Below are 72,089 nucleotides of genomic sequence, written 5' to 3'. Positions count from 1 at the left end.
TATTTTTAATAAAAGAATTTAGTAAAAACATATAATCTAATAAAATTAAAGAGGAACGAGCAGACATTTGGAATTTGTTGCTTTCATTATTATTAATATGTTTGTGTGGCCATATTCACTTACATTTCTTAATGCAAACACATGAGGCTGATGTAAATTATATTACGGTCCAGTCAAATGCACTTAAGTCCACAGACATGCGGTTATATCACAGCTAATGTATTTAAGCAGAAACTACAAGATTTTGCGATTAATTTTTTGACTTAAAGTTGGAAATTTTCTTTTTTAAATTACATACAGTGAAGTGTTAAACATGGACAAGGTTTATATGGACAGCCAGTCAGACGGACGGACGTCGTTTAATCGACTCAGCAAGTGATTCTGAGTCGATCGGAATAATTTAATGTGAGTGTTATACTAGATTTTTGGGCGTTACAAACATAAGCACAAACGCCTTAAGACTCCCTACTATTATGGTGTAGGGTACCCTTGAAACTTTCTTCAAGATAAAAACTCCTATCGCGAGTTTCTAATGTACTCATTTTTTTAAAATAGAGTTGCCTATGAATATAACATAAAGACCAAATTATTTTTCATTTACTCTTATTTTTGCAAAATCAATTGCACTCTACATGCAGAGAAAATAGTGTTACAAGATTTTTAACAATATTATAGTCACAGTAACTATTTACATTATTAACCATAATATGGTTAATTTATGATTCATATGATTGTATCAACCATATGTTTGTGGCAAACATATTTATGATGAATAATTTTATCATAATATGTTGTTCTCAGATTATGATAAGCCTTAAGCCGAGAGCAACATAATATGAGAAGTCCTTCATCATATGAATGGTTGTCACAAACATATATTTGTTTACTGTAACTATATATATGGTTGATACAATCATGTGAATCGTAAATTAACCATATTATGGTTACCGCAATCATGTAAATGGTTACTGTGACTATAATATAGTTAAAAAACTTGTAACAATATTGAAATGGTTACAGTAACCATGCCCAACTATATTTTTTCTATGCGTGTATATGCATACAAATGCCTCGTACGATGACATGGAAATGCCCTCATTAGCGACAGAGTTTTCGCTTTAAAAACTGAAAAAATTAGCGAGAAATAAAAAAATACAAGCCACAGCACTAGTACATTAGACTGGTTTATTCCGTGGATTGATACTTTGATTTTAATTGTTAAAACTTACCTAAAATTTTGTTCTTTTTTGTGTAGTATATCGGGGTCTCTATTGAAGCTTTAAGGAAATGTCTATCATACAATAACACAGTGGGGCGGAATCAAAATTTTTTAAAATCGCTTTCCAAAAAAATAAAAATCTTTGAAATCGGATGAGAAAAAAATTGCACGTGTTTAAAAATGCTACATGTCGAAGGTACTTTTATCCCGATCAGACCAGCCGTTTAAAAATACACAGCCCCACTGTGGATACTTACAATTAAAAATGTCTACTACTGGTTTTTTTAATAAATCATACTAGTAATAAATATTCTGTAAATATTCTCGTCCTCAAAATCAATACGAAACTAACCAATATTTTTAAAATACCATTAATTTTAATGCAATCGTTGAAAACATTCAGTGTACTCATCGTACTATTATTAAAGTATCTAGATAGTCGTTTCTAATGAATGTTATTATTATTATCATTATTTCCACAATTGGCTTATCTTTTCGAGGAAAAAAAGAAGCCATTAAAGGATTTTATTTTTCTTATTTCAATTAAACAAAAAAATAATCAAGACACGCGTTATCGCAAAAAGAAACTAATAAAATGAAAAAAAAAAATTAGAAATTTTGTTAGTTTTTACACGTTTAATAAACACAGTTCACATTTTGGTTTCTAACCAACCGTTAAATTTTTTAACACAAAGTTATTAAACTGAAACAACATAAGTATGTTAATTATACCGTACACCACCATAGTGGGGAGGGTATAATGTCCAAAAATATTAGTCTAACACCCACCAAAGTATACCGATCGACTCACTTTCTGAGTCGATTAATATGTTATATACATATGATGAATTTAAAGTTTTTTTTTTTAAATTTATTTATAACATTAATTATACAATATAAGAGTTTTATATTAAAATTACATTTTCTTAAATCAGCTTTTCGCTAAAGTTTTTCAACTTTTTGCAAAGAAAAGTGTACAAAATTATCTCACAAAAGTATTAGAATTTTCAAGATTGTTCGTATTTGCACTAAATTTATAAGACAAAAGAACAAGAATTTATTAATTCTTATGATATCAATTGCTTTAAGGGACTACTGCTAAGTAAATAATAACTTAATTAGCTAATTTTTTACTTACAGTGGTGGCCAGGAATTTAAGACAAAAATTGTTTGCTAAATTCCATGTAATTGTCAATTATTTTTTCAAATATTTCCACAAATATGTATGCATGAGAACTGTTTTAACACACAAGTGTATTTTATTCGACTGTATCAATTCATACATATTCACCACGAACTCATAAGATTTTTCTACAACTTGACCAAAAATTTTTTTTTTTAAATAAACATATTTTCTCACATTTATATCATTATAATTTTATTATTATAAAATATTCAGACCAAATTTCGTATTTTTAGTTCCATTAGTTTCGTTCATATCATGTTATTAACAGCGGATGTTCGCTGAGGTGGGTCAACGTATTTCCACATATCTTTGTCCATATATGATTTACCGATTTTTCCAAACATTTTTCAGAAACTAGAAACATTAATAATAAATTTCATACCCCTAGAGATCCTTTTATTTTGGCGCTATCGCACTTAAAATTCAGTTGATGAAAAAAATTCAAGTATTTGTCTTAAATTGGTGGCCACCACTGTATATGTACATTAGAGTGCTCCAAAAAAATAAAATTGCGAATTTTGACCGTCCTCCCTCTAGAATGGTTCTATGTATTGTAAGAACTCGTTGTGAAAAATATTAGGATGATATGATAACGCTAACTGGTGCCGCAACGACGCTGAAGTTTTGAGGTGCATTTACAAGGAGAACAAATGCAATTTTTTCAGTTTTTGTAAAAATTTTGACATTACATAATTACTTTTGCAATTTAATTTAAAAGAATCGAAATGTACACGTAATTGTCGTTCTAATAAGATATAAAAGACAAAAATTGGTTAAAAAATGTTAAAGTTATTAAAAAATCGCCAGGCCATTAACATGTCTCAGGCCACTTTAACAAGAAATGTAGAAACAAAATTAACATATTTTGATAAATATTATAATAAAAGTATATTTTTACTTAAAATATATCCATATTTACTTGTATATGAGTTTTTGTCTTCGTAGGATACCGTTAACCTATTCGCAGGTATGACCAAACAAATTTAATTTTTTTCATTAAAATCGGCCCAAAAATATATAACATTTCGCTATCTTTTCATTAGAAATACCAAATATTGAAAATTTGACCTTCACGATTTAAAGGTTAACGTTTTTCGATTTTAGTAAAACTTTCAGACCATATTTAAAGTTACCAGTACTATAATATTATGAATAGGTTTTACTTAAAATTTGTAACAGTAAGGAAATTGGGAATAGGTTAACGGTATCCTACGAAGATAAAATCTCAATACAGATAAATACAGATATATTTTAAATAAAAATTAGCTTTTATTTTAATTTTTCTCGAAATATATTAATTTTTTTCCCTAAATTTTTAGTTCAAGTGGCCCGAAACACGTTAAAGGTCTGTCGAATTTGTTATAACTTTAACATTTTTATACCCTTCACCATGAGTGGCAAGGGTATATATAAGTTTGTCATTCCGTTTGTAATTTCCACATTTTTCATTTGCGACCCCATAAAGTATATATATTCTGGATCGTTATAGATAGCGGAATCGATATAGTCATGTCCGTCTGTGTGTTGAAATCAACTTTCCGAAGCCCCCAAATAACTTACATACACGATTCATACATCAATATCTCCGAAATTCTTCCGGCTCGGTCGCTATTTAAAATCGAGAAAATCGGTCCATAAATGGCTGAGATATAAGGAAAAAACTACGACAACCTCGATTTTTTACATATTTTTGACCTATATCTGGATTACTAAGTCATTAATATAGACAATATGGATATCTAATGATAGATATTTCAAAGACCTTTGCAACGACGTATATAAGACCAAAGTAAGTTGGACCTACAATGGGTCAAAATCGGAAAAAAATATTTTTTAACCCGATTTTTTTTTTCATCAAAAATTTTTTTTGTCATAAATTCTTTTTCCAAAAAAATTAATTAAAGAAATTTAAAAAAAAACAATGAAAAAAAAAAATTTTAAAACATTAAAACAAAAATTTTGATTTACTTAAAAAAATATTTTTAAGTATAATTTGGTGAAGGGTATATAAGATTCGGCACAGCCGAATATAGCTCTCTTACTTGTTTAACCTAATTTTGTCATTTATATCTCATTACAACGATAATTACGTACACATTTCGATTATTTTGCATTAAATTGCAAAAGTATTTATTTAGTAGCAAAATTTTTTCAAAAACTGAAAAATTTGCATTTTTTACCGAATTTTGGCGATAATACAGTTTTTGGGTCATTTTGACCCAAAGGAGATACAGGGTTAATTTCCAAAAAAAAATTTTAATGTAATATTCATTAATATAAATAAATCTACATATTTCTAGAAAACAATGCAGAAAGTTAACGAGTTTCACCTATTTATTCCATATAAATAGTAAAATTTTGCATATATCTGAACTTTGACCTTGATGCGCGTCCAGAAATCGTTGTCCGAATTCTAATGTATATATTCCTGTCCATATTACAATTAATAAATTTCAAATTTCCAACACCAAAACATACAACAACAGATTTTATGTTTCTTAAAAAAAAACGATTTCAGGTTGTCATTCGAATAAAATTTATTCGAATAATCGAGGAAAAAATATATTTTTTATTCGAATAAATAATAATTTTCAGTTTAGAATAGCAAATTATTCGATCAATAATTGTCGATTAATCGTATAAATTTATTTCCAATTTAAAATTAAAAAAAATGTTTCTATAAAGAAAAATTTGGAAAAAAAACTATCATGATAGAACAATAATAATAGTTTATAATTTTATATAAGTTTTTGAATTAACACATTGATATCAGAACATTAGTAAACCTAACTTAAAAACGAAAATTTGGATAATTGAAAATTCATTTAAGATATACAGGTGGAAGTCCAGGTTTGTCTAATTTATACAGTAGAACGTCATGATTTACGTTATCAAATGCCTTGCTAAAATCCGTATAAATAGTATCAGTTTGTAAGCCGAAATGTTGTAAATACCAATAGATTAGTGGTAGCTGAACATTGTTTTCTAAATCTGTGCTGGAATGGAGATAGATATGATTTTAGTCACCATTTTCCCAAAATGTCTGGAAATAATGCTCCATTTAGCTATACCTCTACAATTATAAATATTGGATCTGCTTGCGGATTTGAACAAAGAAATAATAATAAAGGATTTTTTCGAAAGGCAACTAAATGATATACACATTTCAGAAGTACACAATTCGGTACACCATCGGGACCACATTTTTTTACGAACATTTTAATTTAAAGCTCTCATAACTGTGGATGTATGTAATACTGGACAATTTATTTGAGTCGCCTCAAATAAATTTATTTTTTCTAAAACTATATACTAGGGTTTTCAATTAATCGGGGTTCTGGTTTAATCGGTTAATCGAGCAAATAATTAATCGGGGTTTAGATTTGATCGGTTAATTTTAAATTATTCGATTAACCGAAAAATTTTAAACTGAAAATAAAACCACGAATTTTCTATACTTATTTAAGTATTTTATTAATAAAAATAACAAAAACATTAAAAGTTAACAAAACGTAACAATTCAACCAAAAAGTAAATAATTTTCTTTAGTTTTAATAAAACTCGGCTAAAAAAAGACTCTCTCGCTGATTGTAAGTCATGGTAAAAAATATCCAATATCTCAGTTATTTTTTTTTTCGTTTTTTCTAAGCATATAAAATCCTTCATTATACCATTTAGGAGGTTCTTTTTGGATTTTTTTAGATTATAAATAGTTTTAATAATTTCGATAAGTTCTGATAAAAACTTATTTCAGTAGTGTCTCCAGTTTCGTCTATTATCATGTTCTCATTCGACAAATACATATAAATAAAATATGTCAGTTGTTATACTCACTAAACATGTTTCTTGGATGTTCGAAAAAATATGTAATTTTACTTTGACATTTGTGTTTGAATTAAAATGGAAAAATAAATGCAAAAAACATATGTTAAAGTGCAAAAAAAAGAAATTTCGGTTAATCGACACCAATTAATCGGTTTATTTATTATTCGAAAATTGCCAATTTTGAATTATTCGAACAGTTAACCGACCAAAATAAATCGTTTAACTGTTACTCGGAATACCCTACCATATACAAAATACTTTTTTCCCAAATTCCTTGACTGTGCTTTTTAATACGTTAAAAATAAAAGTTATAAATTTAGTACACAAAAAAAAATAATTTTCCTTCCCTGATTATTAAGCCATAAAATTTACTTTTAAATTTAATATTTAAATGTTGACTATTACTTCCCAAATCAATCTCTTGTTCTAGATTATTCTATTAATGTTGATCAGTTTTAACTTTGCAAGAAATTTCACCGAACCTAAAGTGTGAAAATACTCGTATAAAATATTTGGGAACTCTGAGATTTACAATAATTTTGTTAATTCAAAATTTTTTCCGTCTCACTGTTTCATAAATTTTGATTTCCGCTTTAAAATTTATATGATTTTTAATACTAATAAATTCTTAAAAATTATTCTTTATAAATACAATTTAATTGAGATTAAATACTTTGTATAGAGTCGTTATTTGCCACTTTAGTGCATTACATTCACCTATTTGTTGCAAAAATGAAAACAAAAAAACAAACGTTACGGTTGTAAATTTTTATGATTATTTTTGAACATAATTACTTTTGGTTGTAGTATTTCTAACAGTTTTTACCACTTACATGAAAAAGTGAATTTAATATTAGTTCGCATTGTATTTCTTAAACGCATATTAATGAAAACCATAAAGTATTTATGGTATTTAAACATGACATACATTGTTGAACTTTTAATACAATTTTCTTTCTTTTTTTCTCATTTGTTGCAGCTGAATTATAAACATGTTGATACTGCATTGCTGACAAGGTAAGTGGATAAGTGTAATTCAATTAAGAAACGTATGTATTAGAAATGCTTAATGTACTTTAATTATCAATTATATATTTAATAGATGAGAAATTTTAATATAAATATTTATACAAATAAATTATAATTATTTATTTCTGGTATTAATTAAAATGTTGATTGGCTTGATTTGTCCATGCGAAAGTAAGAAATTGAATTGATTGTCATTAGAAGCGGCAAAGAAATCTACTGAGTTTTTATGTTATAAACGTCAATAGATCTTAACAAAAATAGCAAAAGAATCTCCAAAATTATTTAATATTTTTCATAGTTTCTCTCCTACAATGACTTCTCTATATCAGGAGTTCTCACAAGCGTTTGCTTCACGGCTCCCTGACCCATTCCATCTTATATACAAAGCTTAAAAAATATTCCTTTTGGCTACACCATTTCAAGTTTAAATTCAGAAAAATCAAATTGAAAATGATGAATCCAAATTCAAGTTTAAAAATCCAATTTAATATTGAAAAAATATAAATTCTAATTCAGAAATTGAAATTCAGAAATCCAAATTAATGTTGATAAAATTCAGAATAGCAAATAATTTAAATTGAGAAATTTTAATTAATATTAAGAAAATACAAATTGAAATTGAGAAAATAAAAATTTGTCGATATGTCGAGAAATTTAAAAGTTAAAAGCGGTATTCTCAATGTAGAGTATTTGGCGTAGTAAAAATGCAGAAAAGCTATTTATTGACAAACATTTAAATTTCTAATGTATTTTGTTTTTAGTTTTTTGATATTGTGCTCTTTTACTACATTACCAGGCCAAGTACTCTACATTGTGAATACCGCTAATATGTTAAAATACATAATACGAACATAGACAAATACACATAGAGAAAAAACTAGAAAAAAAAACTATAAGAAAATATGTTTGTTTGGGAATTGAATCAGTTAAGATCCGAATTGTACAGAATTTAATAGAGTGATTAATTTCTTAAAACATTAAATATTATAAAAATATTATATAAATTATTTATTGACGATAAACACCCCATATCCTCACAAAAGTTGATAAATGGATTTATGATTAATTTTTGTAAAAATGTATTAGGCTTGTTGCATAATAAACATATTTGTGGCTGCTCAAACAGTATTCCGGGTGGACATTTGTATGGGAGCTAGGTGAAATCATGAACCGATGTTGCCCATTTTCAATATCAAACAAACCTTATCCACAGAAAGTATTTGTGGAACTATATCGTCTTAGAATCTTATGATGACTCAGAATATTGGGGGATTCAAACGGTGTGCTATTAAGTCATATTGTCATAATGTCCAAATATATTATAGTTTAAACAAATTGTTGTTATGCTGCAAACAAACAAAAGTGTTATTTTATGACTAAACAATAGGGTACTCATTCGAGTAATGATCGTTCGATTAATCGAATAAATTCTTACGAATAATTTTTCAAACAATTTAAAAATTACCATTTTCGAATATCGAATAATACGTATATAAATGTACATATATATTTAAATTTATTCCAAATTTAAATAAGTAATAATGACAACAAAGATTGTAATGTTTCTGAAATTCGACAAATAACTAAAGATATAGGGAGTATTTCGATCACTGTAGATGAGTGTTCCGATAGCTCCTTCTATAAATGTATAAATATTACTGCAAGAAGTTACAATTCTAAAAACAAGTCTTTCAAAATGTTTAATTTAGGACTTGAACCAATGTAAATTAAAGGTACGGAATAAAATATTTGTTATTTAGTAAAAAAAACAAGGTTGAATGATTTTAGGATCATGACCAACTAGCTCAATATTTTAAAGCAAAGCTCCAAAACGGAAATTAAAGAGTTTGCTAGTCAATTGTTTTGTAAATTATACTTTGCTTTCAAATGTTTTTTAACTTTAACATTACTTGAATTGTTAACTTTAACGTTATTTTTTGCTTTTATTTAACAATAAAATATTAAAAAACCTACATCAAAACTTCATTCTTTACTTTTTCAAAAAAATTAAATTATTCGATTAATTTTAAACGTGTGATCGAATTTTTCGAACAATTCGAATTGTTTGTTTGAATAATTTGAATACCCTACTAAACAATAAACATAGTTGAAAATGTTTTATTTGTTTAGAACTTTTTGTTTGAAGCACAACAAACATTTGTTTTAACTATCGTTATATATTAGGACATTATGACCTAATAGCAGACCGTTTGAATCCCCCAAATATATATTTTTTTGTGTTATGACCAATATTTTGTTTGATATATTACAAACGGAATGCCAAAATCAATATGCCCCCATCTTTTGTGATTCTCATCATTGGGTTTGACAGGAGAGTATGAATGTAAGTTTGTTTAACATAATATAAATATATAATTCCTCAATATTAATTAAGGTTTTGTTAACATCAAGTTATATTTTCCCAACTTCAATTTTAATTTTCTGAATATTAATTGCGATTTCTCAATATCAATTGATTTTTTTTTTTCAATATTATTGTATTAATAGCTCCAGAGTAGGATTTGGAAAATAATTTAATTTTGTTTACTAGAAATCCCGGGATTTCCCGGCCTGGAATTCCCGTACCCCAAACCCTACATCAGAGCCCACAAGCACGAAAACTTTGTAATATATCAAGCAAAGTTTTCGATTTCAACTATTTTGCCAGAAATAAATCAAAGTTGAGCAATAAGAAAATTATTTCTTGTCAAATTAAAATTGGAAAATAAATTATAATGCATGGTCTCCTGAGTTCTTCAAGGCCCACCATTTGAGAACTGTTGCTCTAGATGTTGCAACGTTATTTTGCAAATATTATTTTTTTGTGTTCAAAAACCATTTTTATGGTTTATTGACTTTTAATGTAAAATGATTTGTTTTTTAATAAAAATTTACGTGTGTTTTTTTAATTTATTAAAGTTAACATATACATATTCCTTCAATGAGTATGCGCAGGTTCATCAGACCAAAGATTTGATTAGATTTTTACATCGTCTTAAAAACTTTAAACGCCTTTAAATTGCTGCTGTGGTTTTATTTTTATTTTTATGCAACATGCAATATTAACATCACCCTCAGTAGCGGCGGCAGCAGAAACAACATGTTGCATTTGCTGATGCTGTTGAAAGTACACGCAGCTTTTTAAAATGAAAAACAAACTCTAACAAAGAGAAAGAAAGATGCAAAAAATAAAAACTTGCACTTGTATTCACTCATTGAAATGAAAACGATATGTTTTTTTTACTTTTATGTTTGTTTTGTTTTCTAACTTTTTATTGTGCGGTGTAATTAATACCTCAGAAGTATTCCCCTTTGGAAAGAAAATTAAATCTAATATCATTCACTATGGCATGAGAATAGTAAAATGTAATCGAAATTACGTTGAAGGATATATCTCGTTGGGCTGTTCAAAAATTTATCTAGCTGGACTGTGAGCTTAAGAGAGGACCATGTATTAATGTGCCTTTATCGTAAGATCTTCATAAACATGATTCGATCGACCCAAATAGTTTTGCGTGACACTCAAGGACATTCAAAATGTTTAATTTAGGACATAAACCAATGAAAATATAAGGCACGGAATAAAATATTTGTTCTTTAGTCAAAAGAATCGCAATTAAAAATCAAAATATTAACATAGATTGAAATTGATGGCGAATATGATTTTGAAATGGTCGTTGAAAGTGATATTGAGGACTACGTTGAAATAGACGAAGACCATGATCTTAAAATATATATAAGTGATGTTATTAATGATAAACACTAAATATTGCAAGCTTACGTTTTCTTGCAAGAAAAACATGGAGTTCGTCTTACACATGATGTTAAACATCTAACATGGCAATAAACTTTTTGCGAATTTATAAATGCGTCAATCATGCACTGTCTGACTTCAAATTAGCCATATTCACTGAAAATGATATCAAACTTTGGACAGATTTGTGTAATTCCCTAAGATCACTTGATTATGCAAAGATACGGCAACTTTGATACAGCTTGAGGGCATAATAGAAATTGTTATAAATAATTTTGAAAAAGTGAATAATTCATTTACTAAAGAATTAGTTACTTATTTAAAACCCCGAATTAATGAACGACATAAAAAAGTTCTAAATACGTTTTTCTTGTAATTGAATTCAGGATCATGTCCAATTAGCTCCAAAGCGGAAACTAAAGTGTTTGCTAGTTTTGTAGATTGTTCGGGAGGGAATCTGATTAGAATATTTCTGATGAAAATTTAATAATGGACTTTGTTTTAGAATGTTTTTTAACATTATCAATACGTGAATTGTTAACTTTAACATTATTTTTTTGTTTTTCTTTAACAATAAAATATTAAAAAACCTACATCAAAACTTACTTTTTTAAAAAAATTTAAATTATACCAATAATTCGATTAATTTTCAACGTGTGATCGAATTATTCGAACAAGTTAAAATCTCTTATTCGTTTTATTGGAACAAGAAAAAAATCGAATAACTGGAATATCTATTACTTACTTTACCACTTTTCACTACAGTTACGTTGGTGAACCCCAATTAGAACTGGGTGCATCTAACGTTAACAGTGTTGATTTCAAAAAGCAATTAAATTGTAAATTATGTCTTCTATGTGAAATTTACATACTTATGATGTCTGCAGATCATTTAATGCAATGTATCTCTAGTATGCTGCACAGGACCTCATGTAATGCTAAGAACCACTATACGATTTATCCGTTTCATCATTATCGCCTATCATACATGTGATTCATTATACATATCTTTTAAAATTGGCCTAATTATGACCGTATATATCTCATAAAGTAGTATGATTGCAGAGTCTCTTAGTTATCTCTCAGTGGTATGATTAAAGTAATATTCTAAATCTAAACACAACAGATACTTATGTTGAGCTGACTATTCTCTTTTAATATGAATTGGGTCCTTTGATATAAAAATGCAATGGATCGACAATGCTATCTATTTGTCAAGATTGGTCTAATTAGGACCGTATATATCAAAGAAATTATTCATGATTTAAGTCCAAAACTTTTACTTATTTCTTACTATTTCTTTCAGCTCAGAATCAGGAATCAATTTAGGTCTACAATCAATTATAACGCCAATTTTAGGTGCATTGAACTTAGGTGTTCTGAAGGTTAACCCCGAAAAGAAAATGATTTGCATCATTTTATTCTTTATGCTAAAGAAATATTCTCTATAATAGATGTAGTTAAATAAAATGGACTCATCGTAAGCAACTATAGAAACATTGCGCTCAAAATATCCTTTTATATCGTCATATAGGAAAATTTTTATCTAGCTTGCCTCTAGGATATACCCTCTCGCTCTAGCTGAAAATCTCATGTACAGAAATATTGTGCTCAGAATATCCCGTGAAGAAAAATTTTGCACAAAATTCCCTTTAAAAAAGTAAAAATATTACTTTTCACACATTTTTTCGCTGTCCATCCCATAGTGTCTAGCCTTGAAACTTCAAAATGAAATAGAAAGATATTTTCAAAACTGAATTATATTTAGTCATAATCAGGGCAACCAAAAATATGCTCTATCAAAAGTGTTTTATGCGCATGAAAAATCCACTTAAAAACGAAAAATATTGTCTTAAAATAAAAAAAATATACAAAATCAACTTAAAAACGAAAAAACTTTAATTTATTTTTGTTTGAAATTTAATGTTTCATTAAAAAACTATTAAAAAGTAAATAAAATACTGAACTCATTAATTAAATGAAAAAAGTTTGATTCAATGTTGATTCATGTTATTATTGCATTAATGCCTCGCAAACTGTGCAATCTGAGCATTCTCAAACTCTCGCAAATGAACTGTCAAAAAATGTTTGGAAATTCAAATCAAATCTGATAAGTTTGCGCTACAATTTAGACTCGCAAACTTGAATCTATTGTTTTATAAGTAATAAACATCAAAGCGTATCCTTACAGTTTTAAAAATTAGGGAAGTATTAAAGTTTAATTAACTTTAGAACCATTTAACTGACAACCAATAATTTGTATTATTTTAGACTCTAAAATTTAGAGCCATTATTTTTTCAATAATTCGTATCCTACTGAAACTTAATATGTTTTTTAGTAAAATTGTTTTATGCTAAATTCCCAATTTTTAATTTGATAAATTCACTGAAATTTATTGTTGGTGGATAAGCTAGTTCCTATGCGCATTTCACTGGTTGCTTAGGCCAGATCATCAGGAAACGTTTTCCCAAAAGGCTTTAGAAAAACTAAAGATATTATACAAATAAAACTATAGAGTGTTTGAGAATTACAGACACTCAAGCTTTATTTGTAAAAATATCAAAGCTTAAACAAAACACCAACAATAAACCGTGATTTATCTTTTCTTACATTTCCTTACTGTTTTAGATTTTTGTAGAATTTCTTTGACAATCTTATTCAAACATTTCTGAAAACTTCTGTAGTTTTTAAAACCATAAGCAGTTTTCAAGATTTACAATTAAATTCCACGATTCGAATTTTTTTTATATTTCCAAAACGACTACGCAGATTAATGGAAATTTTATTGCGGAATTTCGGTTATTTTAGTTTATTCAATAAGCTAAACCGTTTTTGAGTTACACGAATATATGTTGTGTATTTGCTAAATAACGGTATATCTCGAAAACAAGAGCTAACCTTAAAAAACGGTTAGCACCACTGGATTTAGGTTAACCCGGCTGGTGCCCCACTTGACAAAAAAAAAGTGTCAAATTCGAGCACAGTTTCAATCCATGCGCCCCAATGTTTATAGAATCAGGAGGGAGAACTATTAAAAAGCTTTGCAATAGTCTAATGATTTATTCTATTTAAAACTGCGGCGTTTAAATTACTTTTTTGTTTCTCTAATTTTCAACAATAAAATTATATTAAGAAAATGCAATAAAATATGCAATAATCTATATATTATGTAATAAAATGAATAATATGCTCTATAGAACCAAATATGCAAAAATATGCACTAACAATGCGATTCCAAAACGGATAAATAATTAACTGATATGTTTCTACGAAGCACAGCAACAAATATGATATTAAATATTTTTGGTTTCTCTGGTCATAATAATGCAGCAACAAAAGTATCTATATTTATATAAAACATAATGAATTGTAGCATTCTTCTATATACCTACAATTTGCGTTTATCTTACGCTTTTGGTTTTTTCTTTATTAGTTGGTGCCACAGAGACAATAAAACTGAGTTGCAAGATTGAAAAAATAATTAGTCGACATTGAACAGCCACAACAATAAACACAATAGAAGCAAACAAAAAAAGAAACACTATAAACAGTTGATACGGTTTCGCGTGATACTTTCGCCCCCAAATAAAAACTGGACATTTTAGGTCCAGGATATTAAATGTGTGAATTATAACCAAAAATCCTAAAGGATCTTTACTAATTAAAATTAATCCTTAAGTGTAAAATTATAAAATATAGAAAAGTATAGAAATCTAAGAAAAATTGTACTAAATTATAAAAATGGCTAATAAAAAATTCTATACAAAACAATTGAAAACGATAACAGTGCTGCTTACTTTATATTTGTGTTGTTTATTAATGCCGTCAACGGTTAAAGCTGAAATACGTTCTCGCGGTGCAAATAGTGTTAATACAAATAATAACAAAAACAAACATGAAGGCCATTTATTAAAAAAAATAACAGATGAAGGTGATGCCACAATATCACCAGCTTCATCATCGTCTGCAACAACTTCCTCTCATACTAATACGGATTTTATGGATAAACTTTCTTGGAAATGTGCCAACAATGCCAGTTGTTTATATTCCTTGGCCAGTGGCATTTTAAGCTCCTATCGTCGTGGTGAAACGGTTAAATTTGGCTTTTTGGATTTAGTGAAATTGCCAACGTCGACCCACAAAGCACAACCTAAATTGAATTCCAAGTCAGCTGAAACCGGTCGCAGTATGTCGACTTTTGTTGACTTCATCAGTGGCAATGCCATTCGTATACCGGTTGGCCCCATGGTCTTTAGTGTGCAACGTGCTGAAGATGATGACAACTATATTGAAGTTGCTCTATTGAAAAAAGCCAGAAGCAGTACAGGTACAGTGTTGAGAGTGTTTAAAGAAAATGTGTAGAACGATTTTAAACCGGTAACACAAGGAATTAAAAAATTGTTATAAATATTCAGTTGGTTTTTGTATAGTTTCCTAATTGTGATTGGTGGTTGCAACAAAAAAAAAAAGATAAAAAACAACTTTTCAAATGTGATTTTATTTAAGACACAGAATCGAAAGTGGATTCAACTTTCACACTTGGATACCACTGAAATAACTGGGTAAATGTAACGACTATAATTAGTACCTAAAGAAGTCGTTATCAGTTAAGATAGTTATAGACTATAAAATAGCAAATAAAAATTCATTAGTTTGCCAAAAAAAATGTGATAAAAGTCGTGTGACAGTTGCTTTTAGCTTTTACACGATCCGTTTGAATTAAGACGATAACAACTTTTTTGGCTTTGTTTACATACAATTGCAACACTGATCTAATACAACTTGCATTTTTTTTGTTGAAAAATTTCAACAAATAAAGACATCCAATTTAAGGGATATTGCTCGGTTACTTTTAAGTACTTGTGACGAGAATTTTTGTCCAGTAAAAAATGTCAATATTATTTGGTCAATTCACAAGGTCTCTTATCAGTCATATTGCTAATGTCCTAATATATCATGACTCGGCGGCTCAGCTTAACCGACTCTTAGGCATTCGGCGAAGGTCTCTTCAGGTTGGTTACGATACAGAGTAGTATTATTTTAAGAAATTTTTTGCTTGAAAAGCAATAAAAACCATTTTGAAATATTAGGACATTATGACAATAAGACATGATAAGATACCTTGTGAATTGACTAATTGTAACAAAAACAACACACATGTAAAATTTACACTCAAAGTACACGCTTGTAAGCACATACATTTCTGAAAATGAGCGAACTCACTTAATTGTGAATACATTCGAAAGGAATCCATTGGTTTTTATGATCGATATCTCATTTTGTTTCTATTACATGTGGCTTTGCGATAAAGCAATAAACCTGAACCATTTCTGCCGTTTTCGATTTTATTTTTCACACAATAAACAGAATTTGTATCCTTTTTTGGCACAATCTTTTCTATAATTTGTTGGTTGTGGTAATGCAATTGAAATATACTGAGTCATTTGACTCAAGTATGTATATGCAATTGGCATAATGTGATTATGATGCATTATGGCAGGTTTTGAAGATTGGAAATTAAGTTTAAGCGTTCAATATTGGCGGGTTAATCTCTGATGAAAAAATATTTGTGTAGGAAAACATAAAAAATGGGTCATTCCAGTGCTAAGAAAGATTTAAGAGACTTGAAAATATATTATTAAAAAGATTTTTTGTTTTAAATAGCTTTATGAATTTTGTACAATTTCTTTTCTCAACAGACAGCCAGCTAGCTCAGTACTTCTTTACATAAACAGAACTATTTATGCCTAAAATAGTTTTAACTAAATGATAATTAACTTGAAATAGTGCTTATATAGTGCTTATGTAAATGAATAATAAGAAGTACTTATATTATCTCAAAAACAAAACGTTATTTTATACTTACTACTTCTAAGTAATGAAGATGATATTGAAAAGTAAGTTATTCATTAATTGCAAGTTATTGCTTGGTAACTTTTGATACGCCAATACTCAAAAGTATATTTAGATGTTAACATGTCAGAGGCAGTTAGATATTTATGTTGTTCAATTAAATGACAAATTCGGAGAAAAAAAAACTATTTTTGTATTTAAATTCATAAAGCAATTTTATTGTGAACAAAAGTAAATTATTTTGAATAAATTTGTTTCAGAATTTTCTTTGAGTTATAGATTCTCACTTATTTGCAGATAAAATTCATAGAGACATACTTTTTAAACAAGAAAAACTACAACACGTATTAAGGTTTGCAATTTAACAACTGATACAAATAACATGAAAATATTTTTCATTTTTACTTTCACATAGAATTGTTCCTAGTTACGCATTCTTTCAAAATACTTAAAGTCATATATGACTACTGCACAGTGGGACAGAATCAAAATTTTTTGGAAATAAATCTGGCACTTCTAAACGGCTGGTTCGATCATACTAAAAAATTTTTATAAATTTTCTCAATGTCAGAAAAATGACTTGTTGTTGAATAAAATATTAAGAAAATTTATAAAAATTATGAAAAGTGCAATATTTTTGAAGGACGGAGTTTTAAAGTGGCATATTTTTGAATCTAATTGAGATATTGACTTGAAATTCGTTTTGTAAGACCAAAAATTAACTTACCTAAACAAAAAAAAAATACTTCGAAATGAATGTGGATAAAATTGTTCCTAGCATTTGCAATCATATTCAACTTTTGATACAAATTTTAGTTTTCGAATCTCAGTAAATATGTTTTATGTAATAAAATCTATATTTATTAACAAAACTAAATAAAATTTTCAAAGTTGTCTCACTAACAAAAAATTCGAGTCCATTCGGTCCAAAATACGACGACAATAGTACGATATTTTTAAAAAAGCGAAAATATAAAAATCTTTGAAATCGGATGGGAAACAAAAAAAAACGTGTTTACAAATTTTACATGTCGAAGGTACCCTACTTTGAGCCCCCATATCGCCGTCCTGGAGCATTTGTGGGGCCCATACCCCTTGGCTACGCCCATTTTATTCCGATCTGCCGTTTAGAAATGCAAGATTTATTTCCAAAAAGTTTTTATTCTGCCCCACTGGTACTGGTACAAAAATTCTTACGGTTGCATACTCATAAAAGCATTTGTATCTCCCATGGCAATAAAATGTGTAACTTTATATATTGTTAGTATTGTTTTACTGTTGCTGTTTATATTCATGAATATGTCTATCGCGACTAAAAAAATTAAATCCATTAAATTTTTTTCAAGTTGACACTGTGGTTTATAAATGTTTTTGTTTGGAAATAATTCGGTACTATTGCAGATATCGTAACTAATTTTCACAAGGTTGCAGCTGAGTGGTCTCTCAAAGTTGGTTATCTTTATTTGCAATAAAATTCTGAATTTGAATAAAATAAAAAAAAACTAGCTAACAGTTGTCTCGTCCCTATAACAGGTTACACACATCCAAAGTTGGAACTTGTAAAAAGGGTCGCATTTTTGATTTTTTTCCTCAAAAGAGTCCATATATTTTTTCTTTTATAGAAAAAAATGTACTTCGTGCTATATATGATCCGGAATGTAATACATAAGTGTGTACAATTAAAGTTGGTTCATTTTAGCGGACAAAGGCTCACTTCGCCAATTTTTTTAATTAAAATTTAAGTTTGAGTAAAAAATTCTAAAAACGCAAAACACCGATCTTCGAAAAAGCTCCGTATTTCTATACATTTCAAAATTGTTGCATGTGTTGTGACCCTTCATAATGGTCACATTTATGATATAGGGTTCCTACTCGGGAAAAATTTCCCGGGAATATTTTTTTGTTAATTTTCGGGAAATGTTTGTCGGGAATTTTCGGGAATTTCTTCATAAGTTTTCTTCTTTTCATAAGACTTGCCCAACTAAATTGCCTAGTGTGAAAGGGGTCTTACAATTTTCAGATTCGTTTCGATGGCCAAATTTGTTGCTAATTGAATAATTCTATTATAACCATAGATTTTTTCGGTTCTAGCAACAGATATTGAGTTGGCAAAGAAGTATTACGGCTGAAATAACCGAATTTTCACTCAACTCAAGCCACAACAGAAACATTTGGTTATTAATAATGAGTCTAATTTATAGTTTATGCTCTTATAGGAATTATTAAGATGTCTAAAATTACAACATTTAGGGATATTTAATGAATATTATTCATATTTAGAGAAAATAATCAGATATGAAAAATGTCTCTACTACGCATATTTTATAGATTTAACATAGTCGAAATTCTTAAGTTCTTAAGAATCGATTTTATACTGATTAAAACTACGACTGTGACAATTCCGATAAATTGTCACTATAACCCTTATAAAGGCTGGACCAACATTGTATAACCAAATATGGTTATTTTATACTTCTTTTAAAACCCTGGTACAATTATAAGTCAATTTATTCGAAACAAAATTTCTGGGTTTTGGTTTAATTTAGTTATAAAAAATTACCGGGAAATCCCGGGAATGAACCTATTTTTAAAATTCCTCCCGGGAAAGAAAAAAGTCCGGGAAATTAGGAACCATACCGCCATATCTAAAAATAAATCGAGCAACCTTAAAAAAATAAACCTAAATATTTCTTGAACTAATAAAAGGCTTCACTAACCACTATATAGATTTGATGCATGAAGTACAAAAATGGTAAAATTTATGAATTCTATTGATAGATTTTTTTTTAAATTTTTTTTTCTAAAATTGTGAATTTTTTTTTTGTTTCTCCACATAATTTTTGGTAACTCAAAAGGGGTTAGTCCGATATTATTGAAGTAAGCTCAGAAAAGTTCAAATTAACCTTCAATCTGTTTATATATTGCGTTTTAATCGGTTCAGTAGTTTCGGAGTTATAATAACAAATTGAAGCAAAAAATATATTTTATACGTGAAAATATCAAATTCTTTTGTTTTAAAAAAAATCATGAAAAATCGAAAACGGCAGAAATTTTTTAGATTTGTTGCCTTATCGCAAAGCCACATGTAATAGGCACAAAATGAGATATTGATCATAAAATCGATGGATTATTTTCTAATTTATTCACAATTAAGTGAATTCGCTTATTTTCACAAAATTGTATGTGCGTAAAACCGTGTACTTTGAGTGTAAATTTTACATGAGTTTTGTTATTGTAACAAAAATTTTAACAAAACCAAAAAAAAAAATTAACAATTAAAAAAAAAAAAAAATTAAAAAAAATCTATCCATAGAATTTAAAAATTTTACCATTTTGGTACTACTGGAACCGCAATACATCAACATTTTGTAGTGGTTTAAAAAGCTTCCAACATTTTATCAATTTAAAAAAATTTTTGATGAAAAAAAAATTCGGGTTAAAAAATATTTTTTTCGATTTTGACCCATGGTAGGTCCAACTTACTATAGCTTTATATACATCGTTGCAATGGACTTTACAATATCTATCATTAAGATATCCATATTGTCTATATTAATGACTTAGTAATCCAGATTAGATCAAAAATAGACCAAAAATCGAGGTTTTCCCAGTTTTTTCCTTATATCTCAGCCATTTGTGGGCCGATTTTGTCGATTTTAAATAGCAGCTGAGCTGGAAGAATTCCCGGCATATTGATGTATGAATCATGTATGTAAGTTATTTAGGGGTTACGGAAAGTTGATTTCAACATACAGACGGACATGGCTATATCGACTTCGCTATAACGATCCAGAATATATATACTTTGTGGGGTCGCAAATGAAAAATGTAGAAATTACAGACGGAATGACAAACTTATATATACCACTCATTGCGAAGAGTATAAAAAAGATACTTCATTCAATTTTCATAAAGACTGCAAAAAGTATTCAATTGCAACAAATATATTTTGAAAAAAATAGGAAACTACCTAAAATAAGGTAAAAACGATTTATTAATTAATTACTAAAGCGTATACGTTATTTTGTTTAAGAAAATCATGAAAACCAAATGTAATATGATGTAGTGAATCGTAATCAATAATAATATTAATTTCGAATTTTTTGATTACACTTTGTTTTGCATTTTAGGTGACGAAATGTATTTTTGGCGTTTTTTTTTAAAAAAATCTGAGACATGAGGTGTCCAAGTTTGAGATTCCACATACGAAGCTGAACAACTGCAAATCAACTCGAATATACATCTTCAACATTGTGAGATTTCGTCTACAATATCCGAGATACCGAATTATTTCCAAAAAAAACGCTTTTATTTAAACCACTGTGGATGAGTTCAATAGGAAAAAAACACATCCATTTTACAATGGGAAGGTGATGAAGAGCTTATTAAAATTTGTTCAGAGTAAAAGTATCAGTATAAACTGAATATCTCTAACATCCATATAGACATAGATGTGTCTTTGGACAAGGATGAATTTCGAAAACCTCGTGAAGCTTATTTGTCAAAATTACATCATCATCCGAACCCTCTCGCAAGGCTACTTACAGTAACTCAAGACAGACCGCTATAGGCTCAGTGACAGGTTTTTGAGGCAATAAATCTGACTATGAGACCTACCAAAGACCTTAGAAAAAATTTCAAGTGGATCTAGCAATGCTCCGCCTACTTCTAGCGGAATTTTATAGTGTCACTAAGGGAAAAAGATCACTTGAAATAGAGTATAGTTTAATACTTTTTTATTGGTGTCTATAATGATTTTTAAAATGTTTGGTAACAATTTTAATCCGCTCAATACTGCGTCCACTTTAACCGTGTCGGTGGGTGGGTCATCATCAAAAAACACATAGTGGTTTAGAAACTTTTTTTATATAATTCGGTATCTCGGGAAATATTGTTGCGAAATTTCACACGGTTAAAGCTAAGGTGTTTTCGAGTTGACTTACAGTTGTTGAGATTCCTAGGGGTAATGGGACCAGTGCGTGAGCCCTCAAATTTGGTCACATCGCGTCTCAATTTTTTAAAAAAAAAATCGCCAAAAATCCATTTTCATCCGACTGAGCTGAAATATAAAATATAAATAGTCCTCTATAAAAAGGACGCTTACATGTAGGTTATCCCTTTTAGTTTAAGAAATATTTAGTTTTATTTATTTTTGTTAAATTTTGTTCGATTTTTTGGGTTTTTAGATATGGAGGGCCTACGGAGTGTCTATATTTTTTTTTTAAATCAGCTATATGGGCGATAAAATTCTAAATAAAATAAAAGAAAACTTGCTAACAGTTATCTCGTCCCTGTAAAAAGTTACACGCATCCAAAGTTGGAATATGTAGAAAGGGCCGTATTTTTTAGGTTTTTTTTTCCAAAAATGTTTATTTTTTTCTTTTATAAAAAAAAAATTTTCTTCTGGACTATATACAATTTTTATATAATCCAGAAAGAGAACTTAATGCAAAAGCGTATAAAGTAAAATTTGGCTCACTTAAGGAGACACAGTACCACACCACACCTTATTCAAACTTGACCAATTTTTTTTTAAAAAAATTTAGGTTTGAGTAATAAATTCTAAAAAACCAAGGCATTGATCTATTGAAATGATTGATCTGAAATATCATACCTAAACAATAGCGGCAATGCTAATTCAAACAATAAAAACAAGGTTATCAAAAAAATAAATATAAAAACCTTGATTATTTAAACAATAAAGTGAATGTTTCTGATTTTTGTAAATTAAATCAAATATAATTGTTTAAAAAATGAGTTTCTTGCTTATTTGTTTCTCTTTTTCATGTTAAGTGAACCAACTTTTGAAATCGATGTTTTCCGATCGGGAAGACATCGAGACACCAAGGTTAGCTCTATTGGATAATAACTCAGACACAATTTTTCAACAAGATTGGTCGAGAACTCTCTTAGTTAGAGGGGGTCAAAATTTGACATTTTGGCCAAGCAGGTGTTTTTTCTTATCCATGTAACTTCTTATCTATTGTTCTTAGCAAAATGTGTCATATATAGCATAGATAGCTCTTTCTTCAAGCTTTCGAAAAAAATATTAAAAAAAAATTTTAATATTTTTTTTCCGAAATCAAAAACTTTTTTGACTTTTTTTTAAAATGGGCCTTTTTTTTCTTAAAATAAAGCTTTGATATTTTCCTTGAAGAAGCTTTCTTTTGAGCAAAAAAAAAATTAAAAAAGGGCCCATATTGGAGAAAAATTTCGGTTTTGAAAAAAGAAATCAAAAATTTTATGTCTTGAGTTACAAAATATTTATTTTGATAGATATCCCACTCGCATCCCACTAAGGGACCAAAATTATCTTAAAGGTATGGACCTAAGCTTTCTTTTGAGCAAAACAAAATTTTGGAAAAAAGGGCCAATATTGGAAACAAACTGAACTAAAAAAAGACTCATTAAAAAAAGTGAAAAAAGTTTTTGATTTCGGAAAAACATTTTTTATTTTTTTTTTAAATATTTTTTTTCGAAAGATTAAAGAAAGAGCTATCTAAACTATTTAGGACACATTTTGCTAAGAACAATAGGTAATAAGTTACATGGATAAGAAAAAACACATGCTTGGCCAAAATGTCAAATTTTGTTGAAAAATTGTGTCTGAGTTACTATGCAATAGCAAATTTCATCCCGATCGGAAGACATCGGTTTCTAAAGTTGGTTCACTTGACATGAAATGCTCCGTATATGTCTTTATATTTCAAATCGTTGCCCCCGCGTTTTTTCGGTATAAGAATTTTTGACAACTAGAAAATGCTTTCCGCTCTTATTTAGGTATGCTTGTTACGGTTTCACCGGATGACAAAACGAGTAATTAAAACCGTTTCACAACGTATCTTCAAACACCAGCTGTTTCCGATTAAATTAGTATGAACATTTTCAAAATATAGAATTCTGATGATGAGGAATAAATTCGGAAGTACTCCGAACGGTTTCAGTCTAATTTACATGATTTTATATTTTATATAATAATACTAGCTATCCCGGCAAACGTTGTTCTGTCATAGCTCACACAAAGTTTGAAAACTCCCACTATAATAGTACTCCAAATATGCATTAATAAATGTTTACTTTGTATGGGAAGTGTCATGCCCATTGTTCTTATATAGGTCAATTGTGAATGTAAACCATCCAGGTACGCACTCAAACACACACAACAAATTTCACCGAAATCGGCCCAGCCGTTAAGGAGGAGTTCAGTTACTAACACACGTACAGAATAATTATATATATAAAGATAATTTAATGATTTTGCTTTGCAATAAATAGTTCTGTAGTCTTGCTTATCAATAGGCACTACTGATACAATCATTTTACACAAAGGTAACCTATGAACCAGAATTACTTTTCCACGTCAGCCGGAAGAACATAAGTAGCAGTAATGTTACAATAAAAAGATTCAACAACACAACAAATATTTATAGAATTAAAACACTTTCAAACATAAGCTGTTTAAAGAAATTGTTTTGTTGCTCTATTTGGAGCACTTAAAGTAATATTTCTTCATATATTCTAAGAATTGGAAAATATTTAATTTACAGCAGAATTTCTTTTATATGAATTTTTGGACTCTACCCCAGTAACTAGACAAGGACATTTTCGTTTAGTTTAGAAAAACTCACTCATTATGTATATTTTGCTCCAATAGAGTATCAAATGACAGACATCATTTTAGTAATATTAGTATTAACAATAAGCTAGTTGTGTACAAGAAGAATATGTAAGTTATTTATAGAGAGAATTAGCAGTGAATGTGACATCTTATTAAATATAACTTCTTCTTTTTTTTTTGCCAAATCATCAATAACTACATATTATATTGCTTGTAAATTTCTAGATATTACTCAGTCAGCTTCAATGTCAATTTCATGCTCATTTTCTTCACATCATTTAAACTTATACAATTTTTTTCCATCTCACACCTGTGGTGTGTCGTACAATAATAAATTCATTCCTTTGTTTGTTTCATCATGGTGTAAAAGACATGTGTTAGACAAACGTTATTCAATTGTTTATAACAATTGAATGAGGAAAACACATCAAACATATCGTAGCTTATAAAGCAAAGCGTTCTAGATAGGTTAGAGGAAAATTTAGAAGTCATCTTTAGGACGTTTCAAATCACCAAAAAATTATATTGAGGAAACTAGGTTCTCAACTTAGCCGACTATGTTTTTTAGGCTTATGAAATGGGTATGGACCATACATATTATTTTAAGGCATTGGCCATTTACGGCTTTCTACATTTTATGTGACGATACATACAATTTGTATAGCATTCATATTAAGAACAATTTCAAAGAAAATAATAAACTCGACAATAAATAATATAAAATTTTTTTTTGGTTTGGTTTGGTTGAAACAAGATGACACATTTTTATACTACAGCATAAATAAGAATAAAATAATAGTTTAGAGGGCATTCATTTGAATAAGGAAGTATATAACAAATTATTTCCTAATAACTTGAAGCCATTATACTAGTGTGTCCAAAAAACCGGTTTCCGGTTCACCGGTTTTCGTTTTTGAATACTCTACATTATACGTTCCAAAAGTATAATGTACTTTTTTGGACTTTTGATAAAACAACAGCGTAGAAACTGTTTAATTGATCGATAATTATTTTATTATTAGTCCATAAAGAATTACAACAACCTGAGTGTTGCTATGTCATGGGTATTTTTTTAAGTATTTAACCAATAAATTTAGAAAAAATTTACCAATATGATATTTCCTATTCAAATGATGCGTGCTATATGTGTTTGGTAGCTTTTATAGCTACCAAAAATATCCTCCCTGTATTGTTTAAGTGCTTTGTCATATACAAACTTACACATCCCATCAGTTCTGGGTGATTGTCCCGAAAAGTGATTTTACCTATCATTTAGAATCATCACTAGTTACATAATTAGCTACTTGACAAGTTAATTTAACACGTGCGTGTCCTAAGCAGATGGCAATTGACTCTATATTTATTACAAAGAGTCTGCCTGATAGCTGGTTCAAAGTAGTCGACGCAGAGTTAGTTACCTAATTGGTTACTTGACTAGCTCCATAACTAGTAATTCTATCATGTACTTGTCCTAAGAGGAAACTACTACTATTGTTGTAAATTATTCGAGTTTTTTGTTTTTGTATTATTCGAGTGATCGAATAATTTTATAAAATTTATTTTAAACCATTGTTATCAACGAATAAAAATACAAAATTTATAATCAACCCTATCGGCAGTAACATTTGAAATTTTGTACCCATTTCCCTCTAAGGGAAACTTGCTATCGTGATATTCCCATGAACTTTTCATTCACAATAGTTGATTTTGTTCATAACAGCTGCTTATTGTTTACAAAATTCCATCTAAAAGTTTCACAACATGGGGAATTTTTTCACGTGAACAAAGTTGATGAACGAGAAATTGGAAAAGTGAACATATTTCATGTGAAATATTGTTAATGTAAATAATATTTAATTACACACTGCAACATTTTTGAAGTCAGCAAAACTTCATTTGGGTTTTGCTAGTTTAGCTGCTGTTCGGCCTCTGCACTACAAAGTGAACACACGTGTCAAATGACAAAAATATATAAAATGGAGTCAGCCAAGTGATAAGACATTAGTGACAATTACTGTCTATAAGGGATACATTGACTACTTGCTTAACTGCTGAGTAGTTTGTGGACAGTAACCAAAACTACTGGGTATATGTATGTGGATATGAGTGTATGTATGTGAACAAAATTTATAAATAAACATTAGCGGTGTTCACAATGTAGAGTACTTGGCCTGGTACTGTAGTAAAAGAGCTCAATATCAAAAAACTAAAAACAAAATAAATTAGAAATTGAAATGTTTGTCAATAAATAGCTTTTCTGTTTTTATACTAGGCCAAGTACTCTACATTGTGAATACCGCTATTATTTACAATATTCATACAATAAATAAGGATTTTGATATCATACTCTTTCGACTGTATAAAATAATGACATTTCTTACAAATGTATACATATGTACCATCATACATACATCTGTCAACTTTATACTAGACATTTGTATTATCCAATTCCGTTTTTTGTTTCTTCGCATTGTATTTGTTTTATGAATCATAATAATAAAGTTATTCAGTAGAACCAACATTGTTTGTATGTAAGAATTTTTGTGTGTTTTTTATGGATAGAAAATATACTAATTTTTCCTTTTTTAACATTCGATTTTTTGTGTAGAGATGACACTAATATTTTCAAAGAAATATTGAAATTATTGTTTACTACTGATATCAAATAAAAAATTTACTCACTAATGACTTGATATATCCCAACATTAGAATAAGGTTGTTCACAGTTGCTTGGTTATCTGGTTATAAAATAAAAAATAACCTCTGTATACCGTGAAGTTGATTATTTTTAAATATTGAAATATTTGAAATTTAGATTGCATGAGTTTCCGCATACCATTCTCATTTTCTTTTTCGATTTTCATTACAAAATAAAAACTAAAAATACCAAAAATTAAATAAAATTCCAATTAATTTTTTAATTAAATCTGTATTATTTCCCAACACTAGAAATAAGCAGATAACCACATAAGCGCAAAGTTTGTTATATTTTTCCTTGAATTTTGAAATGGTATATTCATGTTAAAGTGTTTTTAATATGAATATCATAATAAGCAGTGCGCACGAAAAAATCTGTGTACATTTAGGTTTATAACTTTTGTTTGCACACAAACGAAATTGGTACTGTTTTAATTTTTACATTCGTCACACATCATTATCCTTCACCTTCGTGAGAAGGGTATATACAGTGGTGGCCAGCTATTTAAGACAAATACTCGAATTTTTTTTTATCAACTGAATTTTAAGTGCGATAGAGCCAAAACATACGAAATTTATTATTAATATTTCTAGTTTCTTAAAAATGTTTGGAAAAATCGGTACAACATATATGGAAATACGTTGACCGACCTCAGCGAACATTCGCTGTTAATAACGGTGGCATGTCACAGTGTCCATTGACATAATGTCCATTGACATTATGTCACTCCAAAAAATGACATTATGTCCATGGACATTATGTCATTTTGTAGTGTCATAATGTCCATGTGTAAAGTGTCGTAAAGTCCATGGACATAATGACACTTTTGGAGTGACATAATGTCCATGATATTTAAAAAATAATTTAAGTATTTATGTTTTAATTTAACTTCTATCGAATTTACAGTAGTAAATTTAAAGTAGTAATAAGACGATAGCTGCGATTTTTAGTTATAGTAAAAGTGTTAAAGTGTTAGGAATAAATTTGACAAAAAAAGAGAGTTCAATAAAAAATTTAAGAACTTTCACTTCAAAAAAATACTTTTTAATAATTTATTTACAAGAAAGGCTTTATTTAGCGAAGCCGCCTGCCGCGTTCTATGGAGAAGAAAGTCCCTAAGAGCGGCCATAGGCCGCCACGCAGAAAAAATTTATTTACAAAGAAGTTTTCTAATATATGAAAATATAAACTGTTACTAGGATCAAAAATTTTATAAAAATTAGTTTTTCTGAACAAAATTTGGACATTATGACACTTTCAAAAGTGTCATAATATCCATAAGCAAAGTGAAATAGTGTCCATGGACATTATGACACTACCGAAATGACATAATGTCCATGGACATAATGTCACTTTATGGGGTGTCATAATGTCCATGGACATTATGTCAATGGACACTGTGACATGCCACCGTTAATAACATGATATGACCGAAACTAATGAAACTAAAAATACGAAATTTGGTCCGAATATTTTATAATAATAAAAATATAATGATATAAAGTTAGAAAATATGTTTATTTAAAAAAAATTTTTTTTGGTCAAGTTGTAGAAAAATCTTATGTGTTCGTGGTGAATATTAATGAATTAGGGTGATAGGCCCGGATTTTAATAACCGTTTATAACCGGTTTTTTTGGTTAAGTCGGTTTCGGTTTTTTTGAAAAGCTCACATTTCGAATATCGAAGAAACCGGGGTTTTCTCCTCGAATAGCCGGTTTTTTCTAAAAGTCTGTTTTTATGAGTTATAGTGTATTAAAAACTTTAAAAATATTAAAAATCCAAAAAATTTTTTAAAAAAAAATCCTCTAACTATTTTAGAAGACTTTTTATATTTTAAAAAATGTCACAAGCGATCTGAAAACTTGCTCAATGCTTTGTTAACTACAGGTCGTATAGGTCGTACAAGTACACTGAGTGAAAGATCATTTTCAATGTTTAGCTTTATAAAAACAAAGGAAACACATCGATATACTCCAAAGCATTTTAACTGTGTTTTATTGCTATGAGATTGTTTTGACATTCATAAGGTCTTCAAATATTTGTCGTTAACGATCTTCGGGTCAAATTTTTTATATTTTTTATATATTTTTTTAAACATAACATAGTTGTTGACTTTTGAAATTAAATAAAAATCGTAAAATATGAACCACTCACTTTAGAAAAAATCAATTTTAATTTCAAAATGTCAAATTTGACCCGAATATCTAATGAAGGATAAGAAAACAATAGCTTTGGTAAAATGGGAATCCCAGTTTTCATACAAATATAATGTTCAGCAAGTATGATGAAAAGAGCTACCAAAGCTCTGAAAACATTTAACTTAATTGTGCTTATCAAAAATTTAAGATTTTAGCTCCAGGTGAAATTTGACCCAATGACCTTAAGTGCAAAAAATAATTTTTTTGCAGATTTGTGTTTCTAAAACGTAGTTGTTGATTTTTGAAATTAAAAAAAATCATAAAATATCAAATATATCAATTACTCACTTTTAGAAAAAATTCAATTTTAATATCAAAATGGGTCCTTGACCTTGTGAACGTTAGAAGAAGTAATCAAAATTAGTACTTAAGGGTTTTAAAAAGGCTTATTTTTTGTAATTAGAATACATGTATATTCTTTATCATAAGTATTAGATCTTTAATATAAAATAAAACTTATTTTCTTCTTATTTCTAGGCGTTTTAATATTTTGCCAAAAAACCGAAAACCGGTTTATAAAAAATGTCAAAGAATCGATCACTCTAGTATGAATTGACACAGTTGAATAAAACACACTTGTGTGTTAAAACAGTCCTCATGCATACATATTTGAAAAAAATAATTGACAATCACATGGAATTTAACAAAAAAAGTTTGTCTTAATTACCTGTCCACCACTGTATAAGTTCGTTATTCCGTTTGTAATTTCCACAATATAATTTTCCGACCCTATAATATATATATATATTCTGGATCCTTATAGATAGCGGAGTCGATTAAGCCATGTCCGTCTGTCTGTTGAAATCAATCTTCGGGATCCAAGTCTTCAATAATTCTGACAGACATGCTTTCGAGAAGTTTTTTATTTAAAATCAGCAAAATCGGTCCACAAATGGCTGAGATATGAGGAAAAAACCAGGACAATCGATTTTTGATCTATATCTGGATTACTAACAATTCAAAAAAAAATTTTTCCAAAAAATTAAAAAAACAACTTTGAAAAAAAATAAAAATATTTAAAATTTGTATTTTGAAATATAATTTGGTAAATATGGAATAAGAAAAAAAATATTTGTACATCCGAAAATTTGTGCGTTTTTTGAAACATAAACGACCGTATCCATTTTCCAACCGATTTTCAAAAAGTCTCTTGTGTTTCAAAGCTAACACATACCATTTAAATAAAATAAACAATTTTAAAATAAATTTTACCCATATTGTCTCATATCCTGGAACCCATATTACTTCGGCATTATCTTCCTACAATCCATCTTCAGAAGGCCTGCTAGAAAGGTTGTGTCCGAGTTCTTGTGTGTACAAAATAAGGCATTTTAGAAGGCCTCTTTGCTAGTTGTTTTTAACGCTGGCATGATTTCGTTGTATTTAAATAATAAATAACATACACAGAGAAAACAGATTCATAGTCACAACCGAATTTGGCTCCAATCGAATTTTGTCGGTTGCACGTACTATCGATTGAATTCGATTGCAATGACTGAATTTACGATACGCGCAACTGTTTTTAAAATTAATTCGGTGAAAAGCACCGATACTATTAGTTGGAGCAATTAAATAACATTTTGGTGGTTTTACTCTTATTATATTCAAAATAATTTATTGTTCTTTTAATTTTACAATATTTAAAATATACATAATCAAAACTGATGGAGTAAAATACTGTTTAATGCAGAAAATAATGTTTTTATTATGTAGAAGTTGTATATATTTTAAATCCGATGTGGCTCTCGTATCTGCATTTTAGTGGTTTGCGTCATTGCACATCACACCAAGGTAAAATCGAATCAAAAATAACTGGCAGGAGGATATCAAGGATTTATTAATAATAAATAAAAGTATTCGGTTGGTTCTAATAGTGGATGCTGAACCAGGCACAATTAATTAATTGTTGTAAGGATACCTATAATTGTAATAAAAAACTGTCGTTAGTGGATCAACAAATCTTTATCTAACATCTACTTACATGCAAAACCAACATATTTACATAAAATATGTACATATACAAATATGTATGTATTTATAGTCCACAGAAAAGCGTAACTTGCCATTTTATAGTCATTATCCAAAATATTTTCTGTATAATCCGTATATGTTCTTTCAAATATTTTATATTTTATTACATTAAAATTTTTTAAAGGAAAATATCAAAAAATCTAAAATTGATATTGATAGAGAACACCGAATTGAAATTATTATAACCGAAAACTTTAAGTAAAATTTAGTAAAGACACAAACCAAATTCAAATAACTAGTTTCACGATTGTTGGCACCGCAATTCGATTGTAATTGTAGTTTTACAATTCTAACTATAAGAAATCTGTTAGGAATATAGAATATCTATAATTGCAATATTATTTCTGTCTTACTTATTAAATATTTATAATCAGAACTGAATTCTAATCGATTGTTTTCTGTGTGTACAAATAACATAGTACATTTATCTAACTTTAGGCATTTCTCAAAAGATTATTCAAGTACATATTAATTTGAATGATTTGTAAACTCATTTATAACATTTTATGTAAAACATTTGTAGGAAATACATGTGTACTGTGAAGATTTTATTTATTTGCTTTTTAATCACTTAAATTGTATAAATTATTTAGGTTTTTTTTAACGTTTTCATGTAATATATAGGTGCATATAATATATCTTTTTCGATAAAGTGATAAATGGTTGTTGAATCGTGTAATTTATGTTTACTGAAACTGTACATTTTATGTGCGTCATTTGTGGGTAAAATGGAAAAAAAAATGTTTTTGCTTGGTAATGTTATTTCTGATAATTTGAAAGCAGTATTAATTTGTTCAGCCGCTGAAAGAAGCAATAAAGTGCCGCTGTTTTTACGTACTGTTTCCTGGAAGAAATGGGAAAGGATAATGGTACTTTTAAATTACGAGGGCGTGCCAATAAGTCCGTGACTTTTTGAATGAAACACAATTGGGTAAAAAATCGTTTAATTTTTTTACCATTTAAATTGATGGTGCAGAGTTCACATAGTATTTATTGAGCTTAGTCTTGGTTTGAGTGATGGGTTTTCCATAAAAAATAAAGGTTAATGAGCACACGAAATTCAGTTTTTTAAATTTTCTCAACAAGTCACACGGTAGTCTGTTATCAATGACAAATAGACGCAGCTTAGTCAAATTTTGACAGTCAACTGACAGATGCCTGTTGGCAGGAGCAGTGTTGCCTTTGTAGTTAAGAGGCGGGAAATTGAAAAATCTACGGACTTATTTGCCCACCATCGTATGTATAATATTAAATAACCTATCAACATAAAAGATAGTATGCAATCTGTTGTGCATGGTACGAATTTCTTTTTAACCACTAAAACAAGCTAATTTGTAGTATTCTTGCATAATATGCGACGCATAAATGTATGATGATTCTAAAGGCCATATTACAGCTTGCCTTAAAGTTCGTAATAGTAAAATTAAACTTTAAGTAATTGAAAAAGGTACCCTTAAAGTTAACTTTTACTATTACGAACATAAAGACAAGTTGTAATAATTGCGCTAAGTGAAGTAAATTTAACTCAGGTTTTTTTTCTAAAATAAATAAACTAAAAAATATGCAATTAATCAAGTATGTTTCTGATTGCTGTAATAATTGGTAAATGCATAATTGGTAAAAAATGTTTAACAAATTAAAAATCCTCATTATTACTTAACCTTGAAACACACGTTAAATTGCCAAGGTCCCAATTTAACGTGTGTTTCAAGGTTAATGTGCTGTTTTTGTATAGCGAACGAGTACTTTGAGTGGAAATTTAACATGTGTTTTGTTGTAACAAAAACAAAATACATGTAAAACGTCCACTCAAAACGCTCATTCGCTATAGAAAAACAGCACATAAGTAATAATGAGGATTTTTAATTTGTTAAACATTTTTAAAATTCTATACATCAAAAGCAAGGGAACATAGAGCGGAAACTCGAAAAAAACTCAAACAAAAAAATTACTCAAAAAAGTTATACACATAGAGAATAGACATAGAGCGGAAACTCTCCTGTCAAAGACCTAACTCAGTTGTAAGAAACCTAAGTGGTGAGAATGTATTAGTAGAAGAAACTATGTGAAAACAAAAACAACTCTCGTATGTGTGATTATTTTGAGAAATTTTTTTGTTTGAGTTTTTTTCTAGTTTCCGCTCTATGTTTTTCTATGGTTACTAGGGTATTCATTCGACTAATGATCGTTCGATTAATCGAATAATTATTCGAACAATTTAAAAATGGCCATTTTCGAATAACGAATAATTCGAACAATTTTGTGTAGAATAATCGAATAAAACGAATAAATGTTCATATATATTTAAATTTATTAAATTGTTTAAAATTTTTCATAATTCCAAATTTAAATAAGTAATAATGACTCGCATAAATTGTATTGTTTCTAAAATTCGACAAATAACTAAAGATAAAGGGACTTTCGATCACTGTAGATGATTGTTAGGATAGCTCCTTCTATAAATATATAAATATTACTGCAAGAAGTTACAATTCTAAAAACAAATATTTCAAAATGTTTAACATAAAAGGTATGGAATAAAATATTTGTTATTTAGCTGGCGAAATATTTGAAGAATCGCAATTAATAATCAAAATATTAACTTATATTAAAGTGGAGTTGAATGTGATGGAGAATGTGATTTTGAAAAGGTCGTCGAAAGTGATATTTATAATGATTACATTGAAATAGATGAAGGCCATGATCTCAAAATATATGTATATAAGTGATGTTATTAACCGCGTCCGTAAGTTTTGCAAAATATTTAATAAATCGAATGATAAACACAAATATTGCAAACTTACGTTTTGTTGCAAGAAAAACATGGAGTATACATGATGTTAAACATCGTAGGACATCTTTGTCTAATAAGGTAATAAACTTTTTTTGCGTATTTATAATTGCGTCAATCATGCACTGTCTCACTTCAAATTAACCACGTTCACTGACAATGACATCAAACTATTGACAGATTCCCTTTATTATGTAATTCCCCAAGACCACTTTATTTTAAGCAAATATTCGGCAACGTTGATAGAGCTTGATGTATAATACAATTTGTTATAAATAATTTAGAAATAGTGAATAATTAATTTACTAGCATTAAAACGGAAACTAACATGTTTGCTAGTCAATGGTTTTGTAGATTGTTCGGGAGTTAATCTGATCAGAATATTTCTGATGAAAATTTATTGATGGACTTTGTTTTCGAATGTTTTTTCATATTATCAATACTTGAATTATTAACTTTAACGTTATTTTTTGTTTTTCTTTAACAATAAAATATTAAAAAACCGACATCAAAACTTCAGTCTTTACTTTTTAAAAAAAATTTAATTAATCGAATAATTCGATTAATTTTAAACCTGTGATCGAATTATTCGAACAATTTAAAATCTCTTATTCGAATTATTCGTTTTATTCGAACAAGAGAAAAATCGAATAATTCGAATAACCTAATGGTTACACGTACGAGTGTTGTTTTTGTTTTCACATAGTTTTTTTTACTAATATATTCTCACCACTTAGGTTTTTGACAACTGAGTTAGGTCTTTGACAGGAGAGTTTCCGCTCTATGTGTTTTCTCTATGATCAAAAGTATTGAGTACTTTCTGTTACCCAATCATAATTATTAAGAATTTTTTGAGATAATGTACATTATCTTCATGCGCTTCCAATTTCAAAATGAACTACACATGTACTTAATGAAAGACAATTTAATGAATCAGTTCCCTTTCCACATAACTTGATTGATAATATCGTAATAAGAATCTTTGTTTTATACTAAAGTTTAAGTAGATGTAATCATCAATTTGTTTCTGCTCATTTAGGAGTAAGTTGATGCATAAACTTTTACGCAATTGGCAATAATAATGAATTGCTCGTCAATTTATCTAGTCATTGTACGTTACACAAACGATTTATGACTTTGTGTCATAAATTAAGACATTTTTCGTATAGAATGAACATCAATCATAATTAAAAAACATACATGAGCCAACTAAAACAGAAAATAATTTCGTAGTTTTTATTATTAATGATAACATAAAATAGTGAAATAAAATGGAACACAATCTTTAGCTCGTCTGGGTGGTGGCGGTGGTGATGGAGGCGGCTTACTTGGCGGTGGTGGAGGAGGTGGTGGAGGTGGCGGAGGCGGTGGTCACGGTCATGGCATTATACAACGCATTAAGGAAAACAAAGATAAGGATGATAAGAAGCAAATGCAAATGTATATACCCATGTATTTGGCTGCTACTACGTTTGGCTGGACTATGGTGGCAGCCAAAGCTGTGGGTCTATTAACACTTAAGGCCTTGGCCATATCGAAAATAGCATTTGTGGTGGCAGCTATGGTTCTGATGAAAAAACTTATGGAAAATGCATCAGACAAGTAAGAGAAATATATATCAATGGTCACATGTTGGCACCTCGTAACTAAATTTTGTTTTAAATGATGGATGCGAAACGACTTTTAAGATCTCCTTAATTTTTTAGTTACCAGCTGGTAACAGGTTACCATTGATATAAGAAATCCTAATACATTGTTATTAAAAACACCTACAATTTTAGAATGATGTACCAGTATCCGGAACAGTCCCCCTATATGATGCCCTACAGCATGGATTATGGCATGCACTCGATGGCTGCAGCTCCAGCTGATATGGCTGCTGCAGCAGACATGTATGGCGGTGGTATGCCCATGCATGCTGCTATGGCACCTATGCAAGGACATCAGGGACATCCGGGTTATGAGCATTTAGCAGCCGAAAGTTCGGTTCATCAAAATATAGCGGATATTCAAAATAATACCCAAGTGATGGCAGCACTAAATGCTGCGGGTCTGGGACAAGCTAAAGTTAAACGCGAAGACTCATGGCTGGCTAGAAGTATGTATTCAATACCGTATTTTCATTTACAACTGTTACTCACACTTTTTTGTTGCACCTGATTAGAGCCCCTTAAGCACTTTGCACTTAATGCACGAATACCGCACAAGCGTTTACCTCATTTTATAGCGAAACAAAAAATCAATTTAAATGAGTTAAACTCTTATGATGATTTTATCACAGTGGCAGCAGTTGCAGCTGCTGAGGTGGTGGTGGAAGAAAATGAAAAACGTCTTAAATTTAAGTCCGATTTCTTTGGTGAAGACATGGACGACGAGGATGAGGAGGATGATACTGTTTTTAATGGCGAAGAAAGTATTAAAGACACATTAAAATTTTTGGGTATGGAAATACGTAAAAAGAAGTAGTAGTGTTTTCTTTGTTAATTTAAATTTAATTTTAATATTAAAGCACAAATTTGCACTTGAAATAAATAAAAACTGTGATATTTTTAAGAATTCTAATGCCTTTAGAAATTAATTTGTTATTATTTATAGTTTACTAGCTTTAAAGCGGCATTTATAGCCACCAGAGGTAGAAAACATAATCGGTAATTAAGTTGTAAACAACACGAATATCAAATAGTTATGAACTTCTTTTTTATCAAATATGAAACCAATATCACAATCAGCAGCTGATCGGTTTACAATTATAATCTTTATTTCATGTAATCATTACGCCTCTCACTGATTTGAATATATTGGGTTTAAAATGTAATTGAGAATATGTTGGTGCCTCCGCACTGAAAAATATTAATTTTGTAATTTGTTTACTATATTTTGTTGTTTTTTGTATTAAACGAATTTAATTTTTTTGATACATTTCATAATCAAAAGTACCGTAGTACTCTCACATCTCATTTAATGCCTTAAGGCTATTTTCAGAATTTTATAAAATTTCAATTTACACATTATCATAGACTCAGAATTGTTTGCTGTTCGATATAACCTAGCATTTACACATGCAAGTGACAGTTGCAAAAACACAACCCATTCATACTTTTGCACTAACACAATTGTATAAATTTACACATGCATAGTGATTGTGTTAGTGCAAACGTATACATGTGTACAATTCCCAGCAGTTCTAGGAGACAGTACCGAACTAGTGATTTTACCCATCATTTAGGGTGGGAGCTAGTTACTTCAATAGCCACGTGACTAGTTATTTTAACACGGGCATGTCCTAGGCAGGGTCAGTTGTCTATTTTAGATTACAATGGGACTGTCTAATAGCTGGTCCAAAGTAGTCAACCTATTGGATTCACATACTGGTTACATAGCGTCAGTTACCTTGCTAGCTTTGTAACTGGTTACTTGATCAGCTACTTGACTAGTTATTTTAACACGTGCATGTCCTAAGCAGCGGGTCAATTGAACATTTTGATTACATTGTGACTATCTCAAATAAAATAAAGTGCAGTACAAAAAAAAGTTTGAAGTGACTTCACCATAGGTTACTAAGAGACACTAAAGTGACTATTGACTTCACGCTAGATTACTTGGGATATATAAAGTAACCAATTTTCTTCTCTCTGCACTAAAAAGTGCACACAAGTGTCAAATGACCAAAATATATAAATTGGAGTCCGCCAACATTTGTGACAATTACTGTCTTTAAGGGATACATTGACTACTTGCTTGCTGGGTTACTTGCACTGTTACTTGCATGTGTAAACTCCAGGTAAGCAAGGCGTATTCATTTCAGGTGACGTTAAAAAGCCTGTTGAATATTTTTTGCTCGATATGTTTTCTCACTGTCAAAGTTTGTTTACATTTATGTGTTACTTTAAAAATAACGCCCTGGTTATACCTGATCAATTTTTATTATGATAAACTTCAAAATCAGGTATAGTCTCCATTTATTAGTATTATTGCTTCGTTGTGATAAAATTGTTAGTGCTTTTGCTTAGACAACTTTGTCTTGACAACAAATGTCATTTATTGTTATGATGAATATTTGTCAAGTATAGACAGGGGGTAACGTTTTTGATTATTTTATGAAAAAATTTAAACAGTGGAAAACAGAATAAGTGATCGTATTAAACAATACATATATGGGGAGAGAGTTCTTGACCGATCTTGTTGAAAAATTGTGTCTGAATTATTATCCAATAGGACTAGCCTTAGTGCAATTTTCATCCCTATCGGACGACATTGATTTCAAAAGTTGGTATACTTGACATGAAATCCAAAAAATATAAATAAATTCCGTTGCTGTACTCCGTGAAAGTAAATTTCACGACTTCATTTTGAAGGCATCTGGTTTTTAGCTGCTAGCAAATATTTTTAAAAAAGAATATCCATATTGTTTTTTGCAGAGTTGTATTTGTTGTAGAACTGAGACAACTTGTAAATAAATTCGTCTGGATATAAACATATCCTTTCATGCTGTATTAATCTTCATTTATTGCGTTTCTTTTCAAGTTCTTAAAATTGAGAAGAAGGCGGTAATTAGAAAGAACTAAAAATTCGTAATATGTTTCGAAAATAACTTCTTAGTATCAGAATACATAAATACATATAATCAAATTTATTGTCATTATTTTCTCTAATAAGTCCTTTAATAACTTAAAATGTGATTTTTTTTTTAGTCGACCTACTGAAAAAGTTCATTTCCCTGTTTTTTTCGCGTATTACTTGAGTTATTAAAATTCAGTATTCTACAATATTTTCTTAAAGCAACTTGGTTTTTAAAATTTTTCATTATTGAAGACTTTATGATAGATAGAGGATTTTTCTTTTCAAAATATTCAATGTGTTTGTACAATGATAAGATAGAGGATTTTGCATTTTAATAAAATTAAATTATTTTGATTTCATTTATGCCATCTGTGACTTTTTAACGTGATTTATTTAAGACGGCTAACAATATAACATAAGATAAAAAAAATTAACAATAAACAATATTAAACAAAAAGATATAGAAAAAATGTTTTTTTTTTTTTGAGTTTTATTCCAGCTTTAACCATTTATTTTTATGCCATGAACATTATATATTCCAAAAACAAAAAGGTAAAATATTTTCATGCTAATTCAATTCAGAATCGTCATTCGCTATTTTGATAAATATTTGAAAAGACAGATGGTTTTGCATTCGAAAAAATTTAATTGTATAAGACAGAGAAATAACAAAAATGCAAATAAAACAGCAAAAAAAATTCACACCATAGAGGAGGGCTGTTTTAATGAACATTTTACCATCAAAAATTAATTTTCGTGAAAATCAAAGATAGATGGTTTTGAATATAGTCCCTCGATATGATTAACTTTTTAAAAAACCGGTCTGTTGGTTAAACGAAAGTTAGCTTTTTTAGAAAACCGTTTTAATTGCAGTTTAGATTTTAAATCTAAATATAAATAAAAAAATCCATAAAAACATGAATTTTATTGATTTATTTCCGATAAAATTCGGTAATATAACATTTCCAAAATTCGTACGAAATAATCAAGGTTTATTATCGGAATAGTCATTTAATTGGTTGAAAAAATTTCCACTGCAAAAACCATACAGCGCAGATTTGAGAAATGTCAATTCATAATTAAAGAAGTACCTGGTATTTTTTTATTTACATAAATAAAAGTCTACATAAAAATTCTTACAGACTTTAGCAATAGAATTACAAATTAAATTCGAATATAGCAATTTGCTTAAAATTAAAATTGGTACAGATTCTTCTCAGTGGATTCGCATTAGCATAGTTGGTACGAAAACTTTAACTTGCTAGAGGGAAAAAATAGCATGTAGGCAGGTGTGGAACATTGAACGATATACATACATGTCTTAAATTACAGCTGTAATAAAATGTTTTCAGTAAATCAAGGAAGTCTTGGGTTTGTGGTTATACCAAAGACATTTATTTTCCGATTTATTTGTCATGTATATACCTGATACACACAGGTTATCTGAGAGCTTGGGTTTCTTCATTCTAAAACTTATATAGGGTTCGTGTAATTTCACGACTTCAACATTTTAATAAATGGGGTACTGGTGCTGAAAATTTAAGCCATTTTGGATAATGGTATCGAAACACTCATGTATGTCACAGATAGACATAAGGACTGATATAATTAGCTGATCTTAGATTTTGATCTGAACCAAGAAAATAATATATGCCCTTGCAACTTTTTTTGAAGGTGATTTGAATAGGAGAAAACACTAAGATGAAAGTATTTGGAGCTGATTACAACATTTTAGGGTCAAAAATAATAGCTTAAACTGACTGTATTTAATTAGTATGTTTTAGATAAGATGGCGTCAAAAGCTAAGCTCCCAATTAGCATGTAGTATGAAATGAATTTGACTCTGATTGTTTTTTTTTTGCTATTATCAACTTGTTTATTGAAACCGAATATACAGTGAGCCTCAAAAGTGAGTAAACAGCAGCGAATTTTTTGATTTTTTAAGATCATGAAAATCATTATAGTCCGACTTAAATCTATATTTTTCACAACCAAAGATATTATTCAAGCCAATCTCTATCAAACCGAAACTTTAAAATTTTAATCATGGATAAATTTTAGAATTTTCATTATCTTAAAAAATATCCAATAATTTTTGGTGTATACTCACTTTTGCGGCTCACTGTATATTTTCTATTTATTTGTTTGGTTTTTGTATACATACATATATTTTACTATAAAATAATACGTACGATATTATTGTAAAGAAAAAATATTTGGGTTTGTGTAACAAATTAAAAGAAAACATAACGCCTCTCACGATTCGCAAATTTCTACATATACCTCAAAATTACTTCCGTTTTATGTCACGTACGATATATCTTTATTACTCTCCATATTTGGGACAACAATGTTTTGAAAAAACTTATTATTTTTTTAAAATAAATGGAAAATCATTTATTTCTATATAATATAATGGACAAATATCTCGATATCGTTCACTATAGTAAGTATAGCTCTCTGAAGCGATTACTCAATATCACGATTATCATTACGACGCGGATCCCGTATATACATACATATTGTGATGTTCGATAAAATAGAGAAACCTGCTCATTCAAGCATCGAGTAATTTGGGAAATCTGAACGTTCTATATGAAACTAACTTGGAATTCAGAATAACAATTTGACTTTCATTGAATACGAAGTTTTCTATATCTGGATTTTTAAGTCGTTAATATACATATACAATATGGATTTCTAATGACAGATATTTAAATTTTTTGTGCCTTTTTCATGCATTTGCACCATATAAATGACGTTCAGCTAAATTATTAAGCTCAACGTCGGCTACAACATAATTAATATAGAAAAGCGGTATTTTTGGAATATCCGTATTTCATCACTTTTTTCGTAACTAATCTAACAAAACTCAATTGAAATCATCATCAAATTGTTCAATAAAAGGTATCTGACCCTATTCGTTTCTTTGCTGTCTTACTTTCTTGCGTAATGTTGCTCCTTCTTGTTAGGAATCTGTGTCGGATGAGGATCTGTCTTCATCTTGAAAAAAATCATTTGTTTTTATGTATTCGGAGGAAATTGTGTCGTCTTTTTCTTCATCTTCAGTATCGGGATCGTACGTCTGTTTCAACCACCAACAAATTTCAGCTAGTCCAGCCTTTTGCATTTAAATCGCGTTTTCATATGTTCATTCGACTCTGAGGATAGTTGCTTGCAGTATTCGAGATGGTAAGGCAAGAAGTGAATTTTGAGAGACATGTTCACTTAAAATTTCTGGAAGTATTGCAACATTTTGTTTATAAGAGGGGGTAATTGTGTGCTCGCTTACTTCCCAACAAATATCGAATGACTTTCTTCACTGCCCTTCACGCAAGATAATCATTACCGACTAAAGCGTATTTAAATTCTTTTGATTTCATGAGATTCCGTATTTGCCTTCGCTGATTACACTGTTCTAGTTGAAAAACTACTTGTATTCGCGTAACTTATTGAATAAGCTAAAGAAAACAGAAATTCCGCAATAAAATTAACTTTAAGTAAGATTGAAACTTTTTTTTAAACTGCGCAGTCGTTCTTTTTTAGCACAATTTAGAAATTTTTGTTTTTTTAAAACGGCATAAAAAATGCAGCTTAGTGTGTTCCAAACATTTTTTTTCTGAGGCTTAAGCATAATTTGAAAGCTCATAGGGTCAAATATTTATGAGATTTTTTCAGATTTTTCGGAAGACGTTTAGCGGTCGCTCAAGTCGAGTTTTTGTTAAAAATCGCGTTTGTCGGCCTTTTTTGAGTTATCTTCATAATTTTGTTAAAAACCACGATTTTCTTTACTTTTGAGTAAACATTTTAAAAGAAAAATTTCCACTTGGAACACACTATGCAGCTACGCTGTTGATTTTTTCTACTTACATAGAAAACGAAGAGACAAACAAACAAGTCCTAAATGATTAAAATTTGTCCACAAATTTTGATTTTATTCACAAAATAATATTTCCGCTTGACAGAAAAAAAGAGTGTCAAATTCGAGAACTGTGTTATTGGGAAAATAATTTTTGGTTGATTCACAATGGCCTTGATGAAAGGGGGATGAGCAAGTTCTCCATTAACATGAGAGGATCACTTACGCAGTTGTGTCGTTTTTTGTACTGGTTTTCTTTAAATTGATTTCGATGAATCGATGAACATCAATCAGCTGTAACGTAGTTAATGCCCATTGCCTCCATCAGTCCCTTTATACCGTCCCTTTATCTAGTATAAATGTAGTAGTTATTAGATTATTTTAATTGAGTTTAGCTAGATAACATACGACAAAAATTATGAAAAACTGATTTTCCAGGATCCCACTCAAGGAAAGCCAAAAACACCGCTTTCCTTTATAGACTACTTAACAACTTTGCTTAAATTCAAATAAATTTGTTGCTGTCTTTATGAAAATTTAATGAAGTACCTTTTTAAAATAAAAAATATAAATAATCGAAAATCAATTTTTATTTTTTTATCATTAAAATGTACATACATATATTGATGATACGTTATTTTGGTTTCAGAAAATAACGATTCAAAATAACATAAGACACATAACTTAAAGTGTTATATTTTTTTTATCTAGCATATACATATTTCTAGTTTCATTGTAATCTAGATTTCACTATTTAAAGTAGTTTCCATTTTATATCGTTTTTTACTTCTCCAGTCAATATATTAAGACTTATTTTGAAGTTAACTTGAAGTTATACTGTTCTCTTTTAAAAAAATATTTTTTCCGTCCTTTATTTCTATAGAAAGCAAAAAGTATTCGAACATAACATATATGTATAACGCTGATATCGTCCGATGAGGATGGTATTCTTGGATGGACGATCGTCTATGTTATGAGTTAAACTCTAAGATCTTAATTGCAATATATTAGGAAATTCTCGTATCAGTACAAAAACTGAAGCATTTGATAAATGAACACTGTTTCATTGGGCGGAATGTACAGCGACTTATGGTGTTTTCTTTTCTGACACAAAATGTTGCCTATATACTATTGTGTACCATTTATTAAATGTTACCCATACCCTCACAATGTGTTGCATTTTTAACGATCACAATAGAACAAAATCATTACCATTTATGCAATTTTCTTTTATGTAGCTACTAAATATTAAAAAACTATACTTTTTGCTTACAAAAAAAGTGGTGCATTTCTAACCCTTTGATAAAATTGAGGGTGAAACATGTAGCATATCTTCAGGTTTTTAGGGTAACATTATTAGAAAAGAACACGACCAAACTACATTTTTTTCAGAAAAGAACACAAAGAAAGGTAAAAGGCAGAATAAATTCAGCATTTATGCCAGAAAAGAAAACACCATTAGTGTTGAATGCAATAATGCATTGTGGTGATGCATGAACTTCATGTTATCGGCTGATTTCGATGAACTGTCAACTTATCATATATGTTTTGAAGTTTTGGAATTAAAGATATATCGAGTAAAGTAGTATGTTTATTGAAATTGACGCATGTATATAAGAAGTGCGCACGAAAAAATGGTGAAAAACATTGAATTGTTTTAGCAAAATAAAAAACTTGAAAGGAAAGGATTGGACGGAATTTAGTTTGGATATAACTAAGATATGTAACTGTTTTCAGATAGGGCAATCGTATGAGAGCTAGGAGAACTAATGAACCGATTCTAACCAAATTCAATAGGCTTTGTCGTTGGGGCAATATAAGGGCTTGTATTAAATTTTGTCGAATGATCTTTGAAATTGCGATCTGCAGTTTGACTACAAGGTTTACATGGACAGACGGACATCGCTTAATCAACTCAGACAGTGTTCTTGAGCATTGGTTCTCATTGGTATACTTTTATGTGGGTGTTGGGGAAATATTTTTTCACGTTACAAACATCAGCACTAACCCAAATATACCCTCCCCACTATGGTGGTAAGATAAATAATATGTATTTGTTTTAAACTAAATTAAGTAAAAATTTATTGGAAAATATGCTATGTAGTTTGCAAAAGTATTCCTTATCTTATGACATCCTTAAAATTCTAATTCTAATTTTTGCCATGTTTTTCCCAACTGTATAAACTAATTGTTATGAAAACAAAATATAAAAATTAAGGATGCGAATTTCGATATATCCTTCTTCAAAGGACCCTTATCATATTAATTATACTCTTTCTGATAAAATTGATTTTTGGAGTAATAAATTAATGGGTGTATGAATTAAAAATGCGGGATTTTTTTAAATGTTTAACTTTTATTTTGAAACATTTGTACAATATAAATTTATTCAAAGTATTAGCCATTGTTATCTATGACCTTTTCCCATATTTCTGGCAACATATTCACCCCTATCGCCATTCAATATATCACATAAAATATGTTTCATTTTCCCATTTTTCCTTCATCAACTTTGTTCACGTGAAAAACTTCCACAAACATATCTCAGGAACGAAATCAATTTTTGTGATTGAAAATTTCAGGGGAAATGGCAATTTTCGCTTCGAGGGAAATGGATATTTCATTGGAAGCATAAATTTCACATGTTTTGCCGATAGGGGTGAAGGATTCCGCACCAATAGAACTGCTCATCTTTTGAGGCTAAGAACGAATCAAGCCAATTTCGGATACTCTGTTCTGAAGTGAAGCGTATCCCAGAGAGAGCGTTCTGCATCGATCGAAACAAATAGTAGTCGGACGGGGCAAGGTCTGGGCTATAGGGCGGTTGAGGCAAAACTTTCCAACCACTTCATTCTGAATAGGTATTGCATAATGTCATGATGGAATATTCAAACGAATCAGTTGCGTATCAGCAGCTCATAATTAATAGGACCCTTTTGGCCGGGCTTCACATACAATATCTTATATTTTGCACGCATCTATTAAAAAATATGAAATTTTAACCTGTCCATATCCTTTTACTTTTAACATGATTATCAATACTTTTTAATAATTTTATAGCAGGTAATGTGGCGCGAAGGCCAATGGTTTACAACTACTTAAATCCACATGCAGCATATTATAGACAAACTTAAAAACAAAACAAAAAGTAACATCAGCACTTCGAGGAATTATATCACACAGGACTTTGAATGGATTGCAACGAACGTACATTATGTAGAATAGTTGGTTGATGTTAAGTTAATTAATTAGTTTCATTAAAATTGAAAGCAAACATTTAGTCATTTTATAAAACTATACAAAAAAAATTAAAAAATATATATAAATTTTATAATTTTATTTTAATTTATTTTAATTTTAGTAAACACACACACACAAATGTTTTTAATTTTTTTTATTAAACAAGTAGGTTTTTGAAGAGTTTTATTTAAAAAAAAACATGTGCATAAACCAGCATAAAATGCTAAAAAAATAAAAAAAAATATATAAAAACAATCTAAAACCAATTTATATGATTAATTAAAGTAATTAAGTAAATTAATTAACAAAATATTTAAAGATTATAAGCGAATTGTAAAGCAAAAAATGTTTTTTTTGTTTGTAAAAAATTATTATTAAATTTCTTTATTATTATTATTTTTTAGAACAATATTTGTTTTAAGTTCAAAATATACATTAGTAAAATAAATAAAAATAATAAATAATTACATACTAAATAAATTCATAAATAATATATGTTTTTCTTATTTTTTCATAATTTTTAGTTTTTTGTATATGAATTGTATCCTACAATAATAAATACAGGAAACAATTTTAGTTTGAAATTAAATTAAATATAAAAATTATAACAGGAATTTTATAAACCATAACCATTGAGCAAAATAGGTTTGTTAAGAAAAATTCGAAAATAATTCATGAAACAAATATCTTAATAGAACAAGTTTTGGCAAGTGTTCGATGAGAAATTTAAATAAGTACTTAATGAAAAGATCAACAATTTCGTATACAATTGTTATAAACAAGTTTTTATTTATTCAAATTTAAATCTTCTTATTGCTTTTGTTGTAAAATAAGCCTAACTAAAGAAATTTCTTCTAAATTGAGAGCTGATAAAATAAAAATATTATATTCCATGGAATTATTAAATCTGTTTTGTGTTTTGAACATTTCCTTAGCGAAATAGATACCCGAATTTAAAAAAGATTTTTATCAGCACAAAACTACAAATCATCCAAAATGGAAATGAACAGGTTTTAATTCAATTTCAGTTTTGCTAATTTCATTTATTGCAATTAAAAAATTCTTTTTTAGTAAACATTTAATACATCCATATCCAATTCATAAATGTTTCCATTCAAAATTTGTATCCGTCGAAAGAAACATTTTGATACAGAGAAATCCAATCTTACTTAGTTTCGAGTAAATAACTTTCGTACAATTTGCTTCGAGAAATATGCTTTAATGTAAATCCTGTTAAAACCATCATGTACTGTTTAAAGCCTAGTACTCTGTTCATATTTGCGAAAAATTATGGTTTTTTCATGCGAACAATTTTACATGCTGTTTGACAGCTAGCTGTTGGTTTTAATTTCGTGCGAAAGAAGTGCTGCGTATGTTATTTCGTGTGGAAAAATAAGTATGCCCGATTTATTTCACATGTTTTCCACAATAAAAACAGAGTACTGCTTTTGCGAAATTATTTCGCATATATTTCATTCCAAATATTTTATATGTAGTTTGACAGCATTTCGCACGAAATTTTGAACAGAGTACCTAGCTTAATACAACATGGATCTCAAAGTCATATCCTCCTGGATGGCATCTACTACCTCTTGCCATAAACTGCCTTTTGGAAGTTTCTACTCAGTGCAACCAGCATCATAATATTTTCGAATAACCACACTTATTCCAGCTCATAGCAGCAATCTATGTCGCTATTAATTTTTTATTGAGTTTGTTTTACAATTTTGTTTCGCTTTTGTTTTTTAATATTATTAATTCGAAATTTTGTGTTTTGAAATGTTCTGACAATGGTGTCATTGTCACATAAAAAGTGTCTGGCAATTATCTTACCATAATTTGACAATGGCAACGTAATGTGTTCACATGATTGTCAGATGGCTGACATTAATATTGTATAACAATTTACTGACAATGCTTTTTCTGACAACGTTGCAAGACACAATTTGTAAGTGCACACAGTTGTTAGACATTTTCTGAACATTTTTGGGACAATATTGTAAAATCGGACAACCGTCTATACATAGAACCCTTTTAATTTTATTGATTTTAAAACAAAACTTACAAAAAAAGAGTCAAAGCACGCTCTCACCTCTTGTAACAATGACTGTTTCTTGCAACCGCTAAGTAGAAGTGTGCTTCCAATCAATTATTCAAGTTTGATCAGGAAATCAACCAATGAACTGAAGAGTACAAACTTTATCACTTTAGATCGCTTTGATTTGTGACAAAATTAGGCTAGTTGATATATTAATATATATCTAGCTTATATTATTGCGGAATGAAATTTTTGTTAAAAATAAGATCAATAAAATTTGATCGAAAAATCTCTTAATTTGTTAAAATTTTAGCAAACAATTATTAAATATAACAGGTTAACTGTTATATCAAAATTCTGTTCTCAGACATTTTTTAATGTTTACAGAACAGATTTATACCAAAGATAATTCGATCACGAAATCAATATTTTTGCCCTTGAATTAGCTCTTAAATATACATCACTGTTGCAACGGATTCAACTAAATTAATTTTTAAAACTTAAGATATTTCTTTAAACAATATTTAACAAACAAATAACTAGTAAGTGATTGAAAGTATGTATAGAGATATTTTTTTTAGATGAACAAATACCTTAATAATTGAAAATATTAAAAGATGATTTAAATACCTTCTTGTGAATTAGTATTAGACAAATAAATAGAAATACATAAATAACAAAACATAACAACAATAAATAACAAATAAAAAACATAAACAACAATAATTTAATAAATAAAAGAATCAGCCTATCAACCCGAAAGAACTTAAATTATATAAAATATAAATATTAAATATAAAATAAATAAAACAAAAGCCTGAAAAAATTATAATAATGAAGAGGTATAAAAAAAGTAAAAAATACATAAAAAGAAAAGAGAAAAAACTGATAAATTCCTTTTGTATCTACAAAATTTAACATCTAAATTGATTTTATAATTCTTCAGGCTTTTGACCATTAAACGCCATATCATGAGCCTCTTCGGCCAACATTTTTGCCGGCACCTCGACTATGCCCTCTATGAAACCATCTAAAGCTCTAGCCCAACCACTGCCGGAATAGCTGTCATGATGCGGCACCTCAACTATATGTTTTTTCTGTGACAACAGCTTTTTCAAGGCAATTATTACGGACAGCAACAAAGCTATTTTGGATACAATTAACGCTTTACCGGCCAACAGGAATAGACCCTTAAGTAATATGGCACCCACTATACCTGCCTTGCCGGCCATCAGTAATAAAATCGGGCCCATGTTTTTCATTTTACCACGACCCTCCTCCAAAGCCTCTACGGGACTAATGGAAACACCTAAATTTAAATTGCCTTTTGGTTCGGTATTCATAACAAAGTCAGCATTGTCACTGAATTTGTAGCGCAACGTGCGTGATCTGATAAATTTCCACAATTTGTTGGCAACTATTAGACCTAAAGTTTCATCGTCTGAGTCTATGGAACGGGCCAATAGCATGTCATCTTCGGGATCATTGGGTATGGCATCCATGTCGCTGAAATATATTTTATATATTTAACAAACATTGATTTATACTGTTTATTGTAAAACTCACCGATTTTGTGTTACTGTAACTTTCTTATTCACATCTATTGACGATTTTTTAAATATTCGATTCATGTAAACAATTAATTTCAACATCATACAAGAGTGATTATCCCTTTGACTACATTTTATATTCAGCTTTCTTAGAAATCCCTCCTCCAATTGATTGCGATTAATGGCGGGAATCTTTTAAAAGAAAGGAAAGTATGAAATTAAATAAGATAATGGAAAACAATTTTTTTAGTATACGACTAAGTAAGTATGGATAAAACGAGTATGTATATACATAAATATAGGTTTACATGTATAGACAAATATCACTTATATTCCTCATCATATGATACAAGTGTTTGTTACAGTGTTGCCAGGGGTAGCTTGGAAAAAGTTACAACATTTCTCAATAAAAGTTACTAACACACCGTACGACACGAACCGGATGATATACGTCTAAAAATATAAATTAAATCTAGAAAAATTGCGTTTTCAGTTTTTCATTTCGTGATCCTGTTTCCTTTTAAAAGGACTTAAAATTTTCAGAGGAGTACATTTTTGAAAAAATGTTTTAAAATACTTCTGATCATTTCACTATGCCAAATTTGATGTCAAATGATCAACAATGGTTGTAGAATATTTCGTAATATTTTGATTTTATCCTGTCAGGATCAAAATATGTTAAAAATGTCCTTCAAAATTTGTATCCTTGAATATCCTTTTAGATTTCCAATATTTTTTTTTCAAAAAAATAGTGAGTTAAAGATCCAAATATTGAATACCACATGCCAAAATTTCATTCTTCTATCTTCACCACTTAAGTGGCAAATAATATTTTAAATTTGCATTATTTGATTTTTTATATTTTATTTTAATATTTGATTCGAAAAAATATAACAAAAACCGTTGCGAAAAGAAACGAAGAATACTTTTTAATAAACAAGTAAAATGGTAATGTCGGGCAAGCCCGACCTACAAGCCCGATACCCTACACCGAGTATATGATTATAAAGAGTTTTCTTTTCATATAAAACTTATTTGTGTTGAATCTTATTTGAATACACACATTTTCGGTAGTGGGCCTTATATGGGAGCTATGACTAATTATGGACCAATCGTCACAAAATTTGGTGGGATGCATTGCGAATATATGAAACATATTTGTGTTGAATTTTGTTTGGATACTGACATATTTCAGAGATTTATGCATATTAATGAAATTTTCGAGAATGTTGCTTATATGGGAGCTATTGTTTACCGCTCGTCACAAAATTTGGTCGTGAGAGTTCGGCTTATATAAAAGTTTTGGTTTGAATATGTTTATAATTCAGATATTTATGAGAGCTTAACTATTTTCAAATAGGGTAATCGTATGGGGGCTAGGAGAAATAATGGAGGAATTCTAACCAAATTCAATAGGCTTTGTCGTTGGGGAAATATAAAGGTTTGTGCCAAATTTTGTCGAATTATCTTTAAACTTGCGAACTGTAGTTTGATTAAAAGGTTTACGTAGACGTTTACAGAGAGACGGACATCGCTTAGTCGACTCAGAAAATTTGGAATACCTAAAGATGGGTGTTGTAATAATATTTTTGTATGTTGCATACATCAGCCCTAACCCATTATACCTCACCCACTATGGTGGTGTAGGTTATAAACATGCACTTTTCTTAATAAAACTTTTTTGTATACTAATAATTTTTTTTTATAATTTAATTTGAATTTAATTTAATAGAATATTTGGGTCTTTAACACACTATTTTTTAAAAAGGAATTTATTGGCAACCTTAAAGGATATTAAAGGATAAATTTTTTAAAGGACATTTTTGACATCTTTTGATCCTTACAGGATAAAATAAAGATAATACAAAATATTTTACAAGTCTTCTTGTTCTTTTGACATAAAATTTGTCATTGTTGGATCAACAGGAATATTTTTTAAAAAATTTAATTCTTTGAAACTTTGAAGTCCTTTAAAAAGGACAGAGGATCACGAAATGAAAAACCGAAAACACATATTTTCTCCATTTAATTTATAGTTTCATACGTATATCATCCAGTTCGTGTCTAACGATTTTATTTCTCTTTTTGTAGTACGGTGTAATCAGAGTCCAAATTGCCTCATTCGATATCGAGTAAAACCGATCGTAATTTGTGTATTCGAGATTATGACATGCGATATCGAGCAAAAAATATAGTAAATTTTATTATAATTTCGATATAGAAATCTTTTTTCGATACAATAGCTCATTCGATCACGACTGTGGTAATTCAGCTCCAGTAGTTTATAAGTTTTATTGTATACTTAATCCCGGTATTCGTCATCACTTACACGACATTCTTTATGTAAAGCTTGCATAATATTACTTAAATTAGGAAATTGATTTAATAAATCACTACATCATTCTGATTGAGTTTTATTCTAAATTCAGCTAAATCTCCTAGATACATTTTTTCCAACTGTAAAAAGTAATTTTGATTTGACAAATTAATTTCAAAATCATTAAATTCTAAATAGTTGCTTGCGATTGTTATTACAAATTTTTAACTCTGGATTTTTGTGTTTGTTCAAATCGTTTAAAAGTTCTAGAGTATATAAAAAGGAACTCCAAATATAATTTTTTTATGCCGATGTTTAAACCATCAATTCTCCGGGACATTAGTAGGAGTTTCAAACATTTCTAAGCGAAAATATTTTATCTACACTGATTTAAATGGAAGCTATCTTGTTGCAGCTAGACTTAAAATTGTATGGTTGTCTAATTAAAAGAAATATTGGTATTTTGAAATTTATATAACCTTTTGGAGTTTCAATAAAATATACCGCGATATTTCTCATCATTTCTTCAATTGAATTTTTCTAACTTCCAACATGATTTTAAAGCCTCTAGGTGTACGAAATGACAGCTACATTGATTACATAATATTTGTTGTATCTGACGAAATCTTCCAAATGCACAAAATTGGATATTAGCCAGCACAAGAGTACATTACTAAGATCTTTCGTATTTCCAGAGTCTGTCTCAAAATGATATAGACGACCTAGGTGATAATAAATTACAAATAAGTTACACTATTGTTTAATAGAATTATCTGTGGCATGAGATGAATTTAAAGTACTAAACATTTTTAAATTTTTATGCAGAGCTGAAAAGATCCAAATAAGCTCTAAAACAAGAAAATTATACATATTACGTAGAGGTTTGAAAAGTTACGAAAAGTGTAATAAATGTAACCAAACGGCATCACTGGTTTGTTGTCAAACCATTACAATATGCTCTTGAAAACTTAAACCAACAAGTCCTTGTGAAACAATATAAGTAGAGATTAACCCTGAATTGTGTCATTTACCTTTTTCTGAACTTGAATGACAACATGTTTTAGAAAAATAACAAAGGAATATATTCTTCGAATCAAGAGATAATCTTTATTGAAATATACAAATAAACTGTGTATCTTAAATTAGATAATTAAATTAGATATTTTCAGAAAAATGTGTCATATTTTAACAAATAAATTTTAAATTCATCCTTCAATAAGTCATTCAACGCATAAAAACAATTTAGATCGAGCAAATAATTAATCGGGGTTTAGATTTAATCGGTTAATTTTCAATTATTCGATTAACCGAATAATTTCTATTTTCATTTTAAACTTAAAATAAAACCACGAATTTTGAGTACTTATTTTAAGTATTTTATTAATATAGCAAAGTTTGTAGAAGCTAAAGAACAAAAACATAAAAATTCAACCAAAATTGTAGTTGGAGAAATTGAAAGTAAGGCATGGTCAAGAATATCCAATATCTCAGTTATTTTTTTTTAGTTTTTTCTAATCATATAGAATCCTCCATTACACCATTGGAGTTCTTTCTGGATTGTTTTTAGATTTTGAATACTTTTAATAATTTCAATAAGTTTTGATAAAATACTCGTTTCAATAATGTCTCCTGTTTGTCCTCCTCCGACAAGTACATGTAAATTAAATATGTCAGTTGTTGTACTTACTAAACATGTTTCTTGGATGTTCGAAAAATATGTAATTTTACTTTAACATTTGTATTTTAATTACAAAAAATATGTTAAAGTGCAAAAAAAATAAATTTCGGTTAATCGACACCAATTAATCGGTTTATTTGTTATTAGCAAATCGTCAATTTTGAATTATTCGAACAGTTAAAGGACCAAAATTAATCGGTTAACCGATTAACGGTTAATCGATTGAATACCCTAATATTTACATTTTCACGAGTACAAATTTCAATTAAGATGAGCGACTTACCCACACTCAGGAGAATAAGAGGTTGTCTACACTCTCGGAACAGAAGATTAACCGATTCATCGTTTAAAGACATTATTCTGACTGATAGTGGTGATTATTGGTCACTGCCTGTTTGGAGACTAAGCAAGTAGATGTTGAAGATTTAAAAATGGGGAAAAGGGAGTAGTATTCTCTCAGCCACTGTCAGGCCCGAATGGATTCTATGCATCATCTATCATATTTATTGGATATGTACGTCAAAAGGATATATGCTTTCGATTGCTCTACGGATTGGCTTAATTAAGGACTCTCATCTCTAGCTTTCCAGGTATTACAACTGGACTAATGGTGGACCCAACTGTGTCGTTCAGTGAGGGAAAAAGCTGTTTAAACTAACCCTTTAGAATCCTGTGGCTTTGTCTCAATGCAACTTATTGACCACTATTTAGCTGAAGTAACAGCGAGTCTAAACAAAAGAATTTTTAAAAGGTTAGATTAAACCGAATGTTCCTCTCAATGTAGGGAGTCCTTAACCAAACCATTGAGTCGCGTGATATAAAGTGTAACCTTTTGACGTCCATATCCAACAAATATGCCAGATCACGCATCTTGGATGCTAAATGTGGTGCATAATTCCATCTTTATCCTATTTACTATTTATTTTCTCTATATATAAAGAAGTAAATCAAATAAGAAGTTAAATGGCGTTGTATTTGTTTTATTTTGACTATCAATGGAAAACAACACTGGTTCGTATACTGACCAGTTAGCAAAAGAGATAGAAAACAGTGTTTAAAAAGCTACGATAACTAACAAATTTTTAACTGTTGCTACAACTACTGCTTCAAAAAAGTGTATGTAGCGGTAGCAGTAGCATTTGTCTTTTTTCGTTTTCTTGTTTTTTTTAAACTACTGCTACCTTCAAAATATAAAACTCTTAACAGAGCAGTAGTAATAAAACATGAATTGTAAATGGAGTAGTAGCATAAAAATACAAATCATTGCTACTGATCTATATCGAGTTTTAATTTTTAAGGTAGCAGTTGATGCAGCAGTTAAGGTAGCAATAAAAGTAGTCAAAAAAGAAAATCTTCAGTCATAACACCAAAATTGACAGAATTAAACACTGTGTGTTGTTTTTGTTTTGAGAGAGTTTGAAAGAATTATTCGTTTTTATTCGTCTCAGATGTTCGTGTTGCTAACAGAAACATCGTGTTTTCTGTGTGTATAACAAAAAAGCCGAACTTTTGTTTACAACACGACCAACTTACACAAATATACATTCACAACAACAACACATAATATACTTTTTTGGCTGAAGATTTTTATTTTTGACTTATTTTATTGCTACCTCAACTGCTACTTAGCTGCTACTTCAACTGCTACTTAACTGCTACTTCTTCTACTACCTCAACTGCTACTTATATTACTACTAAATTTTAAAAGTAGCAGAATTAATAAAAAACTAATGACTGCTACATCAAAACTTTTTCTTTTTTCAGGTAGCAACAGAAAATAAATTACTCTGCTACTTTTAAATTTTTCTTTTATTAGTACTACTACAACTACTGCTACCAAATTGTGAAGGTAGCAGTAGTAGTAGTAATTATTGACTCCGAGTTTTTATTAATTTTTTAACTAGACTACTTGTGTTTTTTCGTTGCTACTGCTACTTGTAGTCTAGTTTTTTAAACACTGATAGAAAATACATTAGAAATTCATGATCAACTTTAATAAAATTAATAAAAAAGTGATTTTAAAATCCTAGTAAATTTAATAAATTTAATTTTACAAATAAATGTTCTTTTGTGGTATTCCATATAAGTAACACCTAACCCCTTAAGGGTTAATAAGCCATAAATTGTGATAATATGAAAAGTCTACAAGTTCATTAACTTTGTCAACATTATGAACTTAATGCAATAAATTCGAGTACATAACCATATTAAAATTTTAAGTGTATTTCCCAATAATTTGCATAACTTAATCGATATTAGGGTGTGTCGATTTAGCAATCGTTATTGTGCCATAGAATTTTTGATAGCTTTTGGCATGAGGAAAAAAATTTCCACTACGACATATCAAAAAAATAATTTACGAGGCGCTCAAATTTCAGAAAAATTCAAACAATAGAATTTTTCTCAACATTTATTTTTAACGTTTTTTTAGTAGGTAATAAAAAAATCGGCTGATTTAATTTTTTTAAAACATATAAAAAAATGATTTTGTTGATATGTGTTTACGCAAAAAACAACACTTAGCGATTTTCCTAATTTCCCTGCAAATCCTATTTCCCTCAATATATACTAATGCAGAAGGCTATGTGTTGCAGTATACTTCCACTTGTCATTAAGTACTAAATCAGTCGTAAAGAGTCGTAAATACTTCTGTTTGAGTGATACAAATCTAACTTTAACCTGTGTACATCGCTATCCTAATTCTATTGTTCCTTATTGGTAAGAATCCATTGTCCAAATAATTTAATAAATAATTAGAAAAATTCCTAATCCTTTGGTTTTATTCATTCCTTTCGTTTCATATTTTTTGTTAAATTATTCTGAGTACAAAATCTAAACGATTTTGTTTTGGCTCAGAGAGTTTGAACATCCTTCCAATTCATCCAGCCATTTCCCCCTTCACACAGCTTCGCAGCTTAACAATATGTTTTATCGAACAATCGAGCTTTACAAATCGACCCACCCTAATCGTATTTACGACAATTTGAGTGTTGACAAAAGTCTACATTATTAAAAATAGATTTATTTACTTCTTGAATGTTACCATGAAATTAAATCAGAATATTGGCAAAATTAGTTAATACTTTTAGACATGTGCATTCAAATGGAAAAAGCTACCCTTTGGTATGGATGTACGAAAGTTTGTCTATGTTTTCTTCTAAGTTTATGAATGCTAAAGTTTAAAGTTTTGGAAATAGCTATTTGTTTATTTGTGGTTATTAAAGCGCTTATGTGTACCTATCATATGATAGGTACACATTTATCCTTATCTACAATAAACAGTTTTGAAATATTACGACAATTCAACACAATTTAAACAAAAGATCTCCCTTAGTATACATATTGCAAGACAAAGAAACCTTGTTTACTTGACGACAATATCAAAATATGAACAAAGTGTTTTAACACTTAGCCCCTTGTGGACCAAGGCTTTAAATCGTTGAAAAAGTTTTATTTTTTTTTATGAAAAAGAAGGACTTCAGGAAGTTATTTGCAAAATTTTAACTTTGTGGAGGACCTGCAAGGAACCGAAAGGGACCTGCAAGGATCCGAAAGGGACGTGGTACCGTTGGGTCAGCATCAGCCAAAAGAAAAAAAATCATAGATTTTTGTTTAAATTTTATTAATATATTGATTAGTTTTGTAACTTTTATAACAATTGCTATTACAAGTCTATTTTATGGTATTTTACGAAAAAGTATTTTTTGTCATTACAACATAAATAAACACCACAATGAGAACATAAAGTAATTCACTGTTATTCTGAGTAAGCGAGTTTGCCAATAGGCAACAAAATATATTATTCCAAAGGTGATAGTGTACTTCAAAGTACTTTTGTTTTCATTTTGTAAGCTTATAAGTACCGTCGGTCGACAAAGGGTTAATACCACATTCTAAAGGCATTGTTTTCTTATATTGAGTGGTAGCAATCTATTAAACTCATGGTTTTTGAATAATAACACTGTGCTCGAATTTGACACTTTTTTTCTGTCAAGCGGGTTAACCTAATTCGAGTACGCTGAATCCAGTGGTGCTAACCTTTTTTTCAGGTTAGCTCTTGTTTTCGAGATATACCGTTATTTCGAAAATGGAGGAGGTTGCACAGTATATATTCGCGTATCTCAAAAACGGTTTAGCTTATTAAATAATCTAAAAAAACCGAAAATCCTTTAAGTTAGACTGAAACTTTTTTTAATCTGGGCTGTCGTTTTAGAAATATAATTTTTTTTGGCAAAAACAAAAAATAATTTCTTAGCAAAATTTCGAAATTTTTGTTTTTTAAAACGGCATAAAAATTGGAAAAATGCAGATACGCAAGAGAGTGTTCTTCATTGGATGCCTTCGTCACTTCAATTCAACTTCTATCGCTCTAAATTCCCATTCTATGCACAAGGTGTGAAATTGATGCAGACAGGTCACTTTACAAATGATCTATGCTATCTGGTGAACAGTTATCTTAGTGAAAGCCATACTTTCTTCACTTCAATCATCACTAACAAAGTCGTCGGCAAGGCTATTCAAAACGTGTATGAGGGCAGAAAAAATCCTACTAGTCTTCTATGGACATTTTCATTCTAACTGAAACGTAAAAATCAAAACTCTATGGCCCTAATTTTGTAAATCACGTCACCAAAGTGATGTTTATGTGCAAAGTAAAAACAACGTTTCACACATTTTAAAAATTTGTTTTTGTTTTGTGTACACAATTTTCAAATTATGAAAGGCAAATCATTTTTTAGTTTCCCGAACTTTTTGATTCTCGGGAATAGGGAAATTCTTTGTTAAGTTCCTGGGAATTTCTGAAATATATAATTATGATGTAAATTAGAAATAATTAAAAAATTCATATAAAAACTTAGTCGAGACTTTTCATCAAGATATTAATTATTGTAAGGCAGTTATGAATGTTCAAGTCATTTTCTTAGGGAGACCTTGTATGGGGACTAGGGACAAATGTTGCTCAATTTGCGTCATACTTTACAGTACAATTTCAGAGTACTTAAACTAATTTGTGCAAAATCAATATATTTATGGCTGCTTAAACAGTATTCCGGGGGGACATTTGTATGGGGACTAGGTGAAATCATCGACCAATATTGCCTATTTTCAATACCAAGTATTTGTGGAGAATCTTAGAATAAGAATTTCATAAGGTCTCCGAATATACATATATACATTTGTGGATCTGCGATGAATATTTCGATCTTTTTTGAGGGTGATACAAAATTCGGTTTTTTATTTCTACATGAGTGTGTAGGTTATACAATAATTTGGTTTATTGTTTCATATTTAATAATCTGTCCATGATTTCTCCCAGCAATGGTGTAATGGTAAAAGAATTGCCGCCTACAAAATTAAGCAAAAATGTGTTTCGTGCAAAGAGAAATAGCGAAACTAATTTTTTTGTATCGGATATTATATAAAGTTCACATCCGAAAATCACTTGAATACACATAAATGTCTTATATACATATATCGTTATCAAGTTGAAATTTAACATTCGTTATCCCCATATACATAAAAATACCTTTACCGAATTTTATGAAGATCGGGCTCATATAGGAAAAACTTCCAAACAACACATTAATTTTCATACATATCTGAAAAATGTCTTTATCAAAATAAAATATTACTGACATCTGTAGTATTTATTCACAAATGATACTACTAGATTGTGTGAATGTAGGTCCATATTTAACCTTAGCTCAATAATCTATTTTCAGATTAAAAATATTCATAATATTCATATTTTTATCAGGTTTAAATTTGACATAATAATATTACCCATATATACGAAAATCGATGTATGGAATTTAATGTAGATCGGCCTATAATTGGTTTAGCTCCCATATAAGGACCACTCTCGAAAAACACATTAAACTTAAAAAAATCTATATAGAACCAAACTAATACTCATATCAGTAATTTGTATCTAAAAATCACACTACTGGAATATCGTCCCATAACTGGCAACAGCTCCCATATAAAGTCCATTTTTTATAATCACTATAATACAAATAAATAAACGTTATTGAGATAAAATTCAGGCCAAATATTCCTCAAATACATAGAAATCACGTTAAAATATTTAATTTAAATTCATTAAACGCGAATATGTATCATCTATTTTAGATATAACTCATTCTCAAAAACATTTTTTTTTGAGGTTTGACTAAATATATTTGTTTATACTATTTTTCTTCATTTGTGTTGAATAAGGAACATATTAAACCAATAGGTTAATGCTAACCAATTATTAACTACATATATAAGTAGTTAAATACCACATTTTATTCCTATTATAATATTTCAATTATAAATTGCTGAATTAGATAACATTTTAAACATTTAATATGAATGTTAAAGTGTTTATACCAATGTAATTTCTATCATATTTAGTTGGAGGGTATTTTAGACTCGGCATAGCCGAATATAGTACCCTAATTTGTTTTTGTGTGGAGTGGTTTTGAACTTTTATGAGACAGGTTTTATTTGGTTATCGATTGTTGCTTTATATAACATTTGCAAAGTTTGCTGTTTTAATTTAATAATATTTTCTTATTTCTTCTCCATAATAAATTTCTTAAATCAGTTTTAAACATTTAATTAAATTAAAAACTTTTCTTTGTCAAATTACTTAAAAACTGTGAAAATTTACAATGCAGTTACATTCTGTTGCATATTTACTTACAAAGTTCACTTTAATATAGTAAAATCGTAAGAAAGTTCTAAACATCCATTTAAGAACAATATTTGCGAAAAAACAATGGAAGAAAGACTAAGGAAATGTAAATGAAAAAGAATACTACACAGTTTTGGCACATCACACAAAAAATGGAAACAAAATCGTCTCAAGGACATGAAAAATCTCATTGAATAAGAAAATAAACAAAAGCAACAGTTACAAAATACGCATTAAATCTTTATAAGAGTTTGATTATTATAATTTTTTAATTAATTACCGCATTTTCGTTAGCACTGATGGCAGGAGTAGCGCGCACAGTAAGGACAATTGTAGACACAAAAGTACACAATAATACCAGAGTTTTCTTCATGTTTCCTCCGTATGTTTCTTGGTTTAATGTCGAACTTAGCTTAGTTTTTGGTAATTGAATTAAATATTTATCTTTTCACTTTTTCGTTTTGTTAATTGTATTAATTTAGTTTTCGTTTTATATTTTTGGTTATCAACAAGTCCTTATATAAAAAGACATTTATGCATTTTGTTTTGTGTTTGTTACTGCACTTTAATTCCGAAGTTTGGTAAATATGTTTAATGTCATTTAAATTACTAAAGCTAGCACCGAGCACTTATACTTTATACTCCTTGAATTTCAAAAACACTGACAAAATGTCAAAGCCACACACGCACGGACTTATGCACTTGTAAGCTTAAAGTTTTAATCCTTTTCGTTGGATTTGAATTTTTTTTTTTGGTAACGTTTGTTTTAGGTTGTCTTCAACTGATGCTCAAACTACAACCTCGAACTTCAACTGCCACTACTACTGCTTCGTCTACTTCTACTAGTTCGACGACAACAACTAAGTGGATTTTATGCGTGGAAAATGTGATGACATCGTCGTGATATAAGAAAACCTAATGCGATTTTTCGAGAGTGTGATTAAGATTTTATATGAATCAACAACTGCTGCAGCAGCAGCAGCAACAATTGCAAATGCTTAATAAACTTAAACTTTTTGCTTTGACTACATATTCAATGGCAAAGCTGTTTGTTGTTGTTCCAGCTCCTAGCTGGAAAAACAAATGCTGCTCTAAAACAAAATACAAGGAATTTCCATTAACAGCCACTTTTAGCCTGCATTTTTCTATATTGTTTTTGCAATGGAAAAACTAACTCGTTTTGTGTGCCATCACAATCTATGTGCAACAAGACATTTCAGTGATTGTCTTATAAAGTTTCCCAAAACATAGTGTTATGGATTTTATGCTGAGGGTATTTTATATGTTGGCACAAAACAGATTTAGTGAACATTTTTATAATCATTTTTCGAATAACAGTGATGTGAAATTAAGTGATTGTGTTAAAAAAAATATTGTCTTCTCTAGAAGAGGCCTGCCTATGACGGTCCTGCGGTGTCCTTACCAACGATGTAATTATAAATGGCTTTTGAAAAAATCAATCTTCAAAACTTCCAGCTTTTCATTATTCATACTAGAAAATAACTTCACTACCTTCTTGTCGACTAAATAAGTCCAAGTTCCGAGAAAAGCAAGTAAAAAGTTAAGGAAACAGTCAAAGTCTTCTCCTACAATTTTATGAAAATCATAGACATTTAACACCTTCGAGGATTTCATCTTGTTCTAGTTCAACACTAGATAAAATGTTGTTAGCATACAGCTTAATTCCTTAAGAAAATCTTGCCTGATTGATACAACGGTCACTGAGTCTTTCCGGATCGAAGATATAAATGTAGTGGGGACTCGTTTTTACAGCCGTTAAGGTGGTTAGCGATCTGAGTATTCCAGTCCTAGTACAATGTGTTTGTTAAACATTTAGTGAGAAGGAAAAGCCTTGGAAAGTTTCCAATTGGACATAATATTTTCAACAAAATGTAGGATATTTAAAATTTACAGATTTCTGAGTTTGGCTCCTTTGTTATTAGAAGTAAAATCATCAAGGTTCATTGCTAATATTATATTTGAAACAACGATATTCGTTCACGAATTTATCAGTCTCCGCCATCAACTACACAACTTGTTCATCTGCAGGATGCTTCTTGCGATGGTGTGGGTTCTTACTGCAGGAACAAAGCTTTATATGGGATTAATATAAAAATTAGCATTTGCACTAGATTTTAAGATATGTCAGATCCTCTTAAACCAACTGCTACTATATTCGGTTTATAAGTGGATGGTAATAAATTTGAAATGAAAACACATGTAGCCATGGAATGATTCTGGTTTCAGACGAATCGCTTAAGCCTCAAAATCGTTAAGAACAGTCATTGAAAGCATCTTATTTTCAAAAGCTGACTTTTGGGTACCGAGGTATAGTGACATGGAGGGAAATGTTTAATTAAATTTGTCTTGTAAGCTCAGACTTTGGCGTAGAAAAGAGTACAAATATGAGATGAGTCACCAGAAATGTTTGCAACTGTGAACTAATCTGATCATATTTTCGATGACTAGAAAGAATGTCTCTATTCTGGAGTTCTTGATAACTGGGCACTGTCATCATGTTGAAAACCAAAAATTCGATCGGAACTGCAGTCATAATAACCGCTCTTTCGCGTTAACAAACCAACGATCGATATTTATGAGATCGATAATCTAGTACGTTGATTTGTCGGATCTGGGATTGGTTATATGGTGGTATCACAATCAATCAGTAGGTCAAAGTATGATGTTGGACCTTACACAGATAAGCTGCCTGACCTAACCTATAATTTTGAAACATTTTTGCAGATGAATTTTAGATGACCAATGATTCGTCATATACGATTATCGAAATTGGCAGTGGTCGGCACATACTGAACATGCCACCTTGCTATGACTAATTCCAACCCTTGGACTTTAAGATTATAGATAATACTTCTAAAGTTCACGAAAAATTACAATCTTCAATAAAAACCTTAAACTATATCTTCTAAAATTCGATCAATACGAAATTCCCCATACTTATACGATCATTGTTTGTTCATACGTTGTTTCTCAACCAAATCAAAGTTACACAGGTCTTTAGCTCACTGACTTGTTTTTCAAGTTCAAGGAGTTTTGTGGCTTTTATATTTTTTTCTGTGTTGCCTTCAATGCATGCCACATTTTTTCTTCATTTTCCATTCATTTATCATCAACTAACAAACGAAAAGATAACTGTGTTGTTTACAATACTGACGTCGATTGGTTTGTTTGTTTCTTTAATCCGAGTATTGATTGCAATCATACGAACGAATTGAATATCTTTTTATTTTTTTTCTACACTTTTAATTATGTTTTGAAAAAAGACAAGAAACTGCTGAGAGGTTAAATTGACAGAGACGCATAGCCATAGGATGTGTGTGAATTAAAAATTTAGTCGAGTGAAATAAGTTTGTTGATTATTAGTTTAAATTTTAATGATTTTATCTACATTTAAAAATTATAGCACTTCAAATGCAGTGAGATGAAACTTATTAAAATAGTCTTACTTTCCTGCCTTGCCAACCTTGAGAAATTACAACACTTCATTATGACCATTATCTAAATAGCACGATGAAACTGGAGAGTTTAATCTCATAAGGGCTGTTTTCTCTATCGCCTCCATGTTAACAAGAAATAAAAACTAAAATTTAATTCCCCAAAGCCTTATTTTCATTTGAACGTTTTCAAAAATTCCATACTTGCTCACAATTAAAGACATACTAAAGGGTTTTTCAACAAGAACTTTGTTTTCTAAAACAAAACATTTAGATGGAGATTATTAAAATTTTTATTGTATTAGAGAAAGTTCGGTAATTATGTGTGAAAAATTATATCTGACAAATGTCACCCAAGACGACGCTGACAGATGTCGATTCATTCATTAAAATTTTGAATCACTTTTTGGCAAAATGGTGGGTCTATTTCGTTAAACACATCACGGATTTTGAGTTTTAAGACTGCAAACGATTCAATTGGCTCCGTATATCTCATCTTCGAAAAAAAAACGGCCCAATCACGCCTCCAGACATATAGCGCACAATACAGTGATACGTTGAGCATGCAAAGGCTTCTCAATAACCGCTCTAGAATTTTCAGAAGCCCAAATGCGGCAAGTTTGTTTGTTGACATACCCTGAAAAAAGAAAATGGGCTTCGTCTGAAAAAAAAATGTTTCATAAAAACTAGCGATGTAATGAATGTAACTTAAACAGAACCACCATTTGCATAGTTGATTTTAGTTATTATAATGCGATTTTCGAGCGAAATTGAATTCATTGCAACAATCTACTACGAATACGTCAAAAAACTAAATGTCAAAACTACAATATTGTTAGTGTTGCCACAATTGAAAAACAAAGTTCTTGTTGAAAAACCCTGTAAGAAAGTATGCTCGCTCAAGCCCGAACCTACACCCTACAATCATTTCTCTTTTAAAATTTCAATTACTAGTTTTCGTGAATGATTTTTGGAAGAGGGCCTTATATGGGAGGTATGACTAATTATGGACCGATCGCCATGAAATTAGGTCATCTCTATACGAAAGTTTTTACAAATAAAAATTTTATGTGTATACCAATATTTTTAAGTGATTTATGCTCGTTAAAGTGATTTTCGGAAGCTGGCCTTCTATGGGAGCTATGATTAATTATGGATCGAATGTTATAAAATTTGGTGATATGACTTTTGTATATACATATATATGTATATAACTTATCTGGAGCTAAATTTGTGTGGATACCTATATGAATTAAACATTTATGACCGAGAAAGTCCAATTTCGGTAGGACTTTTGTATGGGGGCTAGGTGAAATACTGAATCGATTTCTCCACAATGGTGCTGTAGGGTATAATTACTGTTAAACTAGTGAAAATTGTTGTTCCTAATCCCGACACTCTCGAAGTTGCTACTGACTGTTGTTGTTAATGACGATGCCACAAAGACAATATCTCAAATCTCATCCATTGTAAGTTTTAATGAAAAATTCTTTCCTCCAGCTCTTATACATTTGTGGTGTGTAACTATCAATATAAGTATTTTTGGCTAATCTATTTACTTCTTCAGTATTCCAGTAGTGTAGAATGTTTGTATTATTCTTTAATATGGCATTTTTGTCTTCTGTCATGTAGATTTTAACTTACTGTTGATTGTGGTTAATTAACTTGAGTTTCTTAAGAAGAAGATGACGACGACGTCAACGATGTATCTGCTGAACTGTGTATCTTCAAGTGTTTCTGAACGATAAATTAAGTCTGTAACATGACACTGTATTAATTGTTAATTTAATCGTAAATATAACAAATAAACGAAAAGGAACCAACAAGTATTAAGAAAGTTATAAAGTGAAAGAATTTTGGCATTATTAGGCATAAAACTGATAAATGTATGTATATTAGGGTGGCCCTTAATAAACGAAAGTTGGATTTTGGCCATTCTCACCCCTCAGTTTGGTGAACATTAGTAAAAAAATCATCCTGAAAAATTTTTAGGTAAATCGGTTGGGGTTAAGACGTGCCGCAAGCCCTCTGAAGTTTTGAGATGCATTTACAAGGGGAAAAAATGCATTTTTTTCAGTTTTTGCAAAAATTTTGCCATTAAAAAATTACTTTTGTAATTTAATTTAAAAGAATCGAAATGTGTACGTAATTGTCGTTCTAATGAGACATAAAAACCAGAAATCGGTCAAAAAATTTTAAAGTTATTAAAAATTCGCCAAGCCATTAACGTATCTCAGGCCACTAGAACAAGATATGTAGGAACAAAATTAACATATTTTGATAAATATTAAAATAAAAGCTCATTTTTACTTAAAATATGTCCATATATACTTGTATATGAGTTTTTGTCTTCGTAGGATACCGTTAACCTATTCTTAGGTATGATCAAAAAAATAAAATTTTTTTAACGGCAGTTTCAAAACTCCATTTTCAAATTTTTAAAAATTTTGTTAAACAAATTTTTATCAAAATTAATATTTTGATAAATATTAAAATAAAAGCTCATTTTTACTTAAAATATGTCCATATATACTTGTATATGAGTTTTTGTCTTCGTAGGATACCGTTAACCTATTCTTAGGTATGATCAAAAAAATAAAATTTTTTTAACGGCAGTTTCAAAACTCCATTTTCAAATTTTTAAAAATTTTGTTAAACAAATTTCAGAATTTTTTGATCATCTCATTGGGATTTATTAAGAGTATAATAGGGAATAAAAATGTGAAAAAATTATGAAAATATCTCTTATAGTTTTTCCGTACCTGCGATTTAAATTTTGAAATTTTCGAGAAAAACCAATTATTTGGCAATTTTTAGGCCAATGAGCTCTATTTCCTTACTCTTATGAATTTTAAGCAAAATTTATACAGAATATTATAGTCCAGATAATTCTAAATATACTCTGAAACTTTTACTAAAATCGGAAAACGTTAACCCTTAAATCGTGAAGGTCAAAGGTAAAATTTTTCAATATTTGGAATTTTTCATAGAGAGATAGCGAAATGTTCGAAATTTTGTATATTTTTGGGCCGATTTTGATGAAATTTAACAAAAATATAACACAAAGCCTAGTATTTACAAAAACAGCAGAAAAATTAAAATTAACCCTATATAGCTCTTGGTGTTAAAATGACCCCAAACTTCTAAAACCATAAAAAAATTATGATTTTAAAAGTTTGGTGTCATTTTAACCCCAAGTGCCATTAAGCGTTAATTTCCATTCTTGTGCTGTTACTATAAACCCCAGAGATTATGTTATAGTTTTGTTAAATTTCATCAAAATCGTCCCAAAAATATACAAAATTTCGAACATTTCGCTATCTCTCTATGAAAAATTCCAAATATTGAAAAATTTTACCTTTGACCTTCACGATTTAAGGGTTAACGTTTTCCGATTTTAGTAAAAGTTTCAGAGTATATTTAGAATTATCTGGACTATAATATTCTGTATAAATTTTGCTTAAAATTCATAAGAGTAAGGAAATAGAGCTCATTGGCCTAAAAATTGCCAAATAATTGGTTTTTCTCGAAAATTTCAAAATTTAAATCGCAGGTACGGAAAAACTATAAGAGATATTTTCATAATTTTTTCACATTTTTATTCCCTATTATACTCTTAATAAATCCCAATGAGATGATCAAAAAATTCTGAAATTTGTTTAACAAAATTTTTAAAAATTTGAAAATGGAGTTTTGAAGCTGCCGTTAAAAAATTTTTATTTTTTTGATCAAACCTAAGAATAGGTTAACGGTATCCTACGAAGACAAAAACTCATATACAAGTATATATGGACATATTTTAAGTAAAAATGAGCTTTTATTTTAATATCTTTTGAGCTTTTATTTTTATCTTGTTCTAGTGGCCTGAGACACGTTAAAGGCCTGGCGAATTTTTAATAACTTTAACATTTTTCGACCGATTTCTGTTTTTTATATCTCATTAGAACGACAATTACGTACACATTTCGATTCTTTTAAATTAAATTACAAAAGTAATTTTTTAATGGCAAAATTTTTACAAAAACTTAAAAAAATGCATTTTTTCCCCTTGTAAATGCATCTCAAAACTTCAGAGGGCTTGCGGCACGTCTTAACCCCAACCGATTTACCTAAAAATTTTTCAGGATGATTTTTTTACTAATGTTCACCAAACTGGAGGGTGAGAATGGCCAAAATCCAACTTTCGTTTATTAAGGGCCACCCTAATGTATATATTAGGGTCATCGAATTATTCGATTTTTCTCTTGTTCGAATAAAACGAATAATTCGAATAAGAGAATTTAACTTGTTCGAATAATTCGATCACACGTTTAAAATTAATCGAATTATTCGAATAATTTATAATTTTTAAAAAAGTAAAGAATGAAGTTTTGATGTCGGTTTTTTAATATTTTATTGTTAAAGAAAAACAAAAAATAACTTTAATGTTAAAGTTAACAATTCAAGTATTGATAATGTTAAAAAAACATTCGAACACATATTTAGATCAGATTAACTCCCTAACAATCCACAAAACAATTGACCAGCAAACCCTTTAGTTTCCGTTTTGGAGCTATGCTTTAAAAAAGTATAGCTAGTTGGACGTATTAAGAACTTTTGTATGTCGTTCATTAACTCGGGTTTTAAATTGAGTAACTATTTCTTTAGTAAATTAATTATTCACTATTTCTAAATTATTTTACATCAAGCTCTATCAACGTTGCCGAATCTTTGCTTAATAAAGTGGTCTTGGAGAATTACACAATAAAGGGAATCTGTCCAAAGTTTGATATCATTGTCAGTGAACGTGGCTAATTTGAAGTCAGGAAGTGCATGATTGACGCATTTACAAATACGCAAATAGTTTATTAACATGTTAGACAAAGATGTTCAACGATGTTCAATATCATGTATAAGACGAACTCCATGTTTTTCTTGCAACAAAACGTTAGTTTGCAATATTTGTGTTTATCATTCGATTTATTAAATATTTTGCACTTAATAACATCACTTATATACATATAAGATCATGGCCTTCATCTATTTCAATGTAATCATTATAAATGTCATCCTCAATATCACTTTCGATGACCGTTTCAAAATCCCATTCTCCATCACATTCAACTCTACTTTAATTTAAGTTAATATTTTGATTATTCTAATATTTCGCCAGCTAAATAACAAATATTTTATTCCGTACCTTTTATTTTCATTGGTTTAAGTTAAAGGCCTGCACAAGACAACATTTTGTAGAAAAATGTCTTACTTCAAAATTTGATGCTTTGTTTTGTTGTGTCGACGCGCACATCATGTTGTTCAATGTCATCGCGCCGCAAAAACCATGTTGTACCATGTCTTCGCGCCGCGAAAACCGTGTTGTGCCATGTCATGTCTATAACTATTGATGATGCTGTTGTTATGTGTGGTAGCTTGAATTGAATTGATGTTAACAAGTGTCGCATTGTTAGGCAGAATAAAATTGTATAGCAGAATGAAATTGTACATAACTGCTGAACTGTGAAAATCTGAGAACTATTATTATTTAGCATTATATATTTTTTTTTAAATATTTAGAACAAATAATATAAGGATTTTTAAAAAATATAAATAATAAAGTGTAACACAGGAAAAAGAAATTCATAATTGGAATGAATTTTTTAATAAATATTATTAATCGAACATGAATTTTTTCCAAACTTTTTTCATTCAGAATAAGAACATGTTCATAAATATTATTAATTTGTACATGAAGGAAATTTTTAATTTTTTTACACAAATTTGTTGCTATTTTATAATAAATTGCATTATGTAGTTCAAATATTTTTGTATAATATCCCAATATTGGCCAATATTTCTAAATGTATAGAAAAGTCTGAAACGTATACATATTTTCTCATTGTATAGCTGCAAATCATAAAAAAATTAAATATTTTCCAAGAAAAATTTCAAACATTTTTGAATAACATAAAAATATACTAGAAAATTTAAATAATTTTGTTCAAGCCTTCTAGATTTTATTTGAAAACAAAAAATAGGAAAAAAAAATTCTGTGAAGTTACGCAATAAATGCCCTACACTTTTTCTTCAAATCGTTGGGCAGTTGCTTTTGTTCCATTGGATCATTTTCGTAGATTTATATTTTTGTAGCAATTATGCCGCGAACGATTCAGAGACACTTCATTAAATTTAAACATTAAATATATTATAAACTTCACCGTTAAGGATTTATACATTAATTTAATTTTCTTTAATTAAACACCGTCTAATAGGCCAATTGGCTTTGTTCATGAAGTTTTATTTTATTTAGCAATGTAATTATTAAATGTCCCGTTAATAATATTCGAGCGGTTGTACCTAAGTCAGGTAGTATTTAAAATATGTATGTGAAACACATTACATTTTTAATTCCATGAAAATTATTGGCATTTTATGGCTTATATTCCACGTATTCCTTTTTAAGTAATAATATAACAGGTAATATTACTAAATATTGTAAAATTTTCCAAAACAACATTAAAAAACCCATTGGTGTACTTTCGTATTTTTATTTTGACCTACTATATAATATAAATATAAATTTCAGTTGTATTTTTACAGTCAACTAGCTTGACTCGGTGCGCTTCGCTAGCCCTGTCGTAGTAAAAAATATATAGCCTATTGACGCTTCCCAGTAAGGATCTATCTACGTTCCAAATTTCAATAAAATCGGTTCAGCCGTTTAGGCGTGATGCTCAAACAAATAAACAAACCAACAAACTTACAAAGACATTTATATATTAATATAGATTTTTTCTTATTGCACACAATAAATACTACAAGTGAATTGAAATCATCTCATACAAAAAAGGCCTCATACATGATTTAAATGACTTGAAATTATTTTCCATGTCATCCATGCATCTGTTAATTTTTTTAATGTTGTGTGTGTTATGATGTTGTTAAAATGATGCTGCGTTTGTTTTTTGTTTTGATATACATTGCCTTTGCGTGTTGCTGTTAAGTAGGTAAAAGAACATAACATGACATGACAAAAGCATCATGTGGCAATTGTCTTCATGTTAAACAATGCAGCTTGTGCAGGTCTTTAGTTTAAGTTCTAACTTAAAAATGTTGAAAGATTTGTTTTTAGAATTGTAACTTCTTGCAGTAATATTTATATACATATTTATAAAAGGATCTATCGGAACACTCATATACAGTGATCGAAAGTCCCTTTGTCTTTAGTTATTTGTCGAATTTCAGAAACAATACAATTTTTGTGAGTCATTATTATTTATTGAAATTTGGAATTATAAAAAATGTTAAGCAATTTAATAAATTTAAATATATATGTATGTACATTTATTCGTTTTATTAGATTATTCTACATAAAATTGTTCGAATTATTCGTTATTCGAAAATGGCCATTTTTAAATTGCTCGAATAATTATTCCTAAGAAATTATTCGATTAATCGAACTATCATTATTCGAATGAATACCCTAGTATATATGTATATATTTTTCAATTAAAGCACAGTCTGGCATTTGTAACAGAAAATGTCAAATAAGTTAGAAAATTAGTTAAACAGTTGCTACATATTTGTATTAGCTTAAGTGGATCGGAAACTAGAGAGTTTATTTTATTCAATTTAATTCATGTAACTTATATTTATCTCCAAAAATTTAAAAGCTTAATTGGCTTGTACTTGAATAATCTTTGTCAACTCTCAGCGTTGCCTGCTAAAATTTCCTCTGGAATGTTTGATCGCAACCATATACAAAACGTTTTATCATTTAAGCGAGATTTGTGTAGCATACAGTGACAGGGAAGTTGTATGAATTTCGTGATCTTTCTACTGTAAATGATCAGGTTATGTTCATTATCAGCTTTTGCATATCCTCAACATTTTCTGACACATCGACCGATTCTGAATGACTATTAGTTTTTAAATTGCCTCAACATTTTTCTGGCACATATGCCGATTTTGAGTGACCTTTCATCCATTTTTGAGTGAAGGATCACCGCGATTAAACTCCTAAAACTTTTATTTCAGGATGGACAAATGATTGTTCGCTAAAAGTTAAAGTTTTCTTGATGGTCTTGATAATCAACAACAAATTTCATAATTAATAACGATTTTTCTTATCTACATTTTGAATAATGTTATTATATTATTAAAAAATTGTACAGGTTTTTTTGCATCAATTATCCGGTTTTATAATTAAGAATTTTTTAATTTTTGATCAAAAAATAAAAATTTGCCTGATTGTTGTTATTTTTGGAAATATTTTCATGTTGAAAATAAAAACGCTAAACCGAAACCGTTTTTGCTATTTTTCGAATAACCCGATAAACAGGTTTCTAAAATTGTGGTTATCTGAATACTTTAAATGTTATGGTACCTGCACACAACTACATATTGCCAAGGCTCAGGCAATAAATTCTTATCATCTCGTATAATTAAAAAATCTTTATTCATTCGAAAGAAAAAACGAATGAATAATTCACATGGAAATTTTTTGTACGAATATTGTTTTAATCATGAT

The 72,089-nt window shown here is 29.2% G+C and overlaps 2 protein-coding genes across 2 annotated transcripts; one reads left to right on the top strand and one right to left on the bottom strand.

Annotated features, from left to right (window-relative positions):
* The first annotated feature begins 14,755 nt into the window (after nt 1–14,755).
* Osi4 (Osiris 4) lies at nt 14,756–36,670 on the top strand. The gene is made up of 4 exons (XM_065501940.1): nt 14,756–15,341; nt 35,494–35,806; nt 35,986–36,302; nt 36,369–36,670. Exons 1-4 carry the CDS (start codon nt 14,756–14,758, stop codon nt 36,668–36,670), a joined length of 1,518 nt encoding a protein of 505 aa, XP_065358012.1.
* Nucleotides 36,671–48,833: 12,163 nt separating this feature from the next.
* On the bottom strand, nt 48,834–60,501 carry Osi3 (Osiris 3). The gene is made up of 3 exons (XM_065501928.1): nt 60,409–60,501; nt 49,468–49,643; nt 48,834–49,407 (listed from the first exon to the last, which is right to left on the bottom strand). The coding sequence occupies exons 1-3, from the start codon at nt 60,499–60,501 to the stop codon at nt 48,834–48,836; spliced, it is 843 nt and encodes a 280-aa protein (XP_065358000.1).
* Nucleotides 60,502–72,089: the final 11,588 nt, after the last annotated feature.

This window comes from Calliphora vicina, chromosome 1 (genome assembly GCF_958450345.1).
Source record: "Calliphora vicina chromosome 1, idCalVici1.1, whole genome shotgun sequence".
NCBI lineage: Eukaryota > Metazoa > Arthropoda > Insecta > Diptera > Calliphoridae > Calliphora > Calliphora vicina.
The sequence above is the reverse complement of the archived record's forward strand: the minus strand, read 5'-3'. Positions and strand labels throughout refer to the sequence as shown.

What these genes read in the sequence shown, in the direction of transcription:
- Osi4 (XM_065501940.1), top strand. Translation starts at nt 14,756, where the DNA reads ATGGCTAATAAAAAATTCTATACAAAACAATTGAAAACGATAACAGTG. An exon ending in ATGGAAAATGCATCAGACAA is followed by an intron (nt 35,807 to 35,985) that starts GTAAGAGAAATA and finishes CTACAATTTTAG; the next exon opens with AATGATGTACCAGTATCCGG. An exon ending in AGACTCATGGCTGGCTAGAA is followed by an intron (nt 36,303 to 36,368) that starts GTATGTATTCAA and finishes GCACCTGATTAG; the next exon opens with AGCCCCTTAAGCACTTTGCA.
- Osi3 (XM_065501928.1), bottom strand. Translation starts at nt 60,501, where the DNA reads ATGAAGAAAACTCTGGTATTATTGTGTACTTTTGTGTCTACAATTGTC. An exon ending in TCAGTGCTAACGAAAATGCG is followed by an intron (nt 49,644 to 60,408) that starts GTAATTAATTAA and finishes TTCTTTTAAAAG; the next exon opens with ATTCCCGCCATTAATCGCAA. An exon ending in GTTACAGTAACACAAAATCG is followed by an intron (nt 49,408 to 49,467) that starts GTGAGTTTTACA and finishes AATATATTTCAG; the next exon opens with CGACATGGATGCCATACCCA.